At 42.0% G+C, this 72,089-nt stretch overlaps 1 long non-coding RNA gene across 8 annotated transcripts; it reads right to left on the bottom strand.

Annotated features, from left to right (window-relative positions):
* Nucleotides 1–27,788: 27,788 nt before the first annotated feature.
* LOC131093488 (uncharacterized) lies at nt 27,789–54,557 on the bottom strand. Of its 8 annotated transcripts, none has more exons than XR_009115585.1 (5): nt 54,007–54,557; nt 53,062–53,098; nt 46,965–47,034; nt 33,415–38,393; nt 27,789–28,148 (listed from the first exon to the last, which is right to left on the bottom strand). It is a non-coding gene; the product is annotated as an uncharacterized LOC131093488 (long non-coding RNA). The 8 variants fall into 8 exon arrangements; XR_009115580.1 differs by lacking the exon at nt 27,789–28,148 and having other exon boundaries at nt 32,524–34,465; nt 34,766–38,393; XR_009115584.1 differs by lacking the exon at nt 27,789–28,148 and having other exon boundaries at nt 32,524–35,109; nt 38,152–38,393; nt 54,007–54,546.
* Between the last annotated feature and the right edge of the window lie 17,532 nt (nt 54,558–72,089).

A 72,089-nucleotide genomic window follows, 5' to 3' on the forward strand; every position in this document is an offset into this window, starting at 1 on the left:
AAAAATTCAGATCAACTTTTCTGAGAAGAGTCGTGTAAACAAGCTCTTACAACTGCTCTGCCTGAAATGATTTAGCTTGGTTGGGTAATTTTCCCCCAGAAAGTAAATCCATGCAAGACTGACTCTGGTGGAAGTCCCACTGTGGGGGCTGGCACTTGGGAACTCCATCAACTGGAAAAGTTGGATGAACATGTGAAAAACGCCAATCACTTTTTAAAATTGTTTTAAAAGTTTAGTAGTAATAAAATGGTTATAAAAATAGTAATACAATTGGAGTGATAATAATTTGGACAATTTGAATTAGGACAGTATGAGACAATATAACCAAAGAGTTACAGATCTCTGGGTACCTTTTTCTGGGCAGCAGGAGCCCAAAAAAGGACCCACGTTAACAGAGGATTAACCCTTAAAAACAACAGCCTGTTGCATATTCATACACCTCATCCATGATGCATAAATTCTATTCATATCCAGGATTCTGTCTGGTCATCGTCAACTTCTTCCTCTGAATCCTAACAGTGCCTTCAAGACGGGAAGAAGTTCATTTCTTCTGATAAGAGGGAAATAAATTCTTTTTCTCGAAAAGATTTAGATGTCTTGTGGTGCTATTTCACTGCAAGTCCTTTCTTTAAAAAAAGTATCTTACATAGCATAGTTTCTATTTTAACATTTTTTTTATAACCCAAAACTATATTTAACACACTACTTAAGAGAATTAATACAGCATAACTTTCTAACACAACACATATAATATTCATTTTAATATTTGTGAAAAACCAATCATAAAATATGAATTTTTCACAAACATAATGCCAGGATAGATTAGCTCCTTCTGATGCCTACAAGGTCCAAGCTGCTTCCATTCCATTACACACACAGGGGAGTGAGGCTGCCTCAGCAGTTCAGGGAGGAGAAGGTGCCAGCACACAGCCCCAGTCCCCTCCTGGGTTATCAGGGGTTTGGCTGCACTGGTGGGATTTGCACTGTGCTCCAACAAGTCCTTACAGTGCAGCCAGGCAGGCTGCAACCCTGCTGGGATTTCTCTTTGCTGCATTGAGACCAACATTAGCACAAAACTCATTTCCTTTCATGGGCCTTGGAATGGTAGAAATTAGGGCATGTAGTGATTTTGCCTTTTCTTTTTCTTTTTTTTAAATTTTTTATTTTAACTTTTTTAAGCACACCTTTTATTTAGGTAGGTTCAGTTCTGTCTGGGTCACAGCAAGAGGCATGACTTACAAACAACAAAAATCACAGATAGCATTGGCCAAGGGGGAAAAAAGAAAAAGCTGTTTCAGCCAAAACAGACATTTAATCAATTTGAAGTATATCTCATCAGTGTGCACATCAATCTGCCCCATTAAATACTGCATCCTTTAATTCCCTCCTTTAATTCCTTCTGCCTTTATGAACAATTCCCTTTGTAGCTGAAATGCCTGGTGAAGGTAGTGCAGTCTCTTTTTCAGCAGGAATATGGATGTTTGACTTTCTCAATTAGCTGAAAGTCCTTCAGCAGGGGGCTCCCTGAGGCACAAAGCATTCCTTGGCTGGTGACCCTCATTCCCTGTGCTGCTTTACCCTGGCAGGAACAGCAATGCACAGACTTTCCACCAGGGTTTCTTCACTTTTCCCAAAACTTGCCAGTCTGACAGCTTGAAACATCATCTGCTTTTTTGGGGAGGGGAATAATCTGGATATTCCAAAGTGCTGTTCTCACTGCACAGAGCCCCAGAGCCGCCTGTGCTGTGCTTCCCCTTCTCTCACGACTCTCCTGGATTGTGTTTGGTGGTGCCTGCATGCTGACAGCTGCAATGCCTTGGTCTGGACCAGGGAAGACACCCTGACTGCAGTTAGCAGAGCTCTCACTTTCCATCACATCTATTAGGCTGCATCTTTTTGAAGGTGTTCCTCCAAAATAACTCAGGCAACTGCAATGCTCTAGCAGCACTGTACACAAAATATTCACTGTGAAAAATGTGCCAGCATCACCTTCACTGGATCAAAAGTCATGTCAGAGAAGATATCAAAGCATGAAAATCTGCTTGCATAAAAAAGCTAAAAGCCTGAAGCCATCCCAAGCACCTTCAAACGATGCCGGAGTCGCTCACAGAGCTGAGGATGGATCAAGGGGTAGCACAATTTCCAGCCAAACTCCTTCAGCTGTTGCTATCTTCTCCAGGAGCTGCTTTCAAACTCTGCAAACTTTAACTTTCTTTGAGAAAAAGCCACTGCACAGTGTTGGAAATCCTGCTTGATTCTGTCTCTCAGTGCCTGTCAGGTATATGTTCCTTTATGGCAGCAAATCAGGAGTCATCCATCCCATCTGAGTCAGAGATAAAATCTGTGAGGGAACTTTTTCCTGCACAGGTTTTCAGGTGTGGGAGCAGCTGGGATGGGGTAATGGGGACACAGGCCTCCAGTTTAACACTGTGGCTCAGGTGCCACCTGGGCAGGAGGAGCCTGCAGATCACTCAGTCTGACAGGACTCTCATTTATTCACAGAAACACCTGCCACATAACAATCCCTGAAAAAACTTTTTTTTTTTTTTTTTGGTTTTTTTTTTTGGTTTTTTTTTTTTGTTTTTGCCCCTAGAGAATTCACATTCTAACAGATAAGTTGCACTTCAGGTATCTTTATTAAACTTTCCCTTGGAACCAATTAGATTCACTTCATGTGACAGGCACTGAAGGCTGGGGAGTCCAGCAGTGGGACAGCCTCTCCCTCCCTTCCTCCTGCAGGCTCTGCCCTCGTGGAATAGACCTGGAGGGCTGTGGATGAAGTGAGAACCAGTGTGCTACACAGTCCTGCCCTTGATAACCAGCTTGAAAAAGAAGTCAATGAAACACTTGTTTGTATTTTTGCAGTTGAATATTTGCATTCTGTCATTTTTCTTCCTTGGATATTAATGCAGGGGATATTTTGTAGGAAAACCATGGGGATCCTGATCACACAGACACTCCAGATGCTTTGTGCACAGAGCACAGTGCCTGTGCAGAAGCGTTCCAGTACCTGGAGCAAAAAGCATCTTCTGCTGCTCCACAATAAGGAAAACATCCTGTGTGTGCTCCTTGCACTATTTATCTGTTCCCAGTAGGACTGTGAGGTAGCAGCCCTGTGCAAACACAAAGACTGAGCAGGGGGCACAACTAACTGGTGCCACTCATGAGGGAGACAGCTGCCAGCAGTCCTGCCCATCTGTTATTGCCACTAAATCTTCTTCCACCCACTAGGACATTTGAGTGTGTTGCACCCCAGGAAAATCCCAGTGCTTCCAGGTCTGGAGATTAGGAACAAAATAGCTAAATTTAATATTTCTAAAAATTTGCTTCTTCAGTGCTGCTGGAAGGTGGAAAAGGTATTTTTCACTGTTATTACAAATGATTAGTGTTGGTGCATCCTTTCTTGGGGATGTGGGTGCCTCCATCACTGTGCCATGCACTCTTTCAGTCATTTCCTCTTGTCCTCTGCACCTCCACAAACATTGACAGCTGCTTCTTTCCCTGTTGCAAAGGACACAGATGAAGTAGCTGATGTACTTCTGAAATGGGCACTCAGTGTGTTTTTTCACAGTTTATCTTGTAGCCTGAAGGGCTCTGTCTCTGCACTTGCTGTTGGTTTTCCTACCTTTGGTATTGCTCTGATACCTTTTGTATCTCTCTACCCTTATCTGTTTGTGCTGAGAGCTCCATTCTCTATTGTATCAGTTTATTTCCCTCTGCTTAAGCACTCATTATAGTCTAATTTCCTCTTATTACTCTAAATTGCCCATCTCTCTATTCTATGTTTTCAACATATTTTATCTGCAGTATCAATCTACAACCATTCCTGTTATACCTGGGACTCTCTGAAAATTTCTTCAAATTTGTAAACTGAGGTTTTGTTAGCTGTCACCATTTTGCAATAGGATTTAAAAAAAAACAAAAACAAAAAAACAAAGCTCACAGTCATAATATTATATTTGATAAATCTCATGTAAAAGAATGTGGGTTTTTGCACATGTCTTCAATAGGAACAGGATGCCTGATAATCCCATTGCTGCTGTCTTATTTCCTATCCAGCACTGCTAGTCAACAGGCAAAGATAAACTGGTGAGGAGAGTCACACTGTTGGAAAACCTAATTTTGAATTTCAGACCCTGAATTCTAAATTCTGTGTGATATTATATAAGAGATCTTATTATGTACCTTACAAATATACAAGTTATGGCCAGTCATTAATGAAAACCAAACCTTTACTTAATCCATGAGTAGTTGGCTGAATGGTGATACCTGGATTTTGGGACATTTAATATTTATTATTTTTTCCATATGAATAAAGCTGTTCCAGCAGTCCAATCTCAGACTGAGAACAGCAAAAAATAACTCCATCATGAATAAAGCCAATATAAGCAGTTCCCAAACAGCCTTGAATTTGGGATTACTCACTGATAATTTTAATAAGTGTGACTCTGTTCAGAAATTTTTATGTCTGAACATATGCTTTTACAATTCATGCATGCACATTTCACTTTTTTTTTTTAAATAACTTAATAAAAACACTTTCAGTGAGTAATTCTCCTAAAAAAGCCCTCCTTATGGATGTCTATGTAGAGAAAACAAAATTGAAGAAAAATTTGGGAAGATAGGGGCAAAGTATGTCTGCAGAAATCATACTGTCTGGTTCCAGGGCATTGTGGGGAAAAACCTTGACAGGATTTTTATATTCTGATTAGGCAGTATATATTTTTTGGGTCAACCTGTTATATTTTTTCAGTGTTTTCAAAAGCTTTCATTTAGATTTAAATGGGTGTTTTGTTCAACCTGAAAGCGATCATTTTGTTTGGAAGACTTTTTTTTTTTGTTTTTAAAGAAAAAAAGAAACCTAGAGCTATAAAAGCAAGGCGGCAGAAACAGCCCAAACTTGAGGTGATCTGAGACAGCTGCCTTCAGATCTCTGCTTGATCACAGAAATTTAAAACCAGCTCCAAATGTGGATGATGGAGGAAATAATGGCAGTCAGTTCACTTTGGTGAGTGCCTTCCTCCCTGGGTGATATTCCTCCTCCTGCTGTCTCCCGGTGGATACTGGAGTCAGGAGCTGAGGTGCAGAGAGCTGCACTCCAGAGGAGACAGGTAGGATGGAGTCCTCTGGGAATGGGAAAATGGGGATGGAGAGCTCTGGGAGGTCAGCCAGAGAGAGGGAGAGCATCAGAGATCCCACAGCAACTTCCACTGATTTTTCATGGCCCATTGTGGGGAAAGGCAAAATTCTTGTGAAAGCTGAAATGAAATATCTCTGCTCCAGGTGAAACTAGCTCAGCTTTTGGCTTGTTCTGACTCCCTGTATTCAACTCAAATTTATAAATGCTTTTGCATCAAATTGGAACTGTCTCTGAAAATGCACACCCACCTTCAAACTTTGCCTTTTCTGTTCCTGATCCCTCTCCCTCCATGCTGTGGTTGTGTCTGGCTGTTTCCATGTTCTGTTTTGGCACTGTCCTATTGGCATTTTTTTCAGCAACCTCAAAAGAAAAAGGAGATAAAGGTGGAGCCCTGTGGAGACACCCACCCTAATCCATGGCCAAGGCAGGGTACACATTCCCTGTGTGTAGTGCAGCCAAATGGCTGAGTTACCACTTCCTTGGGAGCCTCAAACAGACCCCATCCTCCCCTACAGGGTGGGATCATCTGAGCAAAAGGCTTGGATGCTGCTCAAGCAAGTGGGAGAGGATATTTCCTTCCAGTTCTCCAAGCTGTGGGCCAGGTGGGAGCCAGGAGCCTGGGCCTTGCGCTCCAACACACAAACAAGAACTGTGGGCAGCCCAAAGCCTGGGGGTGGCAGCTGCTCCATGGGCAGCACCTGCTGTGCTGCAGAGAGGAGGTGGGAGATCAATACCAACCACCTGAAGGGCTGTGCCTATTCTCTCCTTGGTTCCAGTCAAATATTGTCCCAATGTCCCTTGGTTTAGTCACCCTGATCCTCCTGGTGGGTGATCTGCCTCTGCCCCTTCCCACATCTCTCTGAAGAGCGACAGGAGGGTGTAGCCATGATATTTTCTGAAAAATCTGTTCCTTAGGATCTTTTCTCCTGAGAAGCTGAGAGACCTCAGGAACAAAATGTAAATAAACAATGATTATCTGCTGCTGTGGAATGCAACAGGTGGATATGTGATTGGTCTCATGTGGTTGTTTCTAATTAATGGCCAATCACAGCTGGCTTGGACAAAGAGTCCGAGCCACAAACCTTTGTTACCATTCCTTTTCTATTCTTAGCTAGCCTTCTGATGAAATCCTTTCTTCTATTCTTTTAGTATAGTTTTAATATAATATATATCATAAAATAATAAATCAAACCTTCTGAAACATGGAGTCAGAGCCTCATCTCTTCCCTCATCCTCTGACCCCTGTGAACACCATCACAGGTGGGCTCACTCTGCACCTCAGATCCCTGCAGATCAGTGGAGTGGGTGTGAAACCCTGTGAGGAGTTTTTGTTTCCCTTCAGTTCCCTCAGATCTCTGGATAATGAATGCAGCATTTTCAAGCTGGTGGAATTAAGCAGCATTCAGTTTAATTAAGGAGTTGATTATTCAGGGAAGAAGAAATCAACGTGTCAGTCAGGTATGTGGTCCAAAGCATGGGGTGGGAGAAGATGAGCAAGGACCTACCTGTGTGATGGTGTTCACAGGGGTTTCAGGTTGAGGGAAGAGATGAGGATCTGACTCCATGTTTCAGAAGGTTTGATTTATTATTTTATGGTATATATTAAAACTATACTAAAAGAATAGAAGGAAGGATTTCTTCAGAAGGCTAGCTAAGAATAGAATAGGAAGGAAAGATAGCAAAAGTTTGTAGCTCGGGCTCTCTGTCCGAGCCAGCTGACTGTGATTGGCCATTAATCACAAACATCCAAGACGGGCCAATCACAGATGCACCTGTTGCATTCCACAGCAGCAGATAATCATTGTTTACATTTTGTTCCTGAGGCCTCTCAGTTTCTTAGGAGGAAAAATCATAAGGAAAGGATTTTTCATAAAAGATGTCTGTGACATACCTGCAGACAGCAAGGCAAGTATCCCTGTGCTGCTTTGGGCAGCCTGACATGCCCACAGCCTGGCAGAGCTTTCCCCTGTGCTTGCACAGACCTCTGCAGTGACTTTTACAGCACTGTTTGTCAGCATTCAGGAGCTTCCTGCTTGGCCCCAAGTTAAGATTTACTATTGATATTACAATATCACTTAAGCATCCTGCATTGGCTCAGATGGGAGTCACCTGGGCCATGAGGATGATCCCAGAGTAAACTTGGTAAAGTAAACTGAAAAGGTTAGGCTGAGTTTATCTCTTTCTTGTGTGCATTAAGGAAAGGAGGCTGTGGTATTTACCATCTTCCAGCTGAGCAGTTGTGACCTTGCAGGCATTTCAGGTTGACAAGAACAGGAAAATTCCATTTCCTGCATAAGTCCAAATGGCAAGCAAAGCCCCAAAAGCTTATTGCCAAACATATATAGATTTTTTTTCCATATTTATGGATGCCCAGGTCTATTTTCCTAGTGACTGAGTGTGTGAGAATGCCTTAGGTAAGTTCTTTCTCTTTCCTGCACCTTACTTTCCCAGAAGGAAAATTGCTGATAATGGTGGAATTTGTAGAATGATTAATCAGCTACAGACAAATGGAAACAATAAGTATGAAAATCTCAGGTGTAAGCTTTTGGGGAGGCAGAGTCTCAGCCTCTCTGTGGAAAACATCTGTATGATGGGATCCTAAGGCAGGACTAAATACTGGGGTATTTGAAATGTAGGTACACGTTCCCAGACTTCACCTCTCCTTTTTCCTTTCAGGGTTTTACTGTTTTTCTCATCATTGTAAGTTCTTTTTTTTTCTCTTCAAGCTCTTGTGCCTTTTGATTTTCCTTGATGGTTTTGTATGAGCTTTCAGTTTTCTGACAATCTGTTACAGTTTTTAGCCTCAGAGGTCAGTTTTTAGTCCCTGGCACATGCTTGAATTTCTTGAAGATTTAAAGCTTATGAGAGCAGCCCTGATGCCACTGGTAGAAATACTCAAGTTCCCAAGTAAGGCATAAATTTAAGAGCCTTGTTGAATAGATTTAAATCTGATATAATGCTACAGAAGTAGGACAAGTTGTCTGGATTTATACCAGGTGCTTGGAAGCAGAATCAGGACTTAGTCTTAATTTATTTCATTAGAAGCACCTCCAACACCTTAATAGATAGGTGCTCTGTATAAATGCAGTTAAGGAGGATTATTTGAGACTTCCTCTACACTGTATTTTTGGAGGTTTTCTGTCAGATATTGCAGTTGTAGTAGGAGCTGCAGAAAGCACTCTGTCCCCATGGTACATTACATGCTGCACTTCCCAGTGGCAGTAAATGTTCTGGCTTAATCAAAAAGATCACATTTCTTTCTATTACTACCTGCCCCGAGAAGCTGGAATAACTTTTGGCCAAGGAATACATTAGTTTAAATCTTAGATTTCTAAATGAAATTACACTCAAGTCTTGCAGATATGATTCATATGTCCCCCATTATTTCCAATCTCTTCCTTTTTCTGCTTCTAACTTGAATTTGTGTGAGAACTGCAGTGCTGTGGTAGTGCTGGCAGTGGTCAGGGGCTCAGCAGGGGCAGGCACAGAATCCAGGCATCCCTTTTCCCCTCTGCCATCCCTCTTCCCATCAGAGATGGTTCAGCTCAGCCATTCCTGAGCATTCCTGGCTCAGCCAGAGCCACTCTTGCACTGCCTGCAAATCATCCTCAGGCAGGCACAGCTTTGGATTTAAATCACAATGCTCTGCTCTCTGCAAGGCTCCTGGAGAGAGTTCTGGGGGCATTTCAGGCTCTCCCCAGCCCAGTGGCTGCAGGAGGATCTTCTGTCAGTTTTGCATCTCCCTGCTGGGATGTATGAGTGTCCCAGTTTGGAGAGATGGGATAGCACTGGTACCCATCCTCTGTGTGTGCCCGTCCTGAAGATTTATGAAGTGATATTTTCAAGGAGTCAAGCATTATTTAAGCCAGGTGCTGTGATCTATTGATAACAAATGGGATAAACATTGGGTAGTTTAATATTTAAAGCACAGTCTTTGGAATTGGGACATCTGTGGCCTTTTCCATCTCTGCTAATGACTTCCTGCCTGTCCCTGGACAAGACACATCCCATCCCTGACACTCTTCTCAGATTTCATATAATGTATCTATCTATCTGTGAACCTTTCTGGTGAACAGCTCTGACAGGTGCTGATGGAAACACAGGTATAGCAGGTTCTGGGAGCTCATGAGACCCTCAGGATCCTCTTTGGATGGAAGATTTTCTCCCAGTCTGAATTTAGGGATGGAAAATTGCTCTTCCACTAGCCACCTTCACCTTTATTTCTTTAGACTTTCTTGTTATTATTTGCTTCCAATATTACATCCACTGTGTGACTTAAGTGCCAGGGATTTAAAGTGTAACTGTGTCATGGCTTTGGGAAACATCTGACCCAAGGCAGTGAGAGCTGTATAAATGCAATGGCCTGAGACAGAGAAGATGGCTGGGAATTGATAATTTATGCATCCCTTTTAAATTGATAAATTATGCATCCTTTTTAAACTCTGATTTGATGATTAGAATACAAACACACATCCCTGTAGCTTGACCAACAAAATTTTTACTTTTTTAGGGAAACTTGATGTTCGCATTTCTTCCTGTTTGGTGCATTTCCCTTATTTCAGAGCTCAAGCATACATATAAATATAGCAAGGTTTCTGACCCTTTTGTATCATAACAAAATATTCATGGAACAAAATTACTGCAGATTTACCCCAGAATGGTTTATCCAGGATAAATCAAGGACATGGATCCAGTCAAACTGAGCAGTAACCCAAACTCCAGCTATGAGAGTTTACTGTCTGACTCCTCCTGGTTTATACAATTCCTGATTGTATATCTTGAGATCTGTCACATCTTTAGTGGATCATCCTGCTTGTCCATGTGAAATGTCTTCTTCCAGTTATTTACTCATGGAAGCATTTCTCTTGTCCTGAGGGTACATCTTAGTCTGGTGTGCGCTTATTTGGCTGTGATCCAGTGGCACACTCTGCCCAGACATCTTTTATAAATCATGCCCAATGTACTCCCATGTATTCTTTGAAGGACCACAACACAGAGTACAGCATGTCCCTGGATTCTTGGTACCAGCTTCTGACTCAACTGCAGTGTGCATATTTTGTGCTGGAGGACCTTTTTACTGCAGTACTTAATGTTCGGTGAGAGTTTAATCATGAAACATGAGTAATTGGCATTAGCATCCACTTCTGAGGAAGAGAACAGCTTTGATAGCATCTACACTCATTAGACATTTCGTTCCAAACACTGTTCATTCCAGTCAGCACTCTTCATATTGGCTTCTACTCTGTAAATACAGCACAGATTCTGCTGGGCACAGAAGCAGGCCTTGAGCAAACACTGTGGTTACGCAGAAGGAAGAAGCTTTAACTGTTGAAAAGAAAACAAAACAGTTACTTAAAAAAAATTCTAAGCAGTGTGCAACACAACAGAAAGACCGTCAATGACAGGACACAGGATTTATTTACTGGCTGCCTACCTGAAATGATTAGGATTGGTTTTGCTCACGTTCTGGAGTGAATCACTGAAGAAGCTCAAGCTTCCGTTTGGGAGGCCTGATGAAAACTTGTTGGGCTGCACTTATGGAACCAAAACAATGATATGCAGTGAAGGGGCATCAGAAAAGCCAGGAGTGAGATGGGAGGGAGCCAAACAGGTCTCTGTGCTTTGCACTTGTCTGCTTGTGTAAAAATCCTGAACAGAGAATGGAGTGCACCAGCAAGTCTGCACCACAGCCCTTGTCCTCCTACCACTGGAATCAGGGCAGGTGAGAGACATTTAATCACCTTACAGGCTCTGTTTACTTTTTAAATGCACCTTAAATACAGAAACAGTTAATAGGCTTTCATTAATAAACTTTCCTGTGTCTACTGTGGAAATGAAGAACAGACTGTTATGGTTACAGTGCCAGGGCATAGAGTTTTGGTTTGGAATATTCTATACCATTCACACATACATCCATGATGAGGGATGTGATTTCAGGAGGAAAGACCAGGGGCTGGAAGTGGGAAGGGGACCATCCTGCCTGGCTCTCTAAGGGAAGCAGGTATTGGGGGCGGCCAAGTTCAGTTTCCCTGGTGGTTGTCAAAGCCAGCAAAACAAAGTAATGCTGATTTTCAGGTAGCTTATAAAATAACAATGTTAAGTTACTGTGGTATCTAAAATGGCCCTAGGGCAGAAGTTAGGAAATGTATTCTGTGTCAATTCACCCCTACGCTCTCTGATTAAATTTTTGCCCAAATCAAGTAGTACAAAGTCTCAAATTGTTTAATAAGTTGTGTTGACTAATAGGTTTTATTTTGTTTCTTTTTTTAAACCATTACCCTGAAAATGTGGAGCAGCAGGAGCCCTGAATTTTGTATCTGTCAGTAGAAACAGTCTGGGTATCTTGTTCTGCTGTTCTATGATACTTTACACTTTCACAGCTTTAAGACAATGCTGAGGGAATGTGCCACCTATTATTTCAGGTAATGCTAACTAAGCTTATGTTGAGTGAAGCACAAAAACATCAATTTCTTTATATCAGTGTTTGAGAATAATGTGCCTATGCAAGGACTCTTGCATCCCAGTTGCCTGCTGTGACCATCTGACCTGAGTTTTTACTCAGTGCTGCATCCTGCAGGGTGATCTGCAGTAGACAAATAATTTCAGAGCTTTAGGCCCATGGCTTCCTAGGGGTGATATAGCCAAGAGTCAGAAAATCTGAGCAACCACTTCTCATTTCAGGAATTGCCATTTGAGATCTGCCACCCTAGATATTACCTAACAGTATCGTACAGGACTAGCCTGTTTAGGCTCTTCATCTGGCACACAGCACTGAAACCCATGAAAACTTGGCTTTGCTTGATTTTGGCTAAATCTATTTGCCCTGAGCTGAACACAAAATTTGTCAGGATGACGAACATAGTAGTTGAGTGTCCTGAGACAACAGTTTCTCAGTCACCTTTCCCTAAACAGAATATTTTTGTTCTTACCAGCCTTACATTCTTCATGCTTGTGTCCCAGGAAGAAGGCTTAGGCCAAATCAATCTTTCTCCCTGCTGGGCTCAAGGCTGATCTGGGAGACTGGTTCAGCATGAAAGCCCTTCCCCCTGCTACCCACATGTGAACATGCTGCCAAATCTCACCTCTGACTCTCATGTGCTGCCCTCAAGTCATACCATCTCATGCCACCTCAGTGCCATGAGGCATTTGTGGGATAACACTTGCAGTGCAGACCCTCTTGATGCTGTTTTCCTGTTGCCCAGTAGAGGCACTGAAGGAATTACAGCCCACAGGACAGATACTTATAGGTGCTGATGGCCACAGTCCTTTCCTTTGACCTGTTCCAAACATCACTTCTCTTCTTAAAAAGTAGCAAAAGCCCAGCATTGTTACTACTGCTGCTGTCACTTCCTACTAGCAGCAACAAAATGTGGATTACTCAACCCAATCAGCTTCCATTTCTCATCTCCTCTTTCCTTTGTTTTCTCTCCTACACCTGCGCCTTGTTTTCTTCTCTCTTAGAGATTCAGGAGGATCTTGTGCTGGAGTAACAACTGACTCTCAGGAGCACTGCAAGAGTGTGGCTCTGATTCTTGCAGGACATGGAGGGGAAAGTCTGTCAAGGGGATAGAAAGTGCGGGAGTTGAGCAAAAACAGGAGGATGATACAGCCCTGATGGACCAGAAGAAAGAATGAGCTCAAGGAAAGATTGTGAGGGCAGAAAAAAGGGGTAAATGATAGAGATAAGAGCATAAATATGGGCAGGAAGAAACAACACAAGGCCTTAAAGGCAGAATTAGCAATAGGATGAAAAGAGTTAAGGGCTGTCAGTAAGTAGGTTCACAATCTGAATGGGAATGGATCAGAATTTTTAGCTGAAGCTCTGTGAATGTCAAGGAGAGGAGGAAAACAGGCAGCAGAGAGTTTGCAGCAATCCAGTTACTCAGAGGGGACCTTGACTCAGCTCTTGAGACCTCAGAAGCTCACTGGAACAAGGTGGGATGATCATGGGAACAGGCTTTATTGGAGAGTTCTTGAGGTTTTCTGGATGGAAACAGAATAGGGAAACCTTTCTACAGCAGGTTTATATCACCACTGGCTTTGCTGCTAGCTGGAAATGCAAGACAAAGTGAAAATGAGTATTTATTTTCCTCCAGCTATCCTCAATCATTGAAATATTGAGTGAGTCTGTGAGTTTGGTTTAATCAATGCTGCTCTGGCCAAACTTGTCACTTATAGACAGAAATGCAAGTATGCCGTAGAGAAAACAAGTCCAGAAAAAAACAAACAAACAAACCACTATTGACAATGACCTTTGAGCAAAAGTGGATTTTGTTTCTGTTGCACTGGTATCTCTTAAACATCCTAGCACCAATTCCCAGCAGCAGAGTTCACAATAAAGTGTTTGAATAAATGACTTGATTTGTCAGAAGTTCAGAACACTTCCCATGAATGAAGTGGGAACATCAAGTACCAAGTTTCTTCCAAAACAAATTAATTAGTTGTGGCACTTTTTCTGATCCCAGGTCTTTGACATGTTTCCTGTGACATCTTGGACTTTTTGGCTTGGTTTCCTGGTGGAGAAACTGTCAGTGACCACAAGTTGGGTGTGTTCCAAGGGTTTTGTCACAGGATCTGGGAAAAAATGGCCTAAAACCATGCAGAATTTTCTTTATTTTGTGTGTGCTGAGGGAAATAACCTTAAGAAAAAAAGAAATCCTCTGTTTACTCATGGTTCTTATTCTAAGCAGAAAAAGCAGAGGAGGATATCTGGTGCAGCTGAAACTAACTACAGTACATCTTTATGAGATTAAAGAGTGGCTTATACTAAAAAAAGATAATCTTAAATATTTTGTGAAACCACACTGTCTGCTGATGCTTTCCCTGAGGGTCATGGTGGATATTGAACTCTGGCCGTGTGACTCTGACAAAGCCAGCATAGGCTTTTTTAAAATTGTTATTGATTGATTTATTTATTTTTTATGTTGAATAGCTCCATTTTGGCTGAAAGAACCAAATTTGAGAGATGGAGAAATGCTGTTTACCAGCATGATAACCTTGTGTGGCAACAGACTCATGATAAATACTCCATAGATCCAGAAGTTCAGTCTGATGCATGGTCTGGACCAGAGGGTTCTCTTGCAGTGTGATGATTTATTGTATTGCCCAGCCAACTGGAGTGGCATTAAAATGAATGATACCAAGCTCCTGGTTTGGAAGTGGTCTAGGCCATTATGTTTTAAGTACAGATTTCTTAAAGGGCAGAAAGAACCTTGGAGAGAGAGAATGAATTGGAAACAAATTGTAATCGTGACATTCTGCCCTCTCTGCTCTCCTCTCCTTGCCATTTTTGGAAAATTAGGGCATTATTTCTTCTTTCCTGTCAAGGACTGGTAGGATTTGAAGAAGGCTTTTCAGTCATTTGCCTTGTGGTGGTTTGCAGAAAAGGAATAAAAGAGTTGTTTATTCTTCCATGCCTGCACAACTATGTCTGCGCTTCCTTTTTCCTGGTACACATCCTTTGCTTGTTTTCTGAAGAGGTTTCATAAAGTCAACATAAGAGATGCACCAGTGGGTTGCCTGGGCTAAATCCTTGATAATTTACAACACTTCCATGATGCCATAAACCATGATGTGCTGAATTTTTCTACCAGGCTCTATGTTCACACCTTTCTGTTTATTCTTAATGATCACATTTCTGCATGTTCTGGTTATTCCAGCTAACTCGTGTGTGAGAAGGTCTCCAAGTTGTCAAATTCATTCTCAGGTTACTAGGGAAAGTAATTTTCTCTTATTTTCTCTTATTTTCTTTTAATCTATGCTAATTTTAACTACCTTACTGATTATCTTGTGCTCTGTCAATTATGTAGCTACCACAGCTCCCGTATTTCTGCTGCAACTAGAAAAGTTTTCAGCACCACCTTAAACATTCAGGGTGCATTCTCTGGTAATAGCTCATACTTTCATGATATCAGATAGGATGACTCCCAGAAAGACAGTCTGATTTCAGCTTATCCAAGATATCTACTTAAGACAAGGCAATTTTGATCCCCTGCAGCCTATCTAACCCTGCAAACCCTGGTCATTCAGACACAGAGCACATGTACAGGCCTGAGTGTCACTGTATGGGTTCAGCCATTCACATCACTGTGTGGTGGCCATCAGCCTCCTCATCTCCCCCTCCCCTTCGTTTGGGAACTGAGCTCTTACAAACACTCACTTTGCATTTTGATCTCTCTGGCCTCCAGTGAAGTGTGCAATTCAGTATGATACCCACCCAGATAGATCATGTGCTAGTCAACCTCAACCTTGGATGTGCAAAATTTCTTATTGAGTCTAAAGGTGGAGGAGACTTGTCACAGATATCTTTTATGAAAAATCCTTTCTTTAGGATTTTTCATCCTGAGAAGCTGAGAGACCTCAGGAACAAAATGTAAATAAACAATGATTATCTGCTGCTGTGGAATGCAACAGGTGGATCTGTGATTGGTCTCATGTGGTTGTTTCTAATTAATGGCCAATCACAGTCAGCTGGCTCGGACTCTCTCTCCAAGCCACAAGCCATTGTTATCCATTCCTTCTTTTTCTATTCTTAGCTAGCCTTCTGATGAAATCCTTTCTTCTATTCTTTTAGTATAGTTTTAATGTAATATATATAATAAAATAATAAATCAAGCCTTCTGAAACATGGAGTCAGATCCTCATCTCTTCCCTCATCCTCTGACCCCTGTGAATACTGTCACAGAGACTCACATCTGTTTCCCTGAATTCATACATGGTCAGCTTTGGATGCACCAATCAGACATCCAGGAAGGATGCTCAGGTCACCATGGCTATGATTTTGCATGAAGTCCTTAAAACTGCACTCCTAGTTTTGGATTGTGCTTTAGTCACCTGCAAGAAATTAGATTTTATACAATCATAGCTTGGTTGCTTATTTTGACAGATGCCAAAAATGTTTGTAAAAGTCCCCTTTTCTGATTGCTCATATTGCAACCTGCACCATTGGATCTGCTTCTCACATGGTTCATGTAAACTTTCCAGCATGCAATTCCTACGAAGAGATGATCAATTTGTGCAATTTAATAATTACAAATAAAACCATACGTCAGATTTTTCCAGTGTCATGAGCAGCTGCTGATGGATCTACAGGCATAGAGTATCTGTCCATGCCCTCCCAAGGCTCTCTTGGAACTGCTCAGTGATGTTCAGCACTGAGACAGCAGGGATTTTTTGGGAACAGTCCAGCTTGCTCTGGTATTAGGAACCATTTAGCAAATGGTGATAACTAATTTAATTAGGATCAGATGCTGATGCCATTTGTGAAGATGATGCCGTATGGACACAACCCACTGTTCTTTGGCTCTGAAGCATCTTTCTCTGATTTTTGGAGTGCCATGAGATACAAGCACAAGCACACTGACAGCAATGCACAGTAAATGCTTGGAGTATTCGGATATTTGTCATTCAACCAAGGTATTTCATCTACTCTGTTGTCAGATGCCATCAAGACCAGCAGTTTTATATTTCTTGAAAGGATTCATTCCTCAAATGACTGTCTCAAAGTAATCAATGTTCTGAAATTCTTGTCACTTACTGTGCAATTTACACGTTAGGTCTAATTTACACACTTTGAGTGCTCAGAAGATTGGTCTACAGTGATAGTATATGTCTACTTCTTGTCAGTCAATAGAAGGATTCTGACTAATTGCTGGTGTTTTTCTGCTGTTGTGGGTTATGCCTACATGTTCTCTGGAGCATGACTTCTATCTTCTGTCAGTTCAGGAAAAAATATCCTCACTTAATAAGTTGCTTTACAGGTCAAGAAAATCCTGTTTGTATTTTTCACATCCTACAATTTGCACAGTTTCCAGCTAAGCTGTGGAGCTCCCTGCCACAGGGATAACACAGATACTAGAAGTTTCTATAGTTTTTGGAAGATGTTACACAAGTTAATAGGATCTGTTGTATTATCTGCTCTCCATCTAGCAATGGTGCTGAGGACAAAGGCCTGAAATGGATTGTTGTTATTTTGTCAGTCCTGGATGAAGACATTTTGGGTCACAGACTTGATCCAAAATATGCATATTTCTATCACTTTAACACCTCATGGCTTGTGTTGAAGCACCAGTGGAATCAGTAGCTGTTGAGTTTACTGCCAGTGCCTCACACTTGACCACCATCAAAACTGACCATTCAGTGTGGTGACAGAGACAGAAAAGTAACAGAAATGCTGCTGACACCTCCAGGTGGATTCCTGATGTCCCCCATTGACAATGACAACAGGATCAGGATTAACTATGACCCTACTGTTTTCCTCACATGTTTTATCCTCTGGTCAGGTTCATTCTGAGTGACCTGGGTGTTTATCCCCTTACATTGTGCTTGTGGACACAACACCTGGCAGTTGCATTTATCTCACAGCTGGTTGATGGTTTCTTGTTTGGCAGCTGAGGGGCCTTCAGCTCTTGCAGATATTGTCAGTGCTGGTGCTGGTAAGAAGCCTTTATAGGTAACTGACAGCTTGCACATTCAGGCATATCTTTAGCTGTGATATTAGGTATTTAGCAGGATTTGTGGATTCATAGAATCTGACAGGGATAGCAGTGAAAAAGTATTTCTGCTGGGGTCCTGTTATAGAATAATATCTATGAAGAATATTCCATTTTCTATTCTCTACATGGCTGCTATAAGCAACTCCAGAGTGAGAAAAGGGCCAGAGTTCTAAATTTTGCTTTGTTGCTGCATCTCTGATTAAAAATATTTTTGTTGATATACTGCAAATATGAAATCCCAATAAATTCTTTTGTCTCTGTTTGCAATGGAGGAAGAACTAAGAGAATCTGTGCATAAGACTGAAACAGATCTGACTCCCTGCAAACAGGTTTTTAACCAAGAATTCTTTCTTCTTTTATTAGCCAACTGAGAGTATATCTATTGTGTGACTGAGTCAAAGCTCCATTATTTCAGATTTGTAAATGCCCTGCTCTGGCCCTCCAAGGAGTTTTCCACCACAGTTGTGAGAGAGTTTCACAAGCTCTACTTCCATGCCACATTTTTTCCCAATGTTTTCCTCATCAAGGAGCAACAGAAAGAGAACAAAAATACCTTTAATCTGCTAGTTTCTCAAACATTCCTCCACAGGTCTGTGAACACAGAAGGAGAGATACTTCTAGAGATACAGCAGCTGAAACAACTCATAATGCTTTTCACAGTTGATTTTTTGATTGTTATGTACAGACAGAGACAGCAGCCACAGTCTCTAACTCTTGGGCAGTCTCATTATTTTGCTGCTGAGATCTTTTAGGAGAGGGGACAGCTTTCTGCAATGTGCCACTTGCTGTCGAAGGACTGATAGGAGCTGGTGGCATTTGGCTCTTGCTCTGAGATATTGCTAGATTGGTTTTACTCTCTGAACAGGAACTCTTCCTCGCCACATTTAAATGTTTAGTTGAGGGAGGTTTGCTATTATAAAATTGGTTATGCTGCAAGTACAACCAAGATCCAACAGAGCAGCCATCAATGAGCAGAAATCCACCTTCCTTCACAGAACATGGGGATACTGTGAGAGCATAATGTGGTTTAAAAGGATTGAGAAGAAACTGAGGCAATTTAATATTAGATAAGAGTAGGGGTCTGCAAAAACATATTCCATAAAATCCCACATCCTTATTTCTAGAGTCATTCTCCTTTTTCCAATTAGAGTTTCTCGGCTCACCAATATCCAGAACATGTGGTTTAATAACAAAGCTCAGTGTTGTCTAGGTTTGGTGGGTTTTTTTTTGTTTGCTTGTTGGTTTTGTTGGTTGGTTGGGTTTTTTGTTGTTGTTGTTGTTGTTTTTTGTTTGGTTGATTGGTTGGTTGGTTTGCTTGCTTTTTTTATTTAGCTTTTTATTATTATTTTTTTTAATAAGCAACCTGCAAGGATTTTTAATAATAAAACCAGTGCTTAGCCTCAGAGAGCAAAGCCCTCACTATGCTGCAAGTAGCTCAAATGTACAGGAAGATGAACTCCTGCCCTAAGCAGCAGGGGACAACAAGAATGTGCTGAAGAAGGGGGAAGGGTTGGTAGCAGGGCAGGAGCAAATTATGTAAAGACAGGAAAGGGATGCTTTGATTTTGAAAGTAAATCTGGGTTGGTTTAAACCTTTTCAGGTGAACAGCACTGGCCCAGTATAAGGAAACAGAAAACTGCAGTGCTTAACCCTGGAAGATGAGAGATGTACAAACCAAATCTGTAGTGTGCACAGCAAGCAAGAAATGGCAATAACTTTCTAGCTATGAGTCTAGGATGCTGCTGTCAAAAGCACTGATGACATTTGATGCAGCAAATGAGACTGGAAGGAAAATTCAGAGTCAACATCTGCCCTGGGGCTTCTGACAAGTAGATGTAAACTGATGGTCATCAGGATCCTCTCTGCCAGTGGAAGAACATGTCTCAGGACATGTTGAAATTGAGTTATCATTGGCTAAATTGAATTGCAAGGAATTTGTGTGTGTGTGTGCAGTCCTTTGAACTGGAAGAGTAGATACTCTGCAAGAAGAGAGGAATGAAAACCTGTGGTGTGCTGCTGTGCAGGCAGTGCCTGGTGTTTGGGGACCTCTGATTTTCCTTACCAAGCTGAACAGCTTGGTGTTAAAAGGCAAAACATGATCTAGTGAACATGGAGAGACATAAATACTCAAGAAAATTTCTGAGTGCTGTGAATAGAGGCCTTAGGAAGGAATTGCCTCCATTTGCCCGAGTATTTGCTCCTGTTCCAAAACTGAGTTCCTGTAAGAGCTGTGTATTAAAATAACAGGCAGCTGCGTCACTTCTCTTACAGAGCAGCCACTCAAAGTTCTCCAGACCCCAAACTGTCCAAACTATTTAATTTCTAGTTTTAAAAAGCATATTTAACCTTTGTTTTTATAAGGCTTTCAAATCTTGTTTCAGAGCTTTGTCAAACTAGGATTTATTGGTGATACAACATCAGAAAACTTGCAAAGCTCCTTTGTTTTTCTGAGCAACTGTTTAGGGGTAAAAGTCTGCAAAGGCAAGTATCATTATTTTTCGATCACTGTCTGTACATGAAATAGGAATTTTCAATCAGATTTTTATCCCATATATATACATATACATACATGTGTATATTTACAGATTTATAGATTTAAAATCTATATTTATATAAATTGAAGACTTCTTCCTCTACCCAATGAATGTTGCATTTACAAAAATGGATTTAGAACTGAATGAAAAAAATATGACCTCTATTTTTCTCTTTATTTAGAGGAATACAGCTGACTTCAATAGAAGTTTCCTTTGATTAAAGCTAGTGAGTGTACCAGAACAGCCTTTATGTGTCAGGGTATAGAACAGCAAGCTGAAATAACCCAAACAAGTTTAGTGTTCAGGCTAGGATTTAAAAGTCCTGAAAATCCTATTTTTGTAATTTTTATTTCCCTTTAACCCCTTGGCAATAGCTGGTAGGACTCCTGCCATAAGCACTAATGAATTTTGCATTGAATTCTGACTCTTGGCATTTAGGGCTTAATAAAATCTTCTTTTCCTTTATCTGGAAGATTCCTTTTCTGCTAATTGGTGTCAACATCAATCAAGATCAGAAGTGTAACAACACTAGTTTAAAGGCCTTTTGCTGATCTGCTTTATACCCCAAGTAATATGGAGCCGTAGTCAGCTTACACATAAAAGTGGCAATAAATATTCTTTCACTGTAAAATGCACAAAATCCTTAGAAACTTTGAAAAATGGTCCTGTTGCTGTAAATTAAAAGCTGCTTTCAGAGGTCTGTCAGTTGCAGAAGTGGCATTTTGAGTGAGTGGGGCTTTGCTAAATACTTTGTGTAGCCTTAGAAGAGTTTTCTCTGGACCTCCAAAACTATGGATGACACTGGAGTTTTTCTTTAGAGGAAGATCCTCTGTAAAATGAGAGCTGGATCACAACTCCATGAATGTACATGCCTGATATCATAAGCACCTTTGGGTAAACTTTCATTGTTTATGGAAGTTAAATGCATCATTAATTAAAACCTGTGGCCAGGATAGGGTTGGAAGTGTGGATGCTGATGGGCAGCACCTTGTTTCCATTAGAGGTGACTGCCCCTTGCTCTATGCCAGGCTGGAGACTGCTGGAACCCAGGACATCCTCTGGCTGTCCTGAGCAGCCAAGGCCCCTGCCAGGGGTCTCAGAGACCCTGGCACAGAGCCCAGAATGCCTGTGGTTTTGATTATGACCCGTGGAGCAAGTTACCAACCTTAGATGAAGACCTGCAAGCCACAACAGTTTAAGTAGAATGACAGTGAATTTATCACAGGGTGAAAAAGCAGATTTTGGGGTTTTTAGAATGGGGATTCGGGGGGCAAGATGGAGGAATCTGGGTGTGTCCAGCCTTTCTCCTTCTTCTTCTTGGCCTCCATCTTCTGCTGTGATGTTGGCACTTTTAGATCAGTTTAGAGTAGAAGCTCACTGTCTAAAATAGTTGATAGGTATTTGAAAGTAATTGTAATTATTGTATACAAAGTTTTTAGTATAAAGACATAACACTGCCCCGGGGAGGCAGAATGCCTCTGACTGTCTTGCTGAGTGAACCTCAGCTGGACAGGAGAAAATATTTTAAAGATCAGATTAAATAAACAGCCTTGAGACCGAGAACTGAAGAGCTCTGACTCTTTCTTAGAGTGCTGGGCTGGGAAAGGAGACTTTCCAACTTCTCTTGGGGTCACTGACCAGCGAGAGATCTCAAGAGGAAACCTTGGTCCTACTGAATTTGAGGTTTGCCCAGGTCAGAAGCAAGATCCAGGCAATCAAGGACTCTGGATAGGTGCCTGCAGATGATGCTTGGTGCTGCACAAAGTGTTGTCTGTTGGTGAGACAGTGGCTCCTGGGGCAGTCAGCTCCCACCATCCCTGCAGGAACTGCACCGGGAGAAGGTGCAGCAGCCCACCAAATTCAGTTGTGGTGTTGCAATAACTTCTTCTGTCTGCTGGGAGATTTGAAATACTGTTATCTGTCTAGACAAGCCATGAAAGGATGATATCTAAAATAAGATGTAATAAAGTGTAATCCTTACAGTGGCAGGGGACCACAGCTTCTGTTCCTAGCAGTAACAGAGGGTAGGTGTGTGTGAGCACAAAGACCAAGCCAAGGACTGGAGGAATGACTGGGAAAGGTGGTTTCTGAGGAATGGCCTTTAGCAATGACCAAAACTTGTGTGGCAACTCCAGCTCAGGGTTCCCACCTCCATCACTCTCAGTGGGAGCACGGAGTTGAGAAGGCACGTGAAGATCCCAATGCCTCTGCAGGGCCAGAAAGCTCCGTTGATGAGTCTAGTTGTGTCCTCTGAGAGACAATGTATTGATTAGTAAAGTGTAAGTGAAGAAAAAAAAAATTTCTACATAGAGAATCAAAGACACACAGTAAAAGCTGTTTTTAATTATTTTCTTTAAGCAAGGGTCAATTGTATGCAGGATATTTCCTGCTTTTCTCGTGGCTGAGCTGGGAAAAAGTACTTTCGTACACAGAAGCAGTATGAGACTTGAGTCATTGCTGACACAGGATCAGGCACAACAAACAGCAATTTCCAGCCCTCCCATGCATGCTGCCTTGTGGCTCACACTGCTGCACAGCTCGTTGAGCTGCAGCATTAGGGTGGCTTCATCTTGTTGCCCAGTGAAGCCTAAATGAAAAATGGGGACCTTCATGGCAGTTCCTTTGTTAGGTGCTGCAGTGCCCATAAAGTAAGAATATACAAGGGAAGGACAAGCATGTACAGGGAATCATAGGAACATTTAGGTTGGAAAAGATCCTTAAGGTCATTGAGCCCAACTGCTACCCCAGCACTGCCAAGGCCACCACTAAACCATGTCCCCAGGCGCCACATCTGTATGTCTTTTAAATATCTCCAGGGATGGTGACTCCAGGCCTTCCATGAGCAGTCTATTCAATTGCTTGACAACCTATGGTTAAGGAAAGTTTCCTAATATCCAATCTAAACTACCCATGGCACAATTTGATGCCATTTCCTTCTGGGCTATCCCTTTTTACTTTGTAAACAAAAAGAGGCTGATCTCATCTGGCCACCCTCTCCTGTCAGGGAGTTGTGGAGAGTGATAAGTTCTCCCCAGAGCAGCATCCTTTTCTCCAGGCTAAACAGGCACAACTCCCTCCTCTGCCCCTCATAAGTCTTGAGCTCCAGATCCTCACCAGCTTCATTGCCCTTCTCTGGATCTGCTCCAGGCCCTCAATGTCCTCCCTGGGCTGAGTGGCCCAAAACTGGACAGAGCACCCAAGGTGTGGCTCAGCAGTGCCCAGCACAGAGGGACAATTACTGCCCTGGTCACTGCTGGCCACACTGGTGCTGGCCATGATGCCCTTGGGCTTCTTGGCCCTCTTTCCTCACCTGGGCACACCCCAGCTCACCTTTGGCTGCTATCACCCAGCACCCCCAGGGCCTTTCCTGCTGGGAGCTTTCCTGCCACTTTTCCCCAGCCTGGAGCACTGCAGGGGCTTCTTGGGACACAAGGGCAGGACCTGGCACTTGGCCTTATTGAACCTCATGCAACTGGTCTCATTCCATCAATCCAGTCTCTCCAGATCCCTCTGCAGAGCCCTCCTAGCCTCTGACAGATTGACATTCCCACCTAACTTGCTGTTTGCAAATTTACAGGGAGTGCACTCGCTCCCCTCACCCAGATCATCAACGAAGGTATTGATTATTGATTGGTACAGGGGCCCAATACTGATCCCTGGGGGACCATCGGTGACCAGCTGGATGCAGCATCTCCACTCTCTGGGCCCAGCCACCCAGGCAGCTCTTGACTCAGCATAGAATTCACCTGTCCAGGTGTGATGGTGTTCACAGGGGTCTTAAGGTGAGGGAAGAGACAAGAATGTTGACTCCATGTTTCAGAAGGCTTGATTTATTATTTTATGATATATATTACATTAAAACTATACTAAAAGAAGAAAGGATTTCATCTGAAGGTTAGCTAAGAATAGAAAAGGAATGAAAACAAAGGCTTGTGACTGACCAGAGACAGTCTGGAAAGCTGGACTGTGATTGACCATTAATTAGAAACAACCACTTGAGACCAATCACAGATTCACCTGTTGCATTCCACAGCAGCAGATAATCATTGTTTACATGTAATTTCTGGGGCCTCTCAGCTTCTCAGGAGAAAAAATCCTAAGGAAAGGATTTTTCAGAAAAATATCATGGCTACATCCAGGCTGTGGCTTCCTGACTTTTCCAGTCTGGAATGCCATTTTGACACTGCTTCATCCCACAGTGCGGCACAAGGCTGTGCCTGGTAAATAGAGCAATGGCAAATCTCTGGATGTCCTGCAGGCCATTGTGCATTTTGAGCAATAGCTTCCTGGGGAGCAGGTGAATGCCAGGCACAGGCTCTGTTTGCTGTAACTCACATGAAGAGCTGCGAACAGAGATGCTGAACGTTGTGATGACAACACATCAATAAGCAAAGCCACTTTCTCCACATTCTGACATGAATTGCCTGTCTTGGATACTGCACTATAATCAGTGCTTGCATCACCAGGAAGAAAATAAAGGCCAGCATGACCTTCTGGAGCAATAGGACCTGTTTTCCTGGACTGATGAGAGAGTCATTAGTGTGAAAAGTTACTTGGGCTGTCAGTAACCTGCTCACTGTGTGATGCAGCGCCTTGGCTGAGCCACACCTCTGAGTTCAATTTATCCCTTTTGCACAGGGTGAGCTCTTTAGGGACTGTAGGAGTAAATGCAGGCATGATGGCTGGGCAGCCTGCAACACTACAGGGACAGCACACAGGCTTTGTGGAGAACCAAACACGAGCCCTTTGGGGTACAGAGGGAGAGAAATGAGAGGAATGGTTTTGCTGGGATTTCCAGCAGCCCTCCTGACCCACCTGGCTGTGTGTGCCCCTGGTAGAGGGGAAGGAAGCAGCTCCAAAAGCAGTGGGAATGATTGTGCATTAGAGGGACTCTCCTATCAGCAACAAAACAGACAATTTTGTCTCCATTCACCTTCTAGGCAGATCAGGGCTGTTCTTAATGCTGGTCTTAGCTGTTTCCCTCTTCATTTCACACATATTTCAAACAAACAGGGATGACAAAAGTGTGCAATTTATTGCAACACACAGTGCTGGTAATTTTGCAGGATCTGAGGCCAGCTGAACAATATGCTGCTGACCTTAAATTGCTCATTCCCCTTTGCTGTTAAGTAAAAAATAAATCAATGGGTAATTCCTTTCTCTCACCATACCTCCTCTCCCTCCTCCATTTTTAAAGCCAGTCCTTTTCATTTAGTCATGACAATTTCTTTTTTTAGAGCAAAAAGAAAATCTTAGTACCCAACCAATATGTTTAGTTTCTTTTATAGTGTTAATTAGGTGTGCTTAGTGCCTTTCTGAGAAAGACAGGATGCTAACCTTAGAAACTCAGATAATCCTATTGTCAAATATATTTGTTTAATAAAATAGGTTTGTTTCCTTTTTCTTAGGAGGACTTGGCTTAGAGGATTTAGCTTCTCCTCTAGAACCCAGACTAACCAGGGGATTGCTGGATCCCAGTGTATGTTGTGGGCCAATGATTGCAGAATTACCTGCTGCTAAATCTTGTCTGAGCAATGTGTGCAGCTGCAGCATAGCACAGCTGCTTGAGGAGCTGGGAGAGATGTAAAACCACTTTAATCCTCTGTACTCTTACCTGAAGTTATTGAATAGCATGTTATTAGAACAAAATGGGGATGGCTTTTTTTTAATACAGACAAAATATGAACAAGGTGCTCCTGCTGCTGTTGAACACATTCTTTGGTAAGGGCAACTTAATTTAGATTTGGAAATAGCTCAGAGCAACCAGTTCCTTCTTTCATTTATATATGTACACTTTCTGAATTGTTGAGTCTGGATTGCAGTGCACCTTCAGCGCTTCAAAGAAGTGAAATGACACATAGGGAAAGGGACTGGATAATAGCAAAAAGCCACATCATATAAGTCTGAATTTTCCCATGAACTAATGGATGCGGCATTCTTTGTGAATTTATGTAGGCATGTCTGTTTAAATGTGTGTTTTTACATTATCCTGACCACAGTGAGCCTGGCAGCAGCTGTGAAGTGGGAGCCTGAGGTGAGTTTGTTTCCTTCCCTCTCATGCCCACGGCACTGAGGATGTTCCATGTCCTGCCCAACTTGCTGTGCACAGGACAAAAGGAGCACAGGCAGGCAGGCACTTTATCTGAGCTGTCCATATGGGACAGAGTTAGGATTTACTACCAGCACAGAGAACCATCCTAATAGTAAGAAATAAGCCATAGGAATTAAATTATAAATGTATGTGCTGCCCTTAGGGGATATCAGTGTGTATCACAGTGTCCATAACCACTTCCCTCTGTGCTGCTGGGCAGGGGAGGCCAGTTAAGCTGCTCTGTGGCAAATGAACTGTTAATATCTGAGGCACCCTCAGAGAGAAGGAGGCATGAGGGCACTATGTCAATTTATTGTACTGCAATGAAATATGAACTGCAGCAAAAATAGGGGAAAAAATCTGTTTCGGTGAACAATCACATTTTGGAATGTGTTTGTCCTCAGTGCTAGGAATTTAATAAAACAACTGGAAGTCATCAGGAAATAAATTATTTTCTGACTAAGGAAAAAGGTTTTGGGGCTTGTTCAGAAAAGCTGAATATCATTCTCATTTCTGTTTCAGATGAGCCATGTCACAGAGACTTGCCATGATTTGTTTTCTCAACAGGCTGTTTCCTCTAGGGCTAGTTAGGCCTTTGATTTCACTGGGTATGGAAGTACCTGTGGTTCTCTGAGCCTGTTATCTTGCAAGATGACCAATCAACAGTAAAAATGAATTTTAAAAAATAAAATATGTGCCAACAGACCAGTTTCATGAAGTATAGAGCGACAAGGTCAGCAGTCCTTGATAAGCAGTTGGCTAATTTACCACTGCTGATTAACAAAAAGCACTGCAGGGACAATGTTTGCTGTCACAGAATCATAGAATGACTTGGGTTAGAAGTACCTTAAAGATCAAAGGGTTCCAATGGCCCTGCCATGGGCAGGGACACCTTTCATTTGGCCAGGTTACTCAAAGCCCCATCCAGCCTGGCCTTCAACTTCCAGGGACAGGGAGTGTCACTCTGACTTTTTTTAGATTTTCTAAGCCTTCTGATGTTGACATTCTTGTAACAAACTTTCTCACACACTTTCTGTAAATAACTCATTGTTTTGCTTTCTTTTATGGAGGAGGAGAAATTTGATGGACTGTTGGTTTGTCCAGTGTGATTAGAGAGGTGGCACTGTCAACCTCCAATCCATTGTCACTTTTGGAAAACTATAAATGTTGGAGTCAGAAAATAAACTTCCCATTTTTCTTCACCTTGAGAGCAGTGGTGTGCACTTGTGTTCTTTCATGTCCTATAGTGATAAGGGAGTCCACAACTTCTCTGGGCAACTTGTGCCAGTGCCTCACCACCCTCAAAGAAAAGAATTTCTGTCTAATATCAGTCACTTCATTCTCCTACATGGTCTTCTGCAGGAGTTAATTTTACAGAACCAACATCCAACATTTTTTTAATTTTAAATTTATCTGCCATGAAGTTCCCCTTCACTCCTCTTCTCAGTGGTTTCCCCCTTCCTACTATGAGTAGGAGTAACAAGAAACCATTCAGTTTGTGCTGGTTTAGGACTTGTCATCCTGTGCTTTATGACTTAGAATTGGTCTTGTTAGGAAAAGAAGCCACTGGGAACAGAGACTTATTCTCTGTTCAGAATGACAGCAGGATAGACAGGTGTCATCTCGTGATGACATTTAAAGGTGGACGAGCCCCATGAATGAGGGAGTTCAGTCTGATATAATCAGTGTCAACCCTTATGAAGACTATTTTTGTCAACTTTATTTATTCCTTTGAGACATTGCTTTATAATAACAGAGAGGCTGTAATTTCAATGGTTATGGGGCGTGGGTGGTTGAGTTATTCATTCTTTACAGGAGGCAGACTCCATCAAAATCCAAAAGTGGCCGACCTGCAATGTCCTCTCTCTTCCCTTCCAATCTGCTCTTCCCTGAAACACAAAAAGAATACTGTGGCTCCTTCAATTAATCTGCAGGGGTGGAAAATTAGCATGTTTCCCTTTTATTTAAAGAAGATGTTTCATCCCTGAGACTTTTACAGAGACACCTTAATTGGTCATCCTTCTGAGGTTACAATTTATTAGATAACAATGGGCAGCATTTTGAAGACAGCCTGTGTAAAAATGCTGAAGTTTATTGTAACCTGGATCTCTAAACTACTGAAATAAAGATTTGTGTGGGAAATTTTCAATAGCTTCTACTATTTAAATGCAAATGTGTGTACATAGCTTTGTTCTAGATATCAGTCATTTGATACACCTTGGGTTTTGTCCCTGCCCGTAAATACCTGTGATTCGCTCTGAGATGCACATTCTTAAAAAAAAAAAAAAAAAACAGAACCAAAATCAAAACAACAAAAAACCCCTCAAAACAACAACAAAAAGCCACAACTAAAAAAACCTAAGAACCAACTCACCAATCTTCTCCCCAGTTTGTGCTTCTAATGTCAATATTCCCTGTGCAGCTTTTGTAAAAATTTATTTCATCCAGGCTGGTGCCTCACCTTATCCAAATGGCCCTTAGGCCGCCAGCTGCTGCCGGAGCAGAGAGGCACACAGAGGGGAATACACTGGCCATGGCATGCCAAATGCATTGGCCACACCAGCAGCTCTCTTTATTTCTCTGTCTCTTCCTCTAGAAATCTTGAAGGTGTTTAAATATTAAAGCTGGACACATATCAGTGTATCCCCTGTGGAGTCTTTCATTGCAAATATCCAAAACCCAATAAAATCAGCTGGTCCTTTTGATGTTTGTGAGTGGTTGCTAACTGAGGTGGCTGGGCTGGGAGTCCAATATCAGACTCCCATAAAGATATCTGCAGAGTATTTCCAATGATGCTGATAATTGTAATCTCCTTCCTGGGTATTCCGTTTTGCTCACTAGCATATCATTTATTTTTTTAAAAAAGGCTATTTAGAAGGATTTGGTTGCTTTATTTCCACCTCAATGTAGCATTGATTTTCCTTGTGTCTTAAAGAAATCCCTTAACCAAAAAATACATTGAGGTTACAACAATCTATTCATTTCCTAGGAAAAACTCTTGCTGGTACTGTCTAAACCACAATTGTTTCATCTATACTAAGAAGGGAAAGTGGTTGCTGTGCCAACAGGGTGAAAACTCAGCAATTCTAGCATTTAGGGTTTGGGGGGTTTTTTGCCTTAATAATGCTGCTCCACATGCATCTGCCCATAAAATCAAATGGAGAAGTGTGGTGTTTCTGGGGTCCCCCATAGTAGGGAGAAAATGATGAATCTGACTCCATGTTCTTAAAAGGCTAATTTATTATTATATTATATTATATTATATTATACTATACTATACTATACTATACTATACTAAACTATGTTAAAGAATAGAGAAAGGATACAGACAGAAGGGTAAAAGATGCTAATGAAAAACTTGTGACTCTCTCCTCAGAGTCTGGCACAGTTTGGCCATGATTGGTCATTAAGTAAAAACTATTCACATGTTAGATAAACAGTCTCCAACCACATTCCAAAGCAGCAGAACACAGGAGAAGCAAATGAGATAATATTGATTTCTTTTTTCTCTTAGGCTTTTCAGCTTCCCAGGAGAAAAATCCTGGGGAAAGAGATTTTTAAGAAAATATGACAGTGATAGAGAAGAACAGCAGACTTCCAGGTACTTTTCATGATCACAGACCCAAGCCCAGCTGAGAAGAACAGCAACTTCCCAGCCAGCCCTTTAGGATTAAGTTAACCTGCAAAATAAGCTTAAGTGCTTTGCTTTACAAAGCAAACCCTTTCCATGCTCTCAAATGAAGACTGGTAAAATACAAGGATAAACGTCCAGCTCCCGCAGAAATATTTATACTTCCATTTAATTATCACATCAGGCACCAATGCTGTTCATGAAGATTAAGAATGTAAGTCAGAAGACAATAGAGGTTCTCAGCCAAATTAGTATTGTCTGTCTGGAAGAACAAACTCTTTCAGCAGCTGCCACATTAACCATTGGTCTCAGTCAGTTTTCCAGTGAGTAGCAGGCTCTTTTCCAATTTTCTAATACATACTATTGCCTTGGCAAGGAGTAAATGGGATCTTATGCCAGGACACTTGTATCTAGAGCACACTTTGACTCCTTGCTGTGTTTGCAGAAATTCCAGGTACACATCATTAATCACAGAGCCTGTCTGATTCTTGAATTATTTAGTACAATATTGGAGCAGTTTTGAATTATTTAAAGCAATATGTGAAAGGTTCTCTGTGATATACATGCAGAGATTATTAAGAACCTTGCTAAACAGACTTAAATTGCCAGAACCTAATATCAGCTCCCCATGTTCCATAGCCCTAACTTGAGGAGGGAATGAAACAAAATACTGCTGTCCAATAGCCTCCTGCTTTACCCTAAAATTTACTGCAACGGTTATAAATAAATGAAAAGGTTTTAATCTACCTCATTTGAAACTGCTCAAAACATGACAGGGAAAAATGGCCAGCACATTGTAATGTGGTATTAGTGGAGAATGGAAAAGCCAGGAGGTTTTTCTGATCCTCCTGATCCTGTGAACAGGCAGATAGAACATAGGGACAGATTGTCTTCCAAACTGCTTTGAATTTTTTTTTTCTGTAGAGACAAGGAATAAAAAAGCAACTTCTATAATGAATCTGGTAGTTCTTCAAGATGCATTAGGAGTGAAAAACATTATTTGGGTCTACTAGAAAAGTTCATTCAACTCCTTAGTCACACTCAGAACAAGTGGACCACAGCCAGATAAGTGCAAAGGGTGCTCCAGGAGCCAAACAGCAGAGCTGCACTATTGTAAATTGTAAATTCATAATATTTGATATTGTAAATTCACGGCGAGCCCCGTGGCAGGGAAGAACAATGAATCTGACTCCATGTTGTCAGAAAGCTCATTTATTACTTTATTATACTATATTATATTAAAGAATACGATACTATACTAAAGAATAAGAAAAGATACTGAATGCTAAAAAAAATAATAATGAAAACTTGTGACTCTTTCCAGAGTCCCGACACACCTTGGGCCCAATTGGCCAATGAGTGAAAACAATTCGCACCAGAATTCAATCAGGCAATCACCTTGGGTAAACAATCTCCAAACAGGTTCCACGTGAGCACAACACAGGAGAAGCAAATGAGATAAGAATTGGTTTCCTTTTCTCTGAGGCCTCTCACTGCCTTTCAGCTTCCCAGGAGAAAAACCTTGGGCAAAGGAATCACATTCAGAGAATGTGAATGCCACTGGACATAAAAATACAACTTCACCTTAACCTCATAAGCAGTTCAGCCCACATTTAAAGAATAACTTTGTGGCTATGAGATTATTTTTGCCCTATGATTATGCTTTCCCACTGAAATGGTCCTCACACTGATTAAAAAGATGGGAGAAACATCCTGAACCCTAGAGAAGGCAGAAGTGGCAGCTCAGTAATTCTCATTGTCAAGGGAATCAGTTCCTACATTCGTCCTCTTCCTCCTCTTTCCTTTCACAGCCATTTGCTAGGAAAGATAGGGACCAGCTCCTTAAAGGCCCCTGAGGACAGATGCTTATAGATTTAGGATCCTACAGAAGTGAGCATGCCAGATGACCCTAATCTGAGCTGCTGTCTCAGCTTGATGATGCCTTTAGGCACATTAGCAGATACACTCTGGTTATTTTCTTGAAACTTTTCATCCCAGCCAAGCACTGAACTGAAATTTCCCACAGAGTTTTCCCTTTAGCTTCATGCAGAGAAACTGAGATTCTCCTCCAGCCACAGCCTTGCAGAGCTGCAATTCTTTGTGCAAGTGTGCCCATACATCCTTTAACCTGAACCAACAGGGACATGGACCTTAAGGAGTCATTTTCAATAGAATACTATTTTCCATCTGTTTTTAAGTAATTTATCTGTAAAAAAAGCTCAATCAGTTTTCCCTGAAAAGTATATAGCATTTTCCCATTGTTAACCTTAAACCACCACAATTAAATGGTGAAGGGCAGAAGAGAGATTACTGACACATATTTTTTTAGCCAAGTAATCACAGTGGAAGCATTCACCTTTCCACTCATTTTGAGATGGCCATGAACCTATTACATAGCCAACTCTAACACACCAGGGTAATATATGATGGTGAAACATCTTAGTTTATCCATTCAGCTTGCCCTGTGAGTTTACAAGGGCTGAAAATCTATCTGCTTTTCACCTCGTTTAGCCTTGATTTAGAGGTATGACAGGAAATAAGTGGATGCCATAGCTCAGTGTCTCTCTGGTGGAGTAAAGGCTGCCACACATTGTTGCTGAGGTTTCTGCTGCAGTGTGGACATGGGGGTGTGACCCCACGTGCAAAAGGGACAAAGGCAAACACACAGCTCTGTGCCTGACAACAAGGCAGGCACAAAACACTCAGGATTTTGCCCACTCCATTGTGCAGTGGTTTGGTTGTTGGAGAAATGAAAGGCAGTCCCACTGCACCTCCACATGGAGTGCTCCTGGGACTGTGCAAAGCATCAGGAGATCCTGACTCTACAGAAACTTGAATTTCTACATCTGTGAAAGGTTTTGAATATTCTGAGAGAGATAAGAGCACCTGGGACAGCTCTCCTGTCACAGACATCTTTTCATTAATATCCTTTCATTAGGATTTTTCCTGCTGAAGCTGAGAAGTTTCAGCAACAAAATATAAACAATGGTTATCTGCTACTGTGGAATGCAACAGGTGGATCTGTGATTGGTCTCCTGTGGATGTTTGGATTTACTGACCACTCACGGCAGAGCTGGGTCTCACTCTCTGCCGAGACACAGATCTTTGTTATCATTCTTTTCTATTCTTAGCTTAGCCAGCTTCTGAAGAAGCCTTTTCCTTCTATTTCTTTTTAGTATAGTCATAATGTTGTATATATCATAAAATAATAAATCAAACCTTCTGATCATGGAATCAACATTCTCGCCTCTCTCTTCACCTGCAAACCCCTGTGACCACGGTCACACTCTCCTGCCTGGTGTGTCGTGCTTCCACTGGTGGAGGGCATGCCAAGCTTTGTGATTTGTTTTATAATGTCATGTAGATTAAGGGGTTCTCTTTCCCTTCCCTCCTCACAAGTCCCCAGGCTTTGCTGACATTGTACTATGTGGAATTTGCCCTGTACAGTTTTTGGTCATTCCTTGAGCACCCCATTCTCTTTACTTCATGTACATCCAAAATTACCAACATAGAAGTTGACCAACCAGTGCCTTGTCCATCCTGAAGGCAATGTTATCACACCACAGGTACAGCTGGCTCATAATTCTTTCTTTCCTTTTTCAGTGTTGCCCATAATCTTTAATTTAAGCAATTTTAAAAGCAGGTGACAAGTCCAGTTGTTGTCACTTTATGTCTTGACTGGTGGAAAAGGCCTTTATGAATACATTATATTTGTTTCATGGACATCCATACTCATCACTTGATTCCTTTGAAATCAGTTTTGTATTTGTAGAACTTAAGAGCTGTGTACTTAATCTTAACGTCCTTACAAAGATTTTCAATCAGACATTTATGTTAATCCAGAGCCTGCAATATCCACCACAAAATTGTTTTAAGGGTAATACAGACTTTCAAAGAAAAAATATTTTTAGTTCATATTTTCCTTAACTTCCGGATAATTTTAATTGTCTGCTTTTTAAAAAAGAAATGTGTTTGGGTTTTTTTATGCAACATTATTTTTTCCTACAGAGCCTTCTTTGATGTAGACAAAACCAATAATACAGAGATAATCATCTTGTGCCATTATCGTGGCACTTCAAGACTTCTTTGAATTATTTGTGGTGCTGTAGGGATTAGAAGCCTCTCAGTTTGTTTATGAACATCTTTCATTTTATTCACACAGAACTGGTTCTGTTTATTAAGCACTTTCAATAGGAGGCCACCATCACAAAGAAGAAAAAGGCTTCCCAGCTTTTATTGTAACTGCAAATTTTGTGTCCTGCTGCAGCTCAGGGTGTGTTTTCTTCTGCATCATGGCTTCCTTTGTAAAGTAAAATATTTAGGGTGAAATTCTGGCATCTTATTCACATTCTGCAAAAACAAATTCTTCCACTGAAATCAATAAGACAACTCAAAGGATGAAAAGTTGCATAATATGTTAGAAGTGGGTAGAACCTGATCCCTCAGAATTTAGCTGCATTTCTTTTCCTTTTAGTCTGCTCAACCAAGTTGGATGAGAACAGCCACAAGAGCTTCAGCCCTTGTGAAAATGCTGCTGGTACCAGGAGAGCAGGATTCAAAACCAAACTACAGCCCCTGTAAAGTGAAAGATGGAGAAATAGAAGGGGAAATTATTACAGTACAAAAGCCAATTTAGTTATCAAAAATCAGCAAATCCAAATGAAGCAATTGTGGTTTTTTGAAAAACAAGGAAGCAAACTGAAATTTTTGAAAAGCAAGAAAGCACTGTTCAGTCAATTGCACAGTGTAACTCAAAATGGAAACAGATTATTAGGGTGAGAAGTCTGATAAAGTTATGGTGACCTGCAGCTTTTACTTGGTTGTTTATTAATAACAGAAGTATTTTAGGATAGATATGTTAACAGGAACACTTACCTACTTCAGTTGATGAATTATTTTTATTATAGTTTTGCCCAAAGCAAATGTGCTGAGAAAAGAGGGTACACACTGAACTCATAGACACTGGCAGTTCTGATGCCTCTTGGGGATCTTGCTTTAACTTTACAACTTCTTTCTCTCCTCTTATGCCTGAACAATTTTTTACACCAAATCACAGCCCTTCCTCTACAAGGTGTTGTATCCTAAATGCAGTCAGCCTCACAGACCACATGTCCCAGAGACCAGAAATCCACAGCAGACTTCCCACAAGACACTCTCAGTGTATAGGTTCACAGGCAGTTGTAAGAATGTTTTGTCCTCCTGTTCTTTTCTCAGACGAGCTGGAAGGATGAAAAAAAGTGGTTAAGAGACCTTAACAGAAAGGAGGTTGTGACAGCCCAGCCAGGGGAACCAGGGATTCTGTGCACTTGAAGGTATGCTGAAAGAAATAAGCCATGGCTCCCTTCATTTAAATTTGTTTATTTATTATTTTAATGGGGACATGTCACATTATTAATGTAGTGGGAGAGAAACCTTGCAAACTCCAGCAGATCACTGAGTATAGAGTTGCATGGTGCCGTGCTTGATTTTGCAATTTGGATGTGACAGATGAAAAAGCTCATGCAAGCCTTGTGTGTATTCCTTTGTTAGAGAGTACTGGAATGTTTGAAACATTCATAGGCACATAGATTTAGCCATCTCTCCTAACATTAGTCAGGCAGGGTTCAGTCTGCAGAAGGGGATTGGAGGAGCTCTGGTCCCCTCGGACCAGGCTGATTGCCCTGATAAAATCATACTTCCCACTTAACTGCCTGTTCATCTCTGTGGCCTCATCTTCACACCTGGATTTAGAAGTTTTGTTTCCTGGTAGCAAAGCCCCTGATACAACTGTGGTTGATGACTCTGTCTGTTTAGGTAGGTTACAATATAAATAAATAATGCTGAGCTGTAAAATTGTGGCTGACACCGAGAAAGCTGACAAAATGGGAATGTTTTTGTCTTTAGGAATTAGCATAAGAAAGTTGAGGATGTGCATCAAGTTGATTTTGCTAAACTTCCACAAACAGCTTGACTTGCATGTGGCAGGATCCTGGGGATTGTAATTAAGATCAATGACTTATCATTTTAATGAATATGGATCCAAATCACACTGGGAAATTCAGCTTGTTGTGTCTCAGTGCTGCAGTTTCCTTTACAGAAACCAGGGAAGGTAAAACTTCCTTTTTCCAATTCTTTGTTTCTTCTTTTCCAGGGAGCCTGTCAGGGCAGGAGTGTGTTTGTTCAGCACCTGCATCAGTAATGACCTGGACTAGGAGACAGAGTTTAGATGAAGATGCAAAGAGAGTCATGACAACAGACTTGCTTTTCAGTTTCTTGATTATGTATTGGTACAAATTTGTTACAACCAAGCAGTGCTATAGAAATGGGGTTTCTGCTTTTGATCAGAATCCAGAAACACAGAGTTGTGATAGGAAGTGAATAACAAAGGACAGATTAATTGTACTCTGGGGATGTTTTGATTAGCACTTGTTGAAATTCTGAGCAAGGGTTTAGTCAGTACTTTCTTTTTTATCCTGGACTAATTCATCCATCCCTCTCTGGAAAATTCAGTCTATTGTGTCATTCAGCATAAGGGAACAGAAGTGTTTTCCATGATCTATGTAACAATCAGTCCATTCACCAGTTTATTTTGCCTTTCACACAGCAAAGATGTGCATTCCCAAGGTGCCAGATGTTTACACCACTGAGCAGGTGAAAGGTAGTAGAAAAGGATGTCATTTTGATGACTCTCTTTACAGCATATTCCTACCAGTGCTCGTTTGAGATTCTGGAATGACAGTAGTAAATAATGCTGAGTACTCCTACAGCACAGAACACGTTCAAAATTAAATTTTAGTAGTAGTAGGTTGAGAGATCTCTGAAAAAGTGATTGTGTACCACAGGGAGAAAGTTAAAACTTGACTGTGATAAAACCGAGTCAAGCCAAGAAGTGTTCCCTGGGGAATGACTCTTTCTCGTCTAGAAAAATAATAAAAAATGCTTCTGTGTGTAGGTAAAATGAGATGCCTAAATGGACTCCAGGGAAATTATTGTGGGGGAAAAGGTAATTGTTTAATTTCTCACTACAGATCAAACTTAACTTCTAATTTGGGTAAATATTGAAATTCAAGAGAGACCATGGAAAAAATGTAATAGTTATTATACTTATCTGTGAAAATTAAGATACTTGCTATCCAACCTGACATTACAGAGCTGTTGAAATACAACAGAGAGGTGGAGGTAGTTTTCTCTTCCTGATACTTCAGAACAGACTGAGATTTCAGATTGGAAGCGCCTTGGTCTGAAGGCCACATTCATAAGAGCTCCAGCATTGTGGATTTTAGGAAATACAGATAATATTTGAGCCAAAGTCATTGCATGTCACTTAAAGTAAATGTTAAAAAAAAAAACACACGCCATCAATGTTTTTGTTTTTTATATTGTGCCACAGTAAAGATCATTTACTTGTGTTCCCTAACCTACTTTTCCTGGCATAAGACTCTGGATGCCAGAGGCAAAACTTTTCTCCCCTCACCAGGCAGAGCAAGACTCTGTTGTATGACCTACCAACACAGAGAAAAATGAGTTGTAAACTAGTGGAATTAAACACAAAATGTTAAATATACATTTTGGAACATAAGGGAGGCAAAGATAAATATTAAAAGACATCCCAATAATAGCAATACATAAAATTTCTGATGATTCTCTGAGTATTTTTAGAAAGCAACGCATTGCTGCAGTATGCAACTGAAATATCACCCAGTGAGACTTCAGCATAATTAAGCAATGATTAATCAATACTTAACTAAAGAAATTAAGCTCAGGAGAAACAATTAATTGAAGTTAAGTGAACTTTGACAGCTCATATTAAACTAAGGCTCTAATTAACAAAAGCATTGTGCATCCTCTAAATGAAGGGATGTGCAGGTTTCAGGTGCCAGGGATGGGGTGAGTGTTACTCTGAAAATTTCTTGGTGATGAGGAGTCACTGATGGAGAGCTTCATTTCAAGGCATTGAAAAGAGAAGGTGATCTTTCTTTGGTTGCTGTTTGGTGACTTGCTCCTAAGTTCCAGCAGTTCAAGTGGCTCTCTGGAGGAACAAATGCAGTCTCCTGCTAGGGTTTGCAGCCTAGCCCCATGTCCTTCAGGCTCTAATCATTTAGAACCAAGCTGCTGGATGAGGTGGGGGGCACTGCTGTAATGCCCATGTGTTCTGGTTTGGTTTGAAAGCAAAACCAGTGAGACCCCAAGTCAGAAATACAATTTATTAGGAAAAGGGAAAAGAAAACCAAAATACGTGCAATAATACAAAAGAAAAACCACCAGCAAAGTCAGAATACAACCTGACACCCTGTTGGTCAGCGTGTTGGTAGCACTCCAGTTGGATTGGTGTCTGCAGTCCTCCCAGAGTGGCAGATTTGGTTCTGTTGGAGCAGGGATCCTGTAGAAAGGGTGTAGTCTTCCTCTGCAGATATAGTGGAAAAGAAGCCATTCCTCTGAGAAGCCAGTAGAAAGACTGCTTGTGCTGCCCCAAACCCCAGATTATATCGATTATATCCAGGTGGGGATGCTTAGCTCCTTCCTCCTAGGCAGAGCATATTAGTTGATATTATTCCATGAGTCATGAGGTGGGTCCATTAAACAGAAATGGCTCCTGGAGGGAGTTATCTCCGAGTCAAGGCATTGATGGGCTCATTAACAGGAGATAAGGAAAAAACAATGCCCCTCCTGGTTTCAGCAGCTCTTCAGGATGGGAATAGAGTATATCTTAATATTGTAACCTAGGGTACTACGACACTGCCAAACTCCATGGAGCTAGGGCCCTTTGCATCACTTGGAGCTCCGCAGCCCAGTTCCCTGCAGGATTTGTGGCTGTGGAGAGCCCCAGCAGGAGCAGCTGTTCCCAAAGGGCTGCAGTCCAAGGAAAGGTTGCGACAGGGAGATGGGGGAGGAAGACTCTGGAGGACCTGGGAGGGCCTGACTGTGACAGAATTTTCTCCTTCTCATGTCTCTCTCCTCTCTGATCTTGTGTTTTTACATTCCCCCAAAGGTGAATGCCATCACCTATGGATGCAGTTTATCAACCCTTGTGCATGTGAGACTGTCCCAATATCTTTTCTTCAAAACTTTCTCATGAAACCACAGAGTCTGGATACCTGATCTAATACTTCTGAAAAGACTGATTTATTGCCTGGAGAACAAGCCTGGGGGAGGGAAGGAGCAGGATATAGGGAAGAGTACTAAGTGACCACTGCTGTCTCTTGGCTCTCAGGAAAGGAAATAGCCACTGGTTCTGTCTGCAGGAGCCAAACCATGTCCCACAAGCCCAGAATGATGATGAGTAAGGGTCAGGAATGGGGTTTAGAGCTGAATCCCAGCCCACCTGAGGGAATTAGGGAATTATCCCTCTGGAGAGCAGGGCCTTTCCTTGCTTGTTTTTAGAGGCACTGGAGAGTGGCACAAATCTGAGATGAGGGAAAATAAAAGAGATATGATTGGCTAGTGGCTTAATTGCTCTGTTAATTGCTTTGCCTCTGGTGCTCCCATCCCTTCAGAGAAAGTGCCTGAGGGTTATCTCAGCTGTGTGAGTTCCCCTCAGTGATGAGCAATTATCTCCCAGGCAGAGACTACCAAATGTGGCTGTCACAAGATAGCTCCATTTGAAATGATGGATGGGCACAAACGAAGACAAACTTCATTCCCAGAACTCAAATTAGGAGCTGGCATATCCTCATTTGTGTGGATTTGGCCTGACTTTGTAACAGCACAAATGTCAAGGTGTACCTCACCAAAGGTTCAGGTTATGAGCTCAATTCCACAGCTGGAGGCTATCTGAAAAGTCTTGTTAGACATTGACAGGTCTGATTTTCCTTTTATTGAGGCCTCTACAGGAGTGGTGTGGCCATGGAAATGTTCTGGGTGCTCTTTGTGGAGGAGGCAGCACTTCTCTGCTTGCATTGACCAAACCTGGGCTGACCTGATTCAGTGAGTCCCCTGCTCCAGGGAGATGGAGGAGCATTTGGACTCAGGTTAGACAGGGCTGCTGGAGGTAAGGTAGTGTTCTGCTGCTTTAAAATCACCAAGCAGGAAGAGCAAGCTGAGAACTTGCACTGGTTTTGCTTTTTGAGCAGCTGCAGAGCAATCCCACAGAGCTCCAAGTGTGCCACCGTCCTGCCTTGTGGGGGGACCTGTGCTGTGGGGGAAGGAAGAGATTTACTCTGCAGGAAATTCCAAATCCTAGTGGGACAGAGGAATGAAGCAAAGAAAAACAAAACACACCCCCAGAAATGCAGAGGTGAGGTGACCTGCCTGTGGCCACTCAAGAGGCAGCAGCAGGGTGAGGGAGCACAGCCTGTGCTGTTCCCATTAAAGCCTCTCCAGTGAGAGTGCCTGGCCTGGCACTCTGGTGGGAGAGTGTTCCCAAGCTGCTCCATAAATGTGCATTATTGCCATGCTCCTGCCTGCCATATTTCCTCTTCTTTATTCACCAAGTAGTGGGAGCTGTCTCTGGCTCATCAATTAAACCCAGAAGTGATGATTTCCAAAGGTATTGCTGCTTAGTGAAGGAAATTCATCCTCAGGCTAAAGGACGAAGCACAAGACCTAAGTGTTATTTAAATGGCTCATAAAACATGTGCTGGCTCTTTAGCCTGAATGAAAATCACCCTTAGCTAACATAGGAAATATCCTGCTTTCCTCTGCCTTCTCCAGTCTTTTCATGATGATGAATCTCTTTCCTCTTGCTCCCCATTATTTCTGTAAATGAGAATATGCTGTAACATTGCTGAGGTTGGGCTAATTAAATCAGCTCTTTCTTATCTCATTGATCTGCATTTTAAAGCTGAGCTGATTAAGGATGAGAAACTATATTTGATTAGAAATATGTTTTTGCCAGTTAGTTACATCAAAGGGTAGATTACAGGAGAGCAGAGGAGCTGAACTCACATGACTGCTCTTTCTCCTGGATGTTAAAAGGGAAGAGAAATAGCATGAAATAAAAAACAAACCCCAAGACACATTTCTAACCTATATTTTTTCACAGCAAATGATGATACCTTTGTTTTATCCTCTGGAAAAAAAATTAATAATATATAAGTGAGACTGTGATCCAGAGAAAAGATTTCCTTAAGCTGTGCAATGCTGTGGATGGTGCTTTACCAAACATCCAGCAGGAATCTCACTAAAACTGCAATCCCTTCCTGAATTGATGGTGGCATCAGCAGAGTCATCCAGCACGCAGGAGAAAATGCTCACCTGGGCTGGCAAAGGCTCAGAGCAGAGCAGAGCCCCTGGCTGGTCCTGCCTGGGCAAAGTGCACAGCTCCTGTGCAGTGTTTGTGGCATTCCCAACCACCATGTCCCTTACAGAAAATATTCTGCCTGGTGGGACTACCTGACAAAGTCCTTTGTTAAAGTCCTTCATTTAGCAAAACTTTCTGATGGCTCCAAGGATGCTGCATCCACAGCTCAGAAAGGGCTTTTTCACGGAAGGGGGAGTTAGGGAAACTGATAGGAGGCAGAAGTTTCATTTTTCTTCCTCTTTGAGTTTCCCAAGAAAACTCAGTGCCATATTTAGTGCCACAAATTTGAAGATGGCTGAGAAACCACCTGTCAAATGACCTCCTGTACTGGGCCACCATGCAGCCATCAGAACAGCTCATAATTCCTTCTCAGTAGGGTTGGGACTAGTTGGGACAAGTTAGGACTGCCACAGTGACTTTGTTCCTGTGTGCCACTGCTGAACCAGAGAGGGAGATGCAGCAGAGCCTCTGAGACCTCCCTCCTGCACACCCCTCTGGGTGGGCTGTGCTGCATTTCTCAGGGAGTATTCTCCTCTCTGTCACTTGGTGCCCCTGCAGAATCACCCAGGCTGCTCAGCTGCTCCTGTCCCCCATCCATCACCCCAGGCTTCCCCCATGGCCCTGAAATGGAAACCAGGGCCAGCATTTTGTAGCATTCATTCATTGCCCACAGCCATCCTGCTGATGGTGCAGTGGCTCACATTACTTTAAACAGCTCCTTGGAAGAGCCTCTTGTAGGCTGGTGTCAGGATAGAACCTTCATCACTCAGCTCTGAGGTCAAACAAACAGGAATTAGAGACAGCAGAGAGAATCCCAGAGATTCTGGCAGGTTCATTTGGGAGAGCAGCACAGCTGCAGCAAAACATGGGGCTAGGAGAAGGGAAATAGGAGTTTTACCACTGGAGTAATACTGTGCAATATTGTACTTTATTAGTGACATGTAGGAGTTAAGTAGGAAGGAGTGGAAGATGAAAGAAAATTTTAATTTCCTTTTCTTAAACAAAGAGTGCATGATTAGTAATTAGACACAGACAACAATAGTAACCATTGTCCTTATATCAGCCCAGTGCACTTTTCTGGATACCACAACAGCAAAAATGAGTTCGTCTCTCTAGCTGCACTCCTCTCCTCTGCCTTTTTGCTTGAAACACTCATTTGAGGGGACTGCATGTAGGAACTCAAGCAAACTGCATGCTTTCTACTCAAAAGCAGTAATAGATGAGGATGGCAGGCTACTTGCAGGAAGATATTTATTAAAAAACACATCCCAGATATCAAGACCTGTATGCACAGAAACAGCTTTAGACCTAGTCCTTAAAATGTGATCAAAAGCCATTGAAAACTAATATGTACATAAATTTAACTATCAAACAAAAATACAGAGTGAGAAGAATGGTCAGCTCTTCTGTGATGGGGTTTCTGAAATGTTTGATCCATAGATGAACAAAACTAACTGTTATCAATTCATGGCTGACTTTTAATTTCTGTCACAAATGAGGTGGTGCAAAAGCTTATTTATTTACGATGAAGAAATGCAGATATTTATCCTTAAATGAGAATTAAAAAACTCTCTGCAAGAGATTAATCACAGCATGCCACGATGAGATTTAACAAGCATGAGATGGATGTAGGAATTATTTTTCTATTTTTGCAGTGGCTGTATTTGCTTGTATTACTGCTCAGAGAGATAATAGCAGCTCTAGTGGCATTACTATTGAAATCCATGAAATTTCCCTTGAATTAAAAGAATCCTTTAAGGAACAACAAGGATGAGGAAGGTGACTCCAAACTAGTTTCCTTCCAGAAGACTGATTGATGTAAATGGTAGCTCAAATTAGAACGGATTGAATATGCTTAGTCCTTCAACAAGCTGGACTTCATGCATTTCATTTTAGTTTTATGTGTTAGGCAAGGGGATTTGCAAGGAAAGTGCTCAGGATTCAGGTTTCAGAACTTACCTTCAAATGTGAATTTACTTGCTTCATGTGCAGTGACCAAGACTGCATTTCTGGATTAGCCATCCATCACTGGTGGTTCATAAATTAAAGCATTTATTAGAATCCAAATTCGTCTTTGAATGGAACTGCCAATCACCTTGTTATGTGCCAATTCCCCACAACATTTATTTGATAAGCAAATAATTATTCATTTTTATTAACCATGTGACAGCAGAATGGATCCTGTTTAAAATCTCTGTAAGTTTCTCTTTAATAGTTGAATGCAGCAGCCCAAAACGATGGCCTCCGTTAAACACAAATTAAAAGCTTATTTATGATATTCAGCTTTTATATTTTTCCAAACAGGAGTATACTTCTAGGCCAAAGAAGGCCACCAGTACCTGCTAAGCTAATATTTCTTTTAAAAGATAGGTTTCAAGAACATTCATACTTTGATTAATTAGTTTCCTCTATGAGGCAATAAGAAGAGTTTAAGAGACACTGCAATGATAAAATTATGATGTCTGAGTAATACTGGGGGTGGTGTTGCCAGTGAGTATTGAGGAGGCATTTGAGTGAAGCTGTGTTGCCAAGTTTGCAGGTTTTTTTATTACAGTGATTAATACAAATAGTTGTTCTCCTGAATTCAAGGTTGTTATTCTGTCTAGGTTTAAAAGCTTGTTCAACAGGAGCTGTGTACACATGTTCAGGTGTAGGTGAGGAGGCCAGGCTGGTTTCCTGTTCTTAAATGTGATTGAATATAGTGTGACATTTCTGAAGAACACTTTTTTTTCTCTCTCTCATCTATAAGAAAGCTCAGAACTATATTCCTTCCATTTATTTGTTCGTTTTAGAATAGTATCAATTGCTTTAAAAATCTCAAGCAGTTAGACTGTATCAGAAAGGCCAACACTGTCCTCCTGTGTGTAAACATGGGATCCCCCTGTGTCTCCCCTCCATCTAGATAACACCCAGAATCAGTATGGGAAACTCTAAACAGATTTTCAGCCCAAAACTGTCTGCAGAATAGAGCTCAGCAGCAGCAATGTGTTTATTTATTTGAAGGCAGCTCCCTTGCAGAAGCATGGGATTGAGCAGAGAATTTTCTCTCTCACAGCCTCTCCTGAGGTCTTGGTCACTCTGAGGAAAGGGATGATTGTTTCCTTGACCAGGTCTGTGCAGAGACAAGCATTGCACAGAGAAGCTGAGGCTGCACAACATCCCTGGCTGCTGGGCAGACACGTCCATGTGCCCATACGTCTGTGCTTGCAGCAAATTTCACCTGGATGAATGCAGTTATTTCCAGGCTGAGATGTCAGTCAAAAGCTTAGGAAATGGAGGCAATGCTCCCCTGGCTCCAAAAGTCTCAGTGATCAGTGGAAAAGGGAACTAACTTGGGGTGCTTGTAATCTTTGCCTTGAATAAGGCTCCTCTTTAGGAAAGCTTCTCATACTTGGGTGAGGTGATTGAGCTGTTCTGAGAGACAGAAAGTACAGAGTGGTGTCTCAAAGCCTCTTCTGAGGCTGCAGAATGAGTGAGCTGTGGTAGGAAGCAAGGAAGAAACCACCAGGCGTGTTCCCCTAATCTCAGCCCCTCCTGAATGCTCATCCCAGGGCCAGTGTCTGTAAGGAACAGCTGGTAATGGCAAAGGGTTATGGGACACTGCAACTTGCAGTTTGATCCTTTAGTGTATCTAATTAATAAATTGATTTCAAAAGAGAAGGAATATTTAATATGTCTGATTGAAGCAGGAGATGGTGCTTTCCGTTTAGTAGAGCTTCCTCAAAGGATTGCATGAAGTCTAAAATTAATGCTCATCTTTTTAAATTTATGGTATCCTTATTACCAACCCTACCATAGCTGAAATATCACACATTTTACATTTTTCTGGGATAAAATGCAGCACAACATCTTGTGGCTGCTTTAACAAGCTTAGCAACTCACATTGCAAAAAAAACCCCAAAAACCCAAAACAAACCTCGTCTGCAGACCGGATAAAATAAGCAATAAATCCAGAGTGAAAACATTTAAATGGCAGGCAAAGCCCACTGTAAAAGAAACCTCCATGGGAATAAAAGAAAAGTCTTTGAACTCCTGTGAGTGACAACAGTTTTAAAACCTTAATGCCAGTACCCTGCCTGGTAGGGCAGCAGCCTCTGCAAGCACAGGTCAGTGCTCCAGCTGCTGACACCGTGTGTCCAGGAAATTCCTGTCCTTTATTTCCCTGGTGCTGGGAAGCTGGTGAGGGACAGAAGCTGATTGAAGACTGTAGCGCCCAATTTTTCAAAGACCAAGTGTTATTTAATGTTCAGCTGGAAATCTGTGTTTGGATTTAGGTCTGGGTTGATACTTTAATAATTACTCTGGCTGTTATGTTTCCCCAGAAGGAGGTCAATCCAAGGGCTGTGTTGGACTCTGAAGGCAATTAGAGGAGCTTCAGAGCAGATTTTGTTTATCATTGTAGTTATAACAAGTATTTTTTGGGTATTTTCCCTGGCCTGTTGGGCTATCTAAAGTGTGACAAGGGATATTACTTAACAACAGCTGGAGGCCTTTGAGGGAGCAAAGACTGACTGATTAGACTTAACTTGCCATTTTCTGATGAATTCTTTTGAACAAAAAAGTAACTCAGGCATGTGGATAATGATAGTTTTGAAGGACACAAAGGGAAAATATGGGTAAAGTTAGAAGTTTATTAGGGTTATAGATTAAAAAATAGATTAGAAATCAACTGGAAAGGTAAGTAGAGGGTGCTTTAAAAATAATACAAATGCTATAAAAGAAGCCAGAGTTGCTTTGGTTTTTATAAGGCATCTTTATATGTACTGTTATGAAAAATCCTGCTTCAGCTTGTTTAGGAAGTAGTAAAATCAGGTGTGAAATGAGTTTTGTAGCCTACGAAAATCTGAGGTTCCAACAATTGACCTTTGCTAAGACTAAATTAGCAAAGCGTAAAGTTTCAAACAAAAAATACAGAGGAACAAACAGACAGAAATAGAATTTCCATCTGACTTAGGAACTCTAGGTTACAAATACCAGCTTTATTTTTATAGGCTGGGACTTCCCAGATCAGAGCAATTACTTCTACTATATTCTTCAAGGAAACCTGGATGTTGCCATCACAGGCTTTAGTTTTTGACTAATTTTAATTTTGCAACAAAACAGAGCTTTGACTCTTGGCTATGTTGAGTCTGAGGGTGGCAGGGGGTGTGAGGGATGGTGACACTCCATCCCCCAGTACCCCATGAGGATGCTGCCAGAGAGTTTTACAAATTAACAACCATCTGATCATACAAGGGTGGCAGGTGTTCAAAGCAGGTGGAAATATCACACAAGGAAATCAGTGATCACAAGTGCTGGAGAAGCAGCAGTGGGATGAAGTTCAACTGTTCAAAATGCAAACTCACCTGGTTTTGGCCATTCTGAAATAGTTGGGGATGTGACTTGATGGGAGAAAGAGGACATGGACATGGCAGGTGATCAGGGAAATCATGAGTCAAACATAAGCCTGTGTTGTGTCAGGGAAGATATTTTCATTGGGGAAGAGTGAAGAATTTAATAGTGCTAGACCCCCTGAAAACTCACCTGGAATACTGACTGCCATGCTAGTTAAACTCCTGCAAGAGTAATGCACTCAGACTGGGAGAGATTCAGTAAAAAACTATTAGTTATGGTAAGAAAAGCCATAAAGAATCAGACTAAAGGCATTTGCAGTGCAATGGAGTGTTTCTGATGGTGAGCAGGAGTAAAATTTTAACAAAGAGTGTAAGATAGTATAAGCATGAGTAATAGTTCCCCAAAACACTGTCAGTCTTCAGCAAATTTCAATTTAAAACTTCCTGAGCAAGAGCAAGAGGCATTATCTCTGCTTTTGCTTTCTTCCAATAACTGTTCCCTCTGCTGGATTTCCACCCATACCTTCTTCTTCTTCTCTTCTTCTCCCTGTGCTTTCAGCTGGCTTTCAGCATGTCTGCAGCAGCAGGGATTTCTGCAACACAAGATGTGAGAGAAACACAAGATGCGTGGAAACTGATCCTTTTTAATTCCTCTAATGTCACTAATTCTTATTTTTAAAAAGCCAATAAGCAATCATTTCTTGTTCATTGCTTTCTCACTAACAGTGATCTGGGAAATAGAAGTGCCTGTCTTACACCAAGACAGCTTGGCTTGTTAATTTTAACACAATTAAGGATGAGGGAACACAACTACGATCTATAAATGGGCACTAGGATACACACCAGTGAAGAGCAAGAGCAGTCTGAAGAAAAATTTTGTCCAAAGAACAAAAGAATACTGAGAATGAATAAATTTAACTTGATAAGTAGAAGCAAGGTTTTAGCCATGAAGAGAGTGAGACCCTGGAATAGTCTACACATCATGGGTTGGCTTTGACTGAGCTATATTTGTACAAATAGATCTATTAATTTTGAAGAAAGCAGCCTCACTTTTTTCTAGGAGCCCAGGAGATGTGTTAAATTTTCACAGGTTTTGGTTAGCATCTCTTCAGGTTGCCTTTGAGACTCCTGTCTGAATAGTCATCACCCTTTTACAGGAGGATGAAGCATGGCCTTCTACTCATGTCTGGGGAGGCACTTGAATGAATGACCCAGATGCTTTAATAACTCAGATATTCCCTTCTTGGAAGGTGTGGAGAGAATCCTGAGTGATTTAAAGATAGAGCATACACTTAATTAATGAAAAATGTCATATAGCACAATGCCAAAGGAGCCCACCTGATGAGTGGGGAAGGCCTTTCCCATGTTCCGCCCTATTTTTGGGAATGAAAAGTAGTTTTAAGAACCTGCTCAACTCTTGTCACTGCAGGACCAAAACACTACACCTCCCTCCATAATGTTTTTTCTCCTCCAAGACCTCCTCTGAGGGAGTTTTGTTCCAACACTTCCCCCAGAGGACTTTGCTCTCCTGTCTAATAAATTTCACAGTTGGGAAGCCTTCTCTGATGCTTTGTCACTCACAGCCACATAAGAATGGATAAAGAGCTGCCTTCAGACGTCAGAGATGAGGAGTACTTATGTGCATGGGAGCAGTCCCAACAGGAGTGAGATGAAGGACTACTGCAAATATCAGCAGTGTGGTTACCTTTGCTCACCTTATGTAGCAGGGATGCAGCAGGAAATGCAAAGGTGTGATTCTCAGCACTTGTGAAAATGCCAGATTTACAGCCTTAAATAGCAAATTCTTCTGCCTCTCCACAAAACAAATATAGCAGGATGTCCACTGTGAGAGCTTTTTCACAAGTAGGCGTCAGCACAAGGGTGAGAAATGGTAAATAGGCACCCAGGGTGGGGAAGAAGTGATCCTTTGTCCTCTGAGTGACAGAAATTGAAGCAGGGTCACCAGTTTATTGCACTGTTGATGTTTGACACGGACCAAATTAAAGCACTTGGTTGTTATGAATATGGGTTCATTTTAAAGTGGCAACAGAAGACTTCTTTTCCAATGACCAGGCACTGAAATCACCCTATCACCTGCCAGTGGATTTAAAAACAATGTCATGGAAGGTGATTTGGGCTGAGATGTCATCTATAAAATATTTATTGTAATGAGATATATGGTTTTCAGTCACTTAGTGCATCCTGCAGTAGCTGCTAGATGGGTTAAAGACCAAATTACTCAAACCTAATGTCACACACTGCTCTTGCACAGTATTTTTATTGCTAATTACTTGGTGGCATTATATTCACATAAAATAAGACCAATATGGACATGGCTGTTTGGGCAGCCAGGTTGGACCTTTCCTGTGTAGCTCTTTACCTTGTCAGTGGAGGTGAATCACTAGTTGAAGCAAGATCCAATCTGAAGCTGGAGTGTTTAATTACCCTTGGAAAATGGAAAGGTCAAAATAGGACAAGGATGACAAAGTCAATTGAGCATCTGGACAGAGTCCAAGCTTCAGTCCTCACTGTCATCTCCTTGTTTCTTCTTTTGGAGGAGTCTACATTTAATTGTAGTTATAAGGAGATATTTGCTCTGTATTCTGTAGTTCTTCCTCTATTTTTCTCCTTTTTTCCCCTCTCCTTTCCTACTCCTCCTCTTCCTGCCTTCTTTTGCTGTCTCTCTCTTCTCCTTCCTCCCCTCTCTTGCTGTCTTCTTTCTTACATGTGAAAACTCAGAATCCCCTCCCCTCTCCCCTCCCTGGCCACATCCAGGCTGGGATGTGCCTGGATGTGGATGGAGATAAGGATCAGTGAGGGGATCCAGGATGACACAACCTGAGATATCCATGATGGTCCCTTGAGCCAGCAACCAAATCCCTGGTGTGTGGGGACTCTTGTAGCCCTGCCACATATTCCTCTCACAGATTTTATCTATGGTCACACACGTAGGATCTGCACACCAAAACACTTTGCATATGTGCATCTGGTGCATAAATATGCAGACAGAGAGGAACATTACCAGAATCAATTAAAAGCTCTCTCTACAACACTCAAGTTTTGCTGATCGTTAATCACAGATGTCTGATATCTTTTTATCTCGAGTCAAAGATCCTCTCTCTCCTTTGTAGCAATCAATGCACTGGGGTCCTCTCACAAAGCCCAGGGATTTTTGTTTCAGTGGTCTGACAGGACAATAACCGTATGATTCTGAGCCACGTCAGAGGCTTTGGGTGACGCCTGTGAAAGGCTGCTTGTGTTACATCTATAATTCATTTGCAGCTTGGTCTCTTGGGGGAGCACAGGGAATCATGGCAGCTGTTTAACAACCCTCAGTTACAACTGAAAGTAAAGGGAGCCACAATTCAGCTGAAACATCATGTAAAGATTGTGCTCGCTGGGCCAGGGAACCTGAACTAACATGTCTATTTTTGTGAGGAGTGTTGGGGGATTTTTAATGACTGTAAGATCCTTGATTTTACAGCTCAGTCAGAAATACAATACCCATAATAACATATTTTAGTGATAGTACTCTTACAACTACCAAGTTTTAAGGGTGTGTGAAAGCAAAAGTTACTGTAGAGAAGTAATATCATTTATTAGACCAACAGAGACACCTGGAAAAAAGCAGATGAGTTTCCATGCACATAGCCCCTTCTACAATTCTCAAGCAGAGAAAATAGATGAGAAACGAGGTAGGGCAAGGTGTAACTGCTCTCAGTTTAACAGTATCACATTACTTTTTTCAGACAAAGTGGCTGATGAAAATGAGGCCCCATGGGACAGCAGGATGGATTATTACTGCCCCAATAACCATGTGAGCAGAAGGATGTGGTACATGTGGAAAATGGCAGTGCTGGACCAAATATAGCACATGGAATGGTCACAGCATCATGGTTTGGATTGGAAGGGACCTTTAAGATTGCTCCAACCCCTCTGACATGGGCAGGGACACCTTCCCCTAGACCAGGCTGTTTCAACCCCATCCAACCTGGCCTTGAACACTTCAAGGGATGGGGCAGCCACAGCTTCCCTGGGCAGAGTCAGTGGGTGTAGCTGACCCTGCTCTGACTGCAAGGTAACTGCTTTGGCACTTTGAGTGATTTAAACCTCTGTGTTTCACCTTTTTGATGATCTGGTTCTGCACACAGCCTGGGGAGTTCAGCTGATGCACCAAAATCCATTGAAAACCTGAAAAGCAGATTAAATGCTTCTATTCAAAGAGTGAGAAAATGAAACACTCAAGCTCAGCCCTCTGTAACAGGAAAGAAAATACAGGAAAGAACAGTGAGCAGTGCAGAGCACATTGCTAAGCAGCTGCAGAAGAACCCCAAGCTCGCAGATCTCAGATGCTGCATTTGGAGTTTTTTTATCCTCATAGAAGAAGCAGTAAATGTTAAAAATATAAAAAATGTGAACTAAATTGTGGAGAGCCTGGTTCAAACATGGCTTAAAGAAAGAGGCCATGAAAATATACAGCTGATGGAAAAGTAAAAGGCAGCTGTAAAGCAGCAGTTCCCAGGCTTGATTTTGTAAATAACTAGGTTCTCAGGCACCTTTCCTATAAACAGCAGGATTGTCAGACAGTCTTTTCATAACAGTCCTTGGCTGCTCTGGGAACAGATATGAAGGTTTTGAGAACTTTTCATGTCACAGTGAGAACACTAATTTTGGTTTCAATAAACAACCATGGGTATTGTAAACAAAAGGAGGGGTTAGGATTTTCTCTGTAACCTATCGCGAGCTCAGATTTTGCAATATGCATGAAGTTAATTAACACTATTATAAAAGGTGACTGATTTGATCAATAAATTGGAGTCGATGCTGACAAAAATGGGTCGTCTCCCTTCGCTTTCAACACTAAATAATTAAATAGTTTTCACAGGGGAAAAGATGACCCAGGCTATGAATCATTGTCTTGGGGAAGAGGTGTTTGCAGGGGTGGTGAGAGAGAGGATGAATGGAGTGGGGTGGTCTGGATGGAACTCTGACCCTGGGCACCTGGACTTTGGTTTGGATGCACTTAGTGAACACTGAACTACTCTGAACACTGCTCTGCTCTGGTTCTTGCTGGTTCACAGCCATGAACCCAGAGCAGAGTCAAGGCACCTGTGCTCCCTGGTACTTGTCTGAGTCTCAGAATCTCTGTTGGTCAGAGTGACTCTGAGATACGTACAAGCTTCTTTTTCTCAGCCTGGCAGCCAAAGAAGGAGTCAGGATTTTTCTGTTCTCGTTCTCAAGGTTGTTTAATATTTCTTATCTATAACATTCTTTCTCTGACCCGCCACAGGTCTGGTAGGTTGGGTTGAGGCATACTGGCCGCCCTTGGGGCAGTGTTATCTTTTTATACTAAAAACTGCATGTACATTATTTACCATAACTTCCCAATACCTATCATCTATGTTAGACTGTGAGTTTCTACCTTAAACCAATCTAAAAGTGCCGGCATCACTTAGAACATGTAGGCTAGGAAGAAGAAGGAAAAAAGATGGGGAATGCCAAAATTCCTTCATCTTTGGACTCCGAGCCTCTATTCTAAAAACCTCAAAAATCTATTTTTCACTCTGGAACAAACTAACTATTATTCTACTTAAATTTTTTTGACTTGTAATTTTTCATATATAGGTGGTAATTTGCTCCATGGGCCAAAATCAAAGTCAGAGGTGTCTTGGGCTTTGTGTCAAGGTCTCAGAGCCCCCCAGGGTAGGGGCTTGAGCCCTCCAGGGCATCCCCTGTGGAATTTCTTGGGTTCCAACATCTGAGCTCTGCCTTAAGTCCTTCATGAGTTTTCCACCTGCCTTTGCTCGACTCCAGGGAAACCAATGGCTCTCTGCCAGTTTTGTAAACAGCATGTGCAAGGACAATGTTTGCAAGACAAAATAACTGGTGTTAAGGCTTCTCTGTAAAGAAGAAGTTGCTTTATTAAAAGGTCGGTTCTGCATCTAAGAGGTTAATAAGTATTCGCTGCAACTCATCAATGTCAAGACTAAAACCAAACAGGAAAATGGCAATCTCTTTCTCTTTTGTAAAGGAACTTGTTGAAATAACTGCCTAAGTCTGTCCTCTGTTTACTAAAACAGCTTCGGAAATCTCTAAATCCATTTATCCTGAGGATTATCATCATCTGGTTTCCAGACAACATTCTCATTTCCTCCAGTGAGGTTTTCTGATACCTTAGGCCATTAGCTGTGGTATTGATCTTTTCTTAATACGTGAGAATTCCTACAGCAAAGGCAGCTCTGCATCTAAAAAACCCCAAGCCAAACCTGTTTTTATCTGAATAGCCAGAACAGCATTTTGTTAGAGACAAAATTTAACGTTCTGTAGCTTTTGTTTATAATAAATGTATCAGGGCAAGCTCTAAAGACATCTTTCACAGAATAGACTGAGCCTGTTATCAGCCACTTGGGGAAATTCTGTTCCAGAAACAAAAGCCTGTGACACACCAGTCCTTCAGCTCCTGGTCCTATGGCTCAGCCCTGGGGAAAGAGATAATGGCCAGTGCTTAGGAGTGCAGCCTCTGAGACCTCACCCGGCTCTTCCTACCCCAAAATCCACCCCCTCAACAAATCCTGTGCATCAGTCCATAGAAAAGTAGTAACCAAGACCTCATTACTCACCCTAAATCATCGGACAAGGATTGTCAGGCTGGTGCCTCTGAAATAGAAATGGAGGGAAGGAACCTTAAGAAGAGTCTGATAAAAGAAAACATCACATCTTTACTTATTTTATCCTTTTTTCCCCTCTGTCTCCCACTTACTAGGCAATGTTGAAATCCCACAGTTACTTCTCCATTAAAGGAAAACAATCCAGTAACCTTAGGAAGAGGGAGATGATGACAGATGGGAAAGGAGGTAAGAGTGCTTGGACCATTTGGACAGGTGGGAATCTATTGCTACTTTTAAACTAATGGAAGCTTGTTGAAAAGCTTAAGTTTCTCAGAAAAAAATCCTCTGTAGCTGTAATCCACGAGGCAGAGAACAAAGAGTTAAACTAATTCACCTTAGCTATTAGGACAAACTTGTTTTCCCAAAAGTTCAGCCGGAATCTCTGTACAGACAGCTCTTATTTCTCCCATCTCCTGTACCATGACCTTCAGCAAGTGTCTCTCTTAAACATATGAGTCACCCAGCCTTATACAGAATTCATGGGAGTAATTCATGGGAGTCTGTTCCCCCAAATACTGCAAAAAGAACATTGACTAAAAATGCCTCTCATGGAATAGGGAAAAGATTGCTAGAATTTGCTTCTTGCCACTTTGGACTTCTTTTGGTGCTTGAAGCATAATTTTCAGTAGTTACAGAGAAGTGTGATTTAAAATTTCTTAATCAGAAGAACCCTTCAATGAATGAAAATCTTCATTAACACCTTGGAGCAGTCATTATGGTCGAAAAATTCAAATTTGGGTGCCTTAAGTAAGAATAAGCATACACTTTATCAATTTTTCAGTATGACTGAGCACCTGCAGATAACATTTAAGACGAGTTAATTACAGGATCCTAAATATGGATTAAAGGATTAGTTTTAGACATCAAATTGTGAAAAGTTTAGCTTATGTAACTTACCAGGGCCATGTGGAAAGTTCTGGGATTTAGATGTAGAATCACAAATCTTCTTAAACAGGAGGAAGGATGCAGCAAAGGATTCAGGGTTGTCTTCCTTGTTTGCCACAAACTACTTCTTCCTGAAACCCAATGGGGAATTAAAAACCACAGGACTTGGTGATCTTTTTCTGAAGTTTCTTTCTTAATTGTATTAGCAGTTAGGAGTGATCCTGCAGTGTAACAAACCAAAACTCCAACCAACAAACAAACAAATCCCCGAACAAAACAGTCATTCTAGGCTATAGACAGATGCTCAGTGTGCAGCCACCTCTGCCAGCTGATGATATTATCATGTTCAGCTGCTATTTTGCAGCTCTGAGTTTGTATCCCTTTCCCTTTTTCCCTTCTGCAGGCATTTCAGCTCTTCTGGCAAAATGAGTCCTGTGAACACTGCCTAACTCAAACAGTAAAAATAGGTGATTAGAGTTGTTTCAGCTAGTTGGGGTTGAAGAGCGTGGATATAACAGTGCTGAAATGGGGGTGGAGAACAAGTAATTTTTGGCTACAAACAGTAACAGCTTCAACATAAAGAAGAGAAAATTTGGAAAAGGACACTAGCTTTACAAGCTGAGCATAATGAGTTCAACCTCACAGCCCTCAAACTAATTACCCTGAGATAAAACAAGTGGATTTTAGCTTTTCCTTGAATAGTGAAGATAATCTGGTAGTGATTTAACAGTAAATGTCACAGCAAACAGATTCAGGACTAGAATTGAGCCAAACAAACAATGTTCTTTCCCATGCAGTATTTTAAACAAATACCTGTCCTTTTCATATTAAAAATTTCTTTCTGTCTTGCCTCCTCCTCTCCAATATTGTGCCAGTGAAAACTCTGCATTTTCAGGAGTGCCTCTAGTTATATGCGATATCAGCCAGGGTCAAAGATCTTGCTGTTATTTCAAGCCTGGTTGCCAAAGAGGAGCTGCACAAAATGTCAGCCTGCCCATGGCCTGTGAGGGCTGAGCTGGAGCATCACTTCAAAGAGGCGGCTCAGGGGGAAATTCATGCTCAGCTCGCTGTGGGGGCCCCTGTGATTCACTGAGCCCCCGCTGGCGACAGCGGCGTGACCAGAGCTGTGCATGGCTCCAAGAATTCACACAAATTAAACCTTCCTACTCCAAGCAAAGTTTGGATACCTGTTGGAAATCAAAGCAGCTCCTATCCCCCCTGTTATGCAAATAACACATGAGGGGGCTGGAGTGGCAATTGTGGTCAGTAAGGCATCTCCCATCGTACTCACCTGCAGCTGGCATTATGTGATCCGTGAAAATGTTACAGCAAAATCCAACAAAGTTCTCATAGAAGCTTGGAATAAGTATCTTTAAACTAGTGCAGAGAAACTCAGAAGACATGGGGATGAACCATGTTCCTTTTGAAACATATGATTCCATTAAGATAAAATATTTATAGAAATTAGATCAGCTAATGAGGATTTCATTTTGGAGAAAACTCATAAAATGCCGGTCATATCAGGGCACATTTTTCTCTTTTTTTTGGAACAAAAATTTCTAGAGGGGAAGTTTATGAAATAAAGAAAAGTGAATTAAAGTAATTTGTGGCATGTAATAAAGATGTTGAAAACAAAACGTTGATTTTCTGGCTCAAGTAGAGTTTGTGGATCACCCCAAAAAAAGGTATTTTGGGGGTGGGAAAGGAAAATTTAATTTCAGTGAGAATATCTACCTTATATGGTATCAATCTGAAATAAATTTTATTAGTGAATTTTCTCACAGTGGAGAAATATTCCCATAACAGAGACCTCTGTTACATGGAGATGGGCAGCAGTGCTGCACCAGCTGCAAAGGAAGAGTTATTTCTGGTGAAGGAGTTTTGCATTTCCTTTGTGATTAGGGACCCTGAGTGATGAGAGGAGGCGACTTATCTTGAGGAGCTGATGAGGTTATCACTGCCAGTTCCCTTCCCCCTTCCTCCCTCCCCAAACTGTCCTACTTTACCCTCATCCCACTCACCAATAACTAAACTACTTTTCAAACAGCACCAGGACCACAGGGCAGAATTTTAAGGAGAGCAGACTTGGCGGTGAGTTTCTGTAAAGTGTGATGCTGATGGCTGCAGTGATGAGGAGCCTAATGGATGAGCAGCTCAGATGTCTTGCTGTGAAGGGCAAAGGGGCTGCCAGAGGCAGGACTTTGTCTCTTGGCATCTTAATTGCCAGATTTCAGAACTGCACATAAAAATGCAAACCCTGATGCTGCCCCTGGCAGCGTCTTGGAGTTGGTCTGATTCACACCAGCCCAGAACACAGTGAAGAAAATCTTTGAAAAGCGGGAAATGATGGTCTTGTGGAGGACAGAATCAAAATTAGGAACAAGATCTATGAATTAACTTTAAATTTAAATAGATATAGTAAAAAAAAATGAAACAATAAAAGCAAGTGGCAGCTAAAGAGTTGACTGTGGATCCCATATGGGATAAATTCACTCCATTAAGAGCAGACTTGGGCTGAAGTTTGCATAGACAGCAAGAGAGATAATGTAGAGAATGGCACTGAGGGCAATGAATGGAAATTCCCATTTTTTTTAGACTTTACACTGCCAACATGTACATCACAAACTTCTCTACACATGGGTTTTCCTGACTATGAAAAAGGCAGCAAATCTGAGCCAAGTGTGCCTGTAGATTACAGCAGGACCTGGGGCAGAACCTTGCATACATCAGGGAGTGGGGGCTGCCCAGGGGTTGGAGTGGGACTCCACTTTTGGAAACCCAGTGGTGTTGGAAGTCAATGGCAGCTTGTAGACTGCAAGTTGCTTAAGGTCCTCAACTAGAAAATGTTATTTGACTATTTGGAGCTTCCGGGAACTGAAAAAGAAAAATTAAAAAAAAAAAACACAGAAGATTTCTGCAGCTATAGCAGATGCAAGACTACAAGCAAAGGTGAGTTTTGGAATCAGAAGCTGTCTGGAAAGGTTGTGCATTCTCCATCCCCGGAGGTTTTTAAGGCCTGACTCAATAAAGCCCCAAACAACCTCCCCTGATTCCAGAGCTGACCCTGCTTTGAGTATTAGGCCAGGTTTCAGAACTCCTGAGGTCTTTTCTAGGCTGAATTATCTTATGTTTCCCTTTTTATTTTCTAGTACCAATTAAAGCGAAACAGTACCAAAATATGAGCAAGAGAATTTATGCAATTACTTACTGGTCCCTTGGTATTGCTAATGAGTGCAGAAACATAAAAGATCCCACACCCCCAGAGGATCTTGGGGATGGATCTAAGGAGAGGATGGCTCATTTGCAGGGCATGATTCTTCAGGGGTTTAGCAGCTTCAGTCCCCACTCAGTGCCCCAGTGAAAGACTCAAGGCTTTCTGCTGTGCTTTTCACACCCACCCTACCCACTCCCTTCTGCCACTGTAACTTTTGCTGTGAGATGCAGTGAAGTCTTCCTTTCACCTCCCTGTCAATATTTATTGTGCATGTGTAATTTGAATATTTTAAGATAATGAAATAAAATTCCTGTCTGCATTCATCAAGCCCGATATATCTGCAGCATAAAAGCTGAATACAGAACAACTTAAAACTACCAGAGGAGATAGTGAAATAGATGAACCTCTGTGTAATAAATGAACAACTCAGTCATAGCAGTGATGCCAGTGGGGAAAAGGGATTGTGGCATCCCAGGTGCCTCAGAGAAACCATTTTCTGGCAATTACACAGCTTCAGGGCTGGCAAAAGCCATAGATTCATCAGCAAATCATCTTTGTTTTAATACTGCTGAACATGTGGGAGCACACTTGTGGAAAGTGTTGTTCTAAGGGACTGTATTCTTTTAAAGGGGCAGTTTTATAAGGCAAGATCATTTTTGGTTTAAGGGTTAGAAAAGGTCTGCTAGGCTTGAGCTGCAGAAAGTGACTTATAGTTACTGCCTGGAAAATGCAGTTCACCTGAAAATTATTATCTTAAGATTGTTTAAGTATCACTGGCTAACATGAACAGTCTTGATTAAAGCAGTTTCTAGGTGATGCATTGCAGGATATAGAGATTTAAAGAAAAACTGTTTTCCCAGAGCTGTCCACATAATCAGTCAGATCCTCCTTCTCCCTTCAATATGGTTTTGATACTGATTAATTAATTTACATAAATTATTAGATATTGAGTGGGGAGACAGAGTATGAGAAAGAAAGGAGGGGATGAGTCTCAGGGAGTTCCTCTGGGATCACTGGGGGAGGCTACCAGGAGGGAGTTGAAAACTGGGACAATTTAAATTAGTCATTGGCAACTGAGAAAGTAGAACAATACCCGAGACACATAGTGAAATGTGGAGGGAAAGGAAAAGAAATCTCTGGGTACAGATACAGAGTTGTTCCTGGGCCTGCATTAGCAGAGAATTCTTAAGTCCATTAAGAGCTCAAAGCATGTAGAAAATTTAAGGAGAAAAAGAAACAAAAGTGAAAGTTTTATTGTTATTTTCTTTTAATAGCCAAAACAGGGAAAGGTATCTCAGCTACCACAGACTGAATAAATTAATTCCTATGGGGATGAAGGGAACCATTTTATACCATTCAGTTTGATTGCAGATGTCAACATCCCAAATGAATTTGTAGTCTTGAGGCTGGAATCTTACTTGTGCTCTACAGAAGTGGGAGAGAAGCCAAACACATCAGTGTCACATTGAAAACCAGGGCCCTGGGGAAGCAATCCCTCCCAAGAAACTCCCACTGGATGCTGAACTGTGAATCATGTGTGATTTATACTTGTGCTTTGATTACAACTACTTGGGAATTATTTTTAGCTTTCCATTCAGAAATTAAAATTCATCAGAAATGACTTTTTTTTCTGCTCCCCTAGAACTTAGGAGCTTGAGCGGATCAGATCCTAAGGTAATATTTCTGAGCAAAATCAGAGAAACATAGAAAAGTGCAGAAAAGCCAAGAAAGTAATGACACCATCTGGAAACTAAGTTTGGAGGCAGATCTTAGTCCAGCGCTGTAAGCAAGAAAGAGAAAATGTGAACCAAGATCCCTCCTACATCCAATTTGGCCTATTGGTAATTCTGGTTAATGCAATATTGTGTTGTGAGTGTCTCTGTGGGCTGCTGACTGATTCTCATCAGGTCATGAAGGGCTCTGAAAGACTTGCAGTGTTGTACACCATCACTCATCTGGAGAGTCTCTCCTAGCCATTACTCAGCTGGAATCTCTTGATTTGCTTCTATCTATTTCTGTTCAGTGTTTGACTTCAAACAATGACACACATCCTTCCAAAAAAAAAAAAAAAAAAAAAAAAAAAAAGAGAGAGAGAGAAAAGAGGAAAAAATGAAGGAGATACTTGGGTAGTCTAAGTAAACATGGACTCAGTAATTCATGCATTTATAGTTTCTCCCTCCAGCAATTTCTTTCCAAACACCCAAGAGGACATGGAAATTACAAAATGCCTACAGTCCCTTCCTTGTGTTTAGGATCCCTCTAGCAAGGCTCTACATTTGCATTTTTTATCCCCTTCTGTCTGTTGCTGATTGTGGTTGTAAAAGAGAAGACCGAGGGCTTGTGTTTGACTTCTAACTTCACCTCTGCAGCGTGCAGTCAGAAGTGTTGTTCAGGCAGAAAGAACATGGGTGAAGTCTCATGTTTGCCTTTTGTTCCACATGAAAGAGCAGCACACATCCTGTTGTTCATCAGTCAAGGTTATTCTTCTTGGCTGTCTGCTTTCTTCTCCCTTTATTTGTGCCTTAAACTCTACTTTATTCACTTCCCTCGAGTTTGACACGTCCAGGATTGCCTAGGTGGCAATGAGGAGAGTTAGAGGTGGCCATGGTGCTTTCCAGCTACCCTGGCTTGTGACACCCTCTGTCTTATCTGATTTTGACATAACAGAAATCTCATATCGGTAACCACACCTCCTTAGTTTAGCCCATGAAATATTCAGGGGTTATACAAGAATCAAAATTAACATTCTGACACAGAAGGTGAGACCAAGACATAAAAGTGGAGTCAGCAACTGTGCTCTTGGCAGTGCCATCCTCCTGAGCCCACGCTGGTTTGGCACTGCAGGAGGATACCATGAGAACTGTGTTTCAGGGAGGAACATGGTTTTTAAGGTCCAGGTTTGTTCCAAGTCAGAATGAAACCCAACAAAAATATTGATAAGTTCTATGAATGAAAAGTTCAGGGAGAAATTAAATACTTTTTTCAGAACACAACATCTTAGTTTAGACTTTCCATTTGTAATACACTGTAAATTTTTTTGCAACTTTCTTTTTGGTCAGGACTAAGCACAGAATAGGAAATGAAAATCCCTTGTTTTCAAATGTCAAAAATGGGACAGACTGACACTGCTATCACACCTCTCCCCTTCTACACCTCCTCATACCTTCCCAGATCATCTACATGAAATTTTGGCAAAAATAGATGAGATTTTCCATATGTGAAGTAAGTGACAAAAGCACCCACGCCAGGTTCTGATGAAATCCACTGTCATCCCAATCTGACATGACACTGCCAAGCAAGGTGATTGATCTGTAGGGTCTATCTTACTGTGACAACCACAAAGTTGTGAGATCTGGCTACCAACCAGAAAATATACTGGTAGACTTAAAGCAGTGTGTCAGCAAGACCTAAAGTTCTGCCCAGACCTGACAGCCTGTTATCAACTAAATCTTCATATCATTGCTGCTTTGCTTCACAGGGATAATGTCAGGGTGTGTCTGTGCTGGACTTTAATGCTTGAGAAAGTGCATGGGCAGAACCACCAGAGTAGCAATTGTGCTGATGGAGTGAATTGCTGTTCCAGAGCCAGGTATCAGCTGAGAAAACTTCCAGTTCTGCATTTACTGATGTCTAAGTTTCTACATATAAAGACTCAAAGAATTTATTTTCTAATACTTAAAATGTCCACAAGCACTTTTTAATGCAGAGCATTATCAAATGCCACAACAGCTCTCTGTGTGCTTGGTATTGCCACAGCACTGCCATGTTTTCCATCAGGGTTTGTCAGCAGTGAGCACATGCAGGCTGTGCAGTGTATGGGCAGCCAGCCCTTCTGTTGCTTCCTGCAAGTGTCAGCCTGCAGTGCAAATGCCCACGAATGCCATACTTATTCTTGGGTTTTCATGGATGTAAATCTGTGCAAATGCCGTTTGGGTGCCCTGCAAACACATATGGAGCAAAAGCTGGCCCCTCCAGGAGGAATTTGTCATGCTAGGCACATGCTGTAGGGGTGCTCAGCACATAACCTGAGTTTAAATTTACTCTGCCCAGAGAGCAGCACCTTTTGTGATACAGTGAGCAGACACAGAGCCTTGCAGATGTCCTTCAGTGAGCTCATGGCCAGCTGGGCTGCTGAGGTGGCTTCCATCAGCCAAGGTGAAGGAAACACAAACAGGGATGGAACATGAGGACCAGTGCAGACACACAAGAGTGCAGGAGGGCTGAAGCTCATGAGCTATGGTACAACAAATACAACAATCCAGTGGGCTCCCTTTTGTTAAATTCTCCTTTGAGACATCCAGTATTGCATCTTTGCCATTATCTCCTATTCCTGTCATTGCTTGCCTATCCCATCCTCTTCTCCCAGATGTCTTCTCCCAGATTTCTTCTCCCTTCCATCTTACTGTTCCTTCATGTGTGCCTTTGCTTCTCCCTTCTTAGATTGCTTATGCCTGCTTTCTCTCCCTTTCCTGGGCTGGAAACCAGGCAGGGCATTGATTTCTGCTAGATAATCCCATCCAGAGCAGTTTTGGGCACTTGACATCCAGATATGTGTTGCAAGGCCACCTTGAGGACAGTGTGTAGTGAGCTTTCTCTCAGTAACAAGTACCTTGCTGGTTACAAACATGGTTCTGCCGCATTATATTTGAGTTAGACTGTCTGTGAGGGACAATCTGTGCCCCTCTCTGCTGGGAGAATAATTTTGGGAATGGACTGTGTCTCTGTGTAATGCAAGCTCATTTTGCTGTCCCAGACTCCTTGCTGAGGTCAGCAACTCTTTGCCAGTGGGAACAGTTTCTTCATGGGCATTTTGGGAGACAGCAGTCGAGAAAAAAGGTCTGCTGATCCTACTGGGCACTTGGGAAAGTCCTGGGAGATGGACTTGTCTTCCAAAGGAGAAAGTCTCATCTTCCTTACACAAAGTTGTACTCAAAGCCTTTCAGAGCTTTTCCCATTGAATCATAACAGGATCCAAGGACAAATCTGCCACTGAGATGTCACTGCCACTGTCCTACCAATCCATGGAGCTTCTCTACACTTGTGTCCATGTGACACTTGCTTTTCTCCCTTGCTTTCATGGCTGCATGGGTTGATGTACACGAATTATGTGTTTCGAGAGGCATCACTTAACAATTGCAAGGACATATATTTTCCAGGGGAAATAGTAGAACTGCCCCAAGTGTTTGCTGTGACCTTTTGTTTTTTGACAAATCTGTCAGTCATCTGTCTAGAGGCTAAATTCCTTCAGTGTCCTTTTCATCTTTTGTTCAAAAGTAACTTTCTGAAAGCATTGCTTCATTATCTGTGAACATTTACATCCTCAGTGTCACACGATCAAATTTGTAGAACTTTCTCTATTACTTCCTTAATAAGAAAAAAAAAATTGTAAATGTGACTTTTTAAAATTTTTAAAGGATATTGGTCTCTCCCAAGGAGTTTGGGTTGGGTTCTCTGATGCCAGAGGGTCAAGTTCAGTTTCTACATCTACAATCAGAAAAAACAAGGACAAAACTGTTTATCAAAGGGCGTTTGGTGTGAGCTTGAGGAAAGAAAAAACAGCACATGAGGGCCATGGAGCCAAACCACACTAGTTTATGGGACAACTACACTAGAGTTTTTTTATGTGTTGGGGCACAGGAATAGAAAATTTGGATTCTGGAATTCTTCTGACTTCCAGAAAATCACACTGAGATGCCAAGAGGAAAAAAAAAAAAAACTTAACCCAATTGCAAAAGAGCTCTGTTTCATATAGTTGGGTTTTTTTCCTGTGTTTTTCTTCCAAGCAACTGTTACTGTGATGTACTAACATGATTGCTGCATTCAGTGTGACTCCAGCTCCAACAGCTTCTCTTGTGAGTAAGCATGAGTAGGAGCAATGTTTAATTTCTCTGTGACCATACAACATTTAACAACCTTCTAGCACAGTGAGCAGGAAGAGTGAGCTGTACTTGGTGTTCTGAAGTATTCTGGTGCAGGCTGCAGTGCTGGGCAGGTAGGTACATAGTGTGCAACCTTTCTAAGAATTCAGCTGTTGAATTAAAAAAAAAAAAATTACAAATAGCAGGCAGGCACTCTAATGTCAGACTCTTATCATTTCTAGTACCTGTTGTTGTTAATTGAAAGGTAAAAGTTACTTTTAGAGTCCTAGCAGCCACTGGAGCCCATCCCTCCCTCTCCTTCCATCCATTCCTCTCATGTTTGCAATGCAAAGGAGTTTGGTGACATGAGAGCAGGTATGAAGGTAGGGTGGGACTGGCAGCCCTCAGCAGTGAAGTACCTCCATCAGTAGGGAATAAAGGAGAGTGGGGACAGCAGGAAAGGGAAAGATGAAGTGATCCTATTTATAAATGTATTCCCCCACTCCCTGTCTGTACTATGCAGATATCTCAGCAGCGCAGATGGATCTGCATACTGATGAAGGCATGGGGCATCTCTGAAAAATGATGGATCTGGCTGAGCTCCCTGCAGGCACAGGGTATCTGCCTTCTCTTCTATTAGAGCCCAACACACTTGCATTTTTCAAAGCTTGGACCTGCATGCCAGGATTTGGTGCTGCTTTGAGACTTTGCTTATGCCTAAGAGCAAGGCCCAGTTTCCACTTCAGCAATCAGATAAAAGAGTGAAAAGGGACTGAACAAGAGACTGAACCTATGAGCAAGAGGCAACTTCAAATCAGCTCATCAGTAGGCAGTGTGAATAGGGGGAAATGAGTATCACTACAAATAGACCATGTAAATCACCAGCCAGGATGCCTGGAGAAAGCCAGCTCTGTCAAATATGAGAGATCAGCTCGCTGAGGTGCCTGGAGGGCTGCAGAGAAAAATCTGGCCAATTCCTCAAAGCCAAGGCTTTGTGCTACACCAGCATTGAGAGGAACATAACAGGGTTACTGTAGTTTCTTTCACAGTGTTTACATCTGACAGTGCCACATGAATATCAGTGAAGTGGCACAATACCCCATGGAGGTAGGTGTGAGAAATCACATCTTTTCATTACAAACATCAAAGAATCCAGACTGCCAAGGATTTTTGGTTCCAAGGTACCACACAATGCTTCCTCCTGAGCCAGCAGGAGATGTGGGTGTCCAGCAACACCAGGCACTCAGCAGCTGGCCTGAGACCACACACAAACCAGAGACAGATCTGCTCAGAGCTCAGGACCTGTGGCTCTCAGACCACCTGCTCTTCCTGTAAGATAATCCTACCCTGTAGTCTTGTGCCAAAGTATTTGGAGAAGGAAGATTACAGGGAAGGGCAAGGTCTGTGCCACTTGAAGTTTTGAGAGACAGGGATGATAAATCTTAGCATCTGAAAACCCCTCAAAACTCCCTCTTTAATATGCTGGCACAGATGGAGTGATCTCCTAAAGGCCAGGGCAACTGTAATTCTTGATGAGCTCCTGGGACACTTAAGCTTCTCTTAATTCTTTCTTATCCATGACAGACTTAGCACCCTTTCCAAAATGGGTCTTATGCCAGCTCCTGGTAAACAGATTTCTGCACACAAGAAACATTGTCACAGCTGACTGCAGTAAACCAGACAGAAGCCAAAGACCTGAAAACTCAGAAACCTCTTCGGAGATCTTTCTGGAGAGGAGGAAAGGTTGCCCCACAGTAAGCCCAAGCAGGGCCAGCCAGGCTCTGCAGCTGTCAGGGCAGCAAAGCTGCTTTCAACTCCCCATGAGAGGGAGGCTCTGCCAGAGCAGAGGAGCACTGTGGACCCAGGGTCGCTCCTTTCTATCCCTGATGCTGGCTTGTTCCAAGCCACCCTCTCAGAGCAGACACATGGCTAACACAGCTGCATTCCTGCCTTGAGCAGTGCCCAGGCACCACAGGACCAATTCCACCTTTGTTTGTGGAGCCACTTGAAATAACATCCAGTGAAATCTTGAGAAGGGTTTTGATCTTTCCTTCCTGGCATGGAGCAGACACTGCTGCCAGTACAGACTGTTCAGCCCTATCAGCATGATAGATGCTCCTGCAAAGAACACAGTTTTAGCTGCTTTAGTACATATCTGCCATCACCATCTGCTATTTGCTGGCATGAATGTGTACTATAAGGAAACTAGGTTCAAGGGTAAAAACAACCAAACCCTCACCAACCTTTTAGAGTTTTAAGTTCATTCAAACGTTTCGATTTTGTTTTGTTTCAAATATTGGATAGGCTCACACAAAGCGCAGTACGTCTCCTGTTCTTGGTTCTTATGATCCCTTCTTTCTTTTGTTGAGGATTGTTATTGCTAGATATCTTCAGACAAAGGTTCTGTCCTTACAATAAGCACTAGGAACTCAGTTAACTTGGGAGGATAATCCTTGCAAGGTGTAGGAGGCCCTCTGAAGATGAGCACGAGATTTTTCAGGTGATGTTCTTGAAAGAGTCTCACTGTATTCTTGACCAGAACTTCAGTCTTTTTTCTTCTCTCACTGGGGTTTTCTGTCCCAGTTAACCTGAGGCAGCTAAAGAGGGCCCTGAACAGAAAACCATCCACAGGAATATGAGAGACATCAAATAGACTCATTCCTCCTTGAAAGAAATAACACAGAAGTTTTGTGTGCAGTATTAGTGAGCAGTATTTGTAGAGTGCTTTGAAGTTAGAAAGCACTATATAAATGCTAAGTATTATTAACTACATGAATCAGTCTTCTTCAGAGAAATATAACACTGCTAAAGATGGGAGAGACGTCTCTTCCTTTCTTAATGATAACCAACCCCCAAAGTTATTCATAAAAATTACTTTTAAAAATAGATCAAATGATTTCCCCATCCCGTGATAATCCCTCTGATTGCCCCCATGTTTCAGTTCACTGTATCATCTCAGAGATCAAAGGATGTGTCTGAGGCTGGCAAACCAATCCCACAAAGAAGAAAACATTCTGCAGTAGATAAACAAAATACAATTTCCAGATAACATCATGGTGCTGATCAAAATAGCTGCTTTTCCAATTAGATTTCAAAGAATTCTTAATTGTTATTGATTCAATCTGAAGATGTGCAGATTTTTCCACTTAGGAACCTGTTTCACAGGGAGCTTATTACCCTAGGGATTTCAGTTACAGACAGGTTTTAGTAAGCAGCAGCAGTCTGGCTGTCAGGCAGGTGACAATAAAAAGGGAATCTGTCCAGATCCAGGAGACAGTGCTTCTGTTTCCTGCAGTAATTTAGAGCACACAGCCTTATCCATTCTGAAATGGCAGCAGACCTCACATCTGCATAAAGGCTCTTGCCTTTAAGCTGTAATAGGCAGAGCTCTTAAATAAAAACTGCCTTATCTATCTACCTAGTCAACACCTCAGTGTTTCCTTCTGCTTCTAGACTTATTAATTCAAACCATGGGGGTCTGCCTTGAAACTTCTTCCTATTCCCACATCAGATGCTAATTTTTGGCATATTTATAGTATATATATATATGTATATATATGTTTATATATGTCAATATATATATTTATATTTTTGCATTTTGCTGTGCAGAAAATTAAATAAATAAATAAATAATTCTATAATGTCTGCTGGGCTGCCATTTTAAAGTCAGGCAAAACAGCAGGGTGTTGGGAAGAAGGGAGGCAAATTGAGACTGCAGTTCCACAGACAGGTGACATTCTGGAGCAGAACAACAGGAGATGGCATCCTGTCAAGCAGCAATAAGAGGAGGAAAAATGAAAAATAGCCCCCCCAAAGAAAATTGTTCTGTCCCAGGCAAATGACGGTGGAAGGATTTGGTAAAGTGACAGTGGGGGACTTAATGCTGTCAGGTAGGTATGACAGTGTCAGGAAGAGTGACTCAGGAAAGGTGAGTCAGAGCCAGCTGCCATCAGGGAAAATAAATGCCCAAGCCATGAGCAAGATCTGTCACTTGGTGCCTTCTTGCAAGGAGCTGTGCCACAGTTTGACCTCAAACCTGGCTCCCTGTGCACCCCACAGCCTGCATGGGCTGTGATGGGATGTGCTGCAGGTGGGGACTCTGCTAACAAGGGGAGCAGACAGGGCTTGGGTGAGAATCACCAGCAGACCAGGATAAAAGGTTAAAACTGGTGCCATCAGGGGGAAAAAATGAACAAGGGCTTGCACAAGCCTGGAAAGCAATGAATGTTGTGGAGAGTGATGAGAAATGCACTTTCCTGTTGTTTTAAAGCCCTGCACTGGGCTCAGCATGCCAGGGTGCTCTCCAGCACCATGAGGGCATGGAGCTGATCAGTTCATCCTAAACAAAAAGACTGAAAGGGATAAAAATCTTCCCCATCAGGGCAAAAGCCAATATTTAAATTTATGAGTTATTTCCCATGATGCTGCACCTCTGGGATCCACACAGAAATATGTGCCTGGATATCTATACAAACCATTTGTACTCTAAAATAGTATGAAAGGTGAATTTTATGTATGGACTGATATAAAAATGCTGGAGGAAGGGAGATTCCAATTTTTCTAAGAGGCTGAAGACACCAGAAACCCCCAGGAGGTCCTGTCCATTTGGAATTCAATTTCTCAGAGGCTCTGAGAAGCACCAGAACATTTGGAAGGCTGTGAGTGAGATCTGTCTCAGATGCTGGACATTCAGGCTGATTTTTCTCACAAAAAAGAGGTATTTATGAACTAATTCCCAGCTATGCCTTCCAAGAAACTTCATCTAACCACAGAAAGCTTTTTCCCCAAAATAAACCAAAACCAAAAAATCAACCAGTTTCTAAACATCTTTATAAACATCAACTATTTGAAGATGTAGAAAATAACTTACTTTGTAGGCAGCCAAGCCAAAACAACATCTCTTAATGTCAGTGTTACATTTATGTGAAATTTAGCCTAATCTCAAAATGATTTTTTTTTTTGTCCACTGTCCTACATGATAATGGTGTTTTATTAATAAAAGGCATTGTAAAGGACATCTCCATGAAATGACAACATTAGGGGGCAGTCCTCAGCTAGCAGCTAGTCCTATGAGTTCATTGAACAGCTGTGTTTATATGGGGTTGTTTGCAAAATTTATGTTTGAGTTTGTTTTAACCTTACTTTATTGCTACTGGAGAAACAATAGATCTTTTCCATTACAAGTCTTCGAGTGCCACATTAAAATACAGCAGGGGGTGAAATTTTCCATGCCCCTTCTCCCCATAAATCTCTGGTTACATATATATATGTATATTTTTCTTATCAACAGAAAAGCCCTGCACGGTCTGAGATGCTGCCTTCTCAATGACCTGCAAGAACAGTATTGTATCCATCCAGGTTCTAATTTTGCTTTTTCCCTGGGACTGCATGCTGAACTTTTCACAGAAGGTGTGATATCCTGTTTCTCAGTCACCTGGGCAGGTCAGGCACATCATGACCCACTCATAGGAGGAAAACAAAATCCATACAGGTGTCTGTAGGTTGAGCCCCTTTGGCCTCCCCTGTATCCCTTCAGTGGATAGGTAGACTAAAGACATTATTTACAGCACCTTCTTCCTCATCTGGCTTTTCTCTCACACCATTCCACTGTTTGTTTATGGATTCTTATTTCTGCCTTCCTGCAGGGGAGCATCACCTCCTCCTCTACCTTTTTTTAATGTGCCCCACTCCTGAGTCCACTGCAGAAACCAGATCTGCTGTTTAAGAGGAGAGACTTTTGTGACTTTTCCCAGTTTTGGAAGCTTAACACCTTTTCCTTCTGAGATAGATCTGCACTCCAGCTCCTTTGAATTCTCCCAGTTATCCAAGCCTTTCCTTCCTTGGTTGCCTTCTTCTTGCCAGAGATATCTGTTGCAGCACCCAGGTCTGCGGGTATAGTACTGAGGGAGTGGTGGCCTCTCCTCTGTGTGAACTCCCTGCTCTGACTGAGCTCCCCTGGACCCCAGGCCACCAGCAGCCAGTGAGCTGAGTCTCAGCATCCCCAGCATGACCCCTCTGGTATGCCTAGACTTCCTGCTCCATGTGCATCCTACCCAGAGAATCAGGAGTCCCAGCACAATTCAGATGCCCTGAACTGCTGTCAGCTGCTTCATTGATACTACACATCATCTCCTGGATCAATGCCCTCCTCAGAATTACAGCCATCCCTGGCATCCTCTCCTACAGGCCGAATGCCAATGTATAACACTCTCAGTCCTGCCACTGTGTCATCCTTGTTTCTCCCTGGCCCTGTCCAGCATCTCTGGAAAACAGTCATCTTCATGGATGCACTCCTTGTGCTCTTTCTTTGGATCCTGCTGGTTTCCCTCTGTATACCAGCATTCCAAACTGAGATTTCTTAGGTCTACTTGCCTTTCTGATATTCCTTGGGCCAGTTCACAAAATATTGCTGCTAAAAAAAGGGATAAAAAGCCCTCAGAAATGGACTGTTTTCCCTTGCCTCATGGTCAGATGACATGTTGTTGCCATGATCCCATTTGTGACCATTTGCATTTGCTAGTCCATTTACACACATGGGCAGGAATTTTCATTTACAAACAGAGAAACAGAGTCCAAAAATCTGACTTGATTTACCAAACATCCAAAAGCAGGTGTGGAAATAGGAGCAATTCTCCACATACCCTGTCCAGTTCATCTGCACTCTGTCTTGGAGCTGGCCACTTTAATGAGTAGCTGTGCAGATTTGCCGCCACAGATGCCAGCTATTTCCACACACAGAGTGTAATCAGCCTGCATCTGCCACCAGAGGTCAGAGAGTCATGTGCTGGAGATGGATTTTAAATACAATTCTGAATAAAGCAGCTGGCCCCAAACCAGCTGTGGTTATGCTAAAGTTGCCCCAAGCCTCTGGATGTGAATATAGCAGCAATGGGCTGAGGAAAAGCCATCCTGTCCCTCAGCATCGCTTCCTGCAGCTATTTAGTGCCATGGGAAGGACACCAGGCATGATGGACTGAGGCTGGAAGCCTTTACAGCAAATTCTGTCTCCCAAATGCTTCCTCAGCTCGTTGCATCTCTGTGACCACGGCAGGTACATCGATCTGGCTGACAGACTAAGGTCCTATAGCTCAGTTTTATATAGATGAACTGTAATTTTAGTAATAGGATGTTTAAATAATATTGTGTCACTTTTACATTTCACCTCCCTTTCCCTTGAATGAAAGGGCCTGTCTCCTTTTGACAGGTGGATATTTTTTCTTTCTCTTCCTTTTCCCTACAAAGACTTTGCCTGAAGGACATCAGGAATCATAATAATGGTTGATGCTTTCATGAGATCCTTACAGATTATGGCTAAATGGAATGGTGCTATAATGTGATTGCCTCCCTACTCTTACTCCTGCTGTGCCATGTAATGGCATGGCAGGGCTCTCTGCTGGGATTAAAGCCAGTCAGACTGAAAATTGACTTGCCTTGGGGGCCATCAAGCAAATTTAAATGGCTACTTCAAGATTCTGCCTGCCAGTGAGCCATTTCTCCAGTGGAATAGCAAAATGAATGAAATGTGGAGACACTGGGGCAGTAGAAACCATGCCCTTAGGTCCACATGCTCTCTCTCCTTCTTTCTGATTCTACTCTAAATACTAATTTTAGTTCCTAATTTGTCTCTCTGTTCTGCCTCATCCACCAAATGGGAAGCGTGGGACCACAACTTGCTAGGATGAGTAGTGGTTTAGCCTCACTGGTACATACAGGAGGCATCAACCTGAGCCCATGGGAAGAGGGACACTGAAAGGGAGATATCTGGTCAGGTCATGGAGAGAAGAGTGTGGTGATGTGAGTTAGTATGTTACTGGTACGTTTATGGTATGTTAATGAAATTATTCTATAATAGGTCGTGTTTCTGGTCCTTGCTCTCAGTTGGTTCAGGACCTGTCACAGGTAAGGTCATGTTCTGAGTTTACATTTGTGATTGGAGCCCTGCCCTCAGAATGCCCCTAAATATTGTTACATTCACCACACCCCCTGTCTTTGGATCTTGCCTCTCAGATTGTGTGGTTTCTGTGTTTGTTATTTTGCTATTAAAGTTCTTTATTTTTCAGGCAATTCCATCATTCCCATCCCTCTATTTTTGCCATGCTCCCTCCAGCTGGACTGGACTCAGGGCTGCAGTGAGCTGGACTGCAACAGGGAAGGGAAGGGAATTAAACACAGAAATAAAAGCTGTGAAATACCCTTGCCTGGGCTTTAGGTAGGGTGAGGACAGGGAGGAGGGGAAGAGGACTTGCTCTTCTCTTTCATGTATTTTTTCTGAGGATAGAGGCTCTTCCAGAGAGAATTCAGAATATATAAACTCGTTTTCTGCTTGGAGTAACCCTCAGGGGTAATTCCTTCTGCAAGGCTAAAGCAGGGTGGTAGAGAGGAAAGAGACTCCCCCATTGCTCTCATAATCAGGCTGTTCTCTTCTGCCACAGCCACAGGGGACATCTGCTGCCTCCCTCCTGTCCTTACACTGTGCTGGGATGGGGGCTCTGTTCCCTTTGCTCTGTAACCTCCTGCTTGTCATGAGGAACTCTCAACTCTGTGGTGACAGTCTGGGCAGGAACAAACAGTCTGGCTCTCCAAGCATCCATTTGAGGTGAAGGCTCCTTGTAGCTGATACTCACCAGTCCTCCTGTACTGGGAAAAATATTGGTGCCTGAGAATGATTAAAATCTACTCCCTTGTCATCCAGTGCCCTTCAATAGCTGCAGTTCTACCTAAATTCTTTGCCTTTTCAGATTATGTGAATGGGATTTAAGCATGTTTAGCTACTCCTGTGAATAGAGGCATTTTCCCATCTCAGCCCCCAAGACTGCTGAGTTAGGCATAGTGTGTTCTTAGCCTCTTTAGAGAAAGGCATTCATGAAATGTGACTTTGAATACCAGAGTGACAACACCACTTTCCTTGGCAGCACAGACATATCTTTTTTACAGCTGTTTTCTCTAATATTCTGTCTAAAATTTTCCCTGATGCAGATGAAGTTTAATTACTTCTTTCTCTATCATTGCTGACTAATGATAAT

The sequence above is a fragment of the Melospiza georgiana genome, chromosome 1, assembly GCF_028018845.1.
Source record: "Melospiza georgiana isolate bMelGeo1 chromosome 1, bMelGeo1.pri, whole genome shotgun sequence".
Classification (NCBI taxonomy): Eukaryota; Metazoa; Chordata; class Aves; order Passeriformes; family Passerellidae; genus Melospiza; species Melospiza georgiana.